This window comes from Sesamum indicum, linkage group LG11 (genome assembly GCF_000512975.1).
Source record: "Sesamum indicum cultivar Zhongzhi No. 13 linkage group LG11, S_indicum_v1.0, whole genome shotgun sequence".
In the NCBI taxonomy this organism is placed as follows: domain Eukaryota; kingdom Viridiplantae; phylum Streptophyta; class Magnoliopsida; order Lamiales; family Pedaliaceae; genus Sesamum; species Sesamum indicum.
Window position 1 is genome coordinate 13774303 of NC_026155.1, and position 61059 is coordinate 13835361.

At 34.6% G+C, this 61059-nt stretch overlaps 10 protein-coding genes across 19 annotated transcripts; 5 read left to right on the forward strand and 5 right to left on the reverse strand.

Moving 5' to 3' along the window:
* Nucleotides 3416–5086, reverse strand: LOC105174402 (protein SLOW GREEN 1, chloroplastic). The gene has a single exon (XM_011096498.2). It carries the CDS (start codon nt 4834–4836, stop codon nt 3754–3756), a length of 1083 nt encoding a protein of 360 aa, XP_011094800.1. The 5' UTR covers nt 4837–5086; the 3' UTR covers nt 3416–3753.
* LOC105174403 lies at nt 6009–8264 on the reverse strand. Of its 3 annotated transcripts, XM_020698153.1 has the most exons (4): nt 7928–8059; nt 6970–7025; nt 6661–6766; nt 6009–6318 (listed from the first exon to the last, which is right to left on the reverse strand). In XM_020698153.1, the coding sequence occupies exons 2-4, from the start codon at nt 7006–7008 to the stop codon at nt 6200–6202; spliced, it is 264 nt and encodes an 87-aa protein (XP_020553812.1). In that variant the 5' UTR covers nt 7009–7025; nt 7928–8059; the 3' UTR covers nt 6009–6199. The 3 variants fall into 3 exon arrangements, 2 of the variants coding, with proteins under 2 accessions (XP_020553812.1, XP_011094801.1); XM_011096499.2 differs by lacking the exon at nt 6970–7025 and having other exon boundaries at nt 7928–8264; XR_002288101.1 differs by having other exon boundaries at nt 6020–6766; nt 6965–8071.
* Nucleotides 9509–16016, reverse strand: LOC105174405 (serine/threonine-protein kinase AFC1). 2 transcript variants are annotated; one of them, XM_011096501.2, is made up of 12 exons: nt 15662–16016; nt 14599–14764; nt 13293–13319; nt 13001–13154; nt 12866–12914; nt 12636–12750; nt 12373–12464; nt 11562–11718; nt 11410–11474; nt 10999–11096; nt 10808–10913; nt 9509–10072 (listed from the first exon to the last, which is right to left on the reverse strand). In XM_011096501.2, exons 1-12 carry the CDS (start codon nt 15776–15778, stop codon nt 9914–9916), a joined length of 1305 nt encoding a protein of 434 aa, XP_011094803.1. In that variant the 5' UTR covers nt 15779–16016; the 3' UTR covers nt 9509–9913. The 2 variants fall into 2 exon arrangements, with proteins under 2 accessions (XP_011094803.1, XP_011094804.1); XM_011096502.2 differs by lacking the exon at nt 15662–16016 and having other exon boundaries at nt 13001–13189; nt 14599–14713.
* LOC105174406 (60S ribosomal protein L23A) lies at nt 18345–20820 on the forward strand. Its single transcript, XM_011096504.2, has 4 exons — nt 18345–18427; nt 18516–18568; nt 19422–19788; nt 20525–20820. Exons 2-4 carry the CDS (start codon nt 18556–18558, stop codon nt 20607–20609), a joined length of 465 nt encoding a protein of 154 aa, XP_011094806.1. The 5' UTR covers nt 18345–18427; nt 18516–18555; the 3' UTR covers nt 20610–20820.
* On the reverse strand, nt 21564–23407 carry LOC105174407 (pentatricopeptide repeat-containing protein At5g42450, mitochondrial). Of its 2 annotated transcripts, XM_020697719.1 has the most exons (2): nt 22293–23407; nt 21564–22193 (listed from the first exon to the last, which is right to left on the reverse strand). In XM_020697719.1, the coding sequence occupies exons 1-2, from the start codon at nt 23265–23267 to the stop codon at nt 21705–21707; spliced, it is 1464 nt and encodes a 487-aa protein (XP_020553378.1). In that variant the 5' UTR covers nt 23268–23407; the 3' UTR covers nt 21564–21704. The 2 variants fall into 2 exon arrangements, with proteins under 2 accessions (XP_020553378.1, XP_011094807.1); XM_011096505.2 differs by having other exon boundaries at nt 21564–23407.
* LOC105174408 (F-box protein At2g39490) lies at nt 25784–27676 on the forward strand. 2 transcript variants are annotated; one of them, XM_011096507.2, is made up of 3 exons: nt 25784–26808; nt 26897–27055; nt 27180–27460. In XM_011096507.2, the coding sequence occupies exons 1-3, from the start codon at nt 25960–25962 to the stop codon at nt 27315–27317; spliced, it is 1146 nt and encodes a 381-aa protein (XP_011094809.1). In that variant the 5' UTR covers nt 25784–25959; the 3' UTR covers nt 27318–27460. The 2 variants fall into 2 exon arrangements, with proteins under 2 accessions (XP_011094809.1, XP_011094808.1); XM_011096506.2 differs by having other exon boundaries at nt 25786–26808; nt 27163–27676.
* Nucleotides 31297–34811, forward strand: LOC105174409 (diaminopimelate epimerase, chloroplastic). Its single transcript, XM_011096508.2, has 9 exons — nt 31297–31648; nt 32036–32203; nt 32345–32415; nt 32850–32907; nt 33093–33272; nt 33364–33448; nt 33939–33998; nt 34173–34246; nt 34392–34811. The coding sequence occupies exons 1-9, from the start codon at nt 31361–31363 to the stop codon at nt 34506–34508; spliced, it is 1101 nt and encodes a 366-aa protein (XP_011094810.1). The 5' UTR covers nt 31297–31360; the 3' UTR covers nt 34509–34811.
* On the forward strand, nt 35407–42119 carry LOC105174410 (kinesin-like protein KIN-5B). Of its 2 annotated transcripts, none has more exons than XM_011096510.2 (24): nt 35407–35701; nt 35773–36008; nt 36222–36351; nt 36462–36617; nt 36701–37038; nt 37127–37265; nt 37434–37531; nt 37609–37765; nt 37849–37918; nt 38002–38078; nt 38353–38406; nt 38476–38556; nt 38637–38748; nt 38831–38917; nt 39113–39288; nt 39375–39536; nt 39635–39742; nt 39817–39975; nt 40058–40141; nt 40407–40612; nt 40934–41035; nt 41121–41230; nt 41313–41464; nt 41565–42119. In XM_011096510.2, the coding sequence occupies exons 2-24, from the start codon at nt 35833–35835 to the stop codon at nt 41754–41756; spliced, it is 3126 nt and encodes a 1041-aa protein (XP_011094812.1). In that variant the 5' UTR covers nt 35407–35701; nt 35773–35832; the 3' UTR covers nt 41757–42119. The 2 variants fall into 2 exon arrangements, with proteins under 2 accessions (XP_011094812.1, XP_011094811.1); XM_011096509.2 differs by having other exon boundaries at nt 35408–35701; nt 35794–36008.
* Nucleotides 51553–57996, forward strand: LOC105174411 (type I inositol polyphosphate 5-phosphatase 8). Of its 3 annotated transcripts, XM_011096511.2 has the most exons (12): nt 51553–51777; nt 52501–52540; nt 52754–52848; nt 52965–53049; nt 53134–53205; nt 53533–53620; nt 54017–54121; nt 54265–54688; nt 54842–55029; nt 55163–55271; nt 55480–55628; nt 57264–57996. In XM_011096511.2, the coding sequence occupies exons 2-12, from the start codon at nt 52501–52503 to the stop codon at nt 57568–57570; spliced, it is 1662 nt and encodes a 553-aa protein (XP_011094813.1). In that variant the 5' UTR covers nt 51553–51777; the 3' UTR covers nt 57571–57996. The 3 variants fall into 3 exon arrangements, with proteins under 3 accessions (XP_011094813.1, XP_020553698.1, XP_011094814.1); XM_020698039.1 differs by lacking the exon at nt 52501–52540 and having other exon boundaries at nt 51553–51778; nt 52761–52848; XM_011096512.2 differs by lacking the exon at nt 52501–52540.
* LOC105174413 (WAT1-related protein At2g37460) lies at nt 57987–60272 on the reverse strand. 2 transcript variants are annotated; one of them, XM_011096513.2, is made up of 7 exons: nt 60118–60272; nt 59703–59972; nt 59549–59611; nt 59342–59458; nt 58828–59230; nt 58575–58726; nt 57987–58401 (listed from the first exon to the last, which is right to left on the reverse strand). In XM_011096513.2, exons 2-7 carry the CDS (start codon nt 59906–59908, stop codon nt 58191–58193), a joined length of 1152 nt encoding a protein of 383 aa, XP_011094815.1. In that variant the 5' UTR covers nt 59909–59972; nt 60118–60272; the 3' UTR covers nt 57987–58190. The 2 variants fall into 2 exon arrangements, with proteins under 2 accessions (XP_011094815.1, XP_011094816.1); XM_011096514.2 differs by having other exon boundaries at nt 59703–59975; nt 60118–60245.

The following is a 61059-nucleotide window of genomic DNA, read 5'->3' on the forward strand; positions in this document are numbered from 1 at the left end:
TACTTACCTGACCAATTTTTGACTTGAAGGCCATAATACTAAAAGAAAAAGCTTAAAGTTAATTATCCTGATTAAAGTAATATTAGCCGGTCGAAATCCACCAAAATTACTTTTTAACTACCATAACTTAGTGGAAAGTGCACCGAATAATTCGGTCGTTTTAGGTAAGAGGGGGTTTGAATGAACTTATAAATTATCACAAAGTATTCAGTATTTTTTTTAAATATATATATATATATTATATGTATAAAAGATTTAAAAATAATATGTCTTTTTTAAATTTATTTAAATTTTTAATTAGTATCTTGCAATAGTGAAATTATTGATGGCTAAAATAGGAAAAGTGAGTAAAGTAGAGGAAAAGAGATGATTGCATGGTGGGGATGTGTAAAAGCGTGTAATTGAAGTTAAGGAAATAGATTATTAGGTAGCGCTTTTAGCATTGATGTTGTTCCTCATTCCTCTCCTCCCCAAGTTTAATGATTTCTTGAATCGACTTTTATTTTACTAATTATATTTATTACTACAATAAGAATATCAATCAATATATTAAATATTTTTTAAATTAATTATCATACTCAAAATCAACAAACAAAGAAGCTACTGTTAAAAATAATCCAAATTTAGATGCATTATTAAACATAAAAAAAAATGAAAAACCTGATTCGAATTACCGTGGAATCAAACTATTATATAATAGAACAACCACAAACTTGTACGCGGTTGGACCTATAGAAAATTTACTATATAAATTACAGTTAGATGAGAAAATATAAGTCAAAAATTCAAGTCCCAAGAACTAACTTGGAGAACCAGTTTCGATCATTATTTGAGTAAAAGAACTATATCGAGAAAAGACAAGTATATGAATGTACATTTCATTACAATCAATAATTCAAGAGACCAAGAATTATATTTAAAGAAAGAGAGAGAGAGAGAAAAGAGAAAAAAAAGACATGTGTTTTTATTTTGGATCCAGCTGCTGCCATTATTTACACATATATTATTCTCTAGTATGGTTATAATTTTACTGGGCTATGTTCCTTAGAGGAAATCCTAATAATTTGGGTGTGGAGATATTGAGTTCAAAATCTATTGAGAGCGTGTGTGAATAGGTGCTTGTGTGGATGACTTTAAAAAAAAAAAAAAAAAAAAACTTTAATGGGCTATGGTATCACATGCATGTTTATGTATTATCATATCTGGGATTTCCATTCTCTATTTTTTTTCCTATTTTGGACAAAAGATGATAGTAATGTTTGTTTGTGACATCAAATTGTTCGCCAGGTCCAACACTGTCTGAAATCTGATTTGTCACATATGTAGAAATAGGCATCTTTCTCAGCTAAAGAGAAGGTCCAGTCCAGGTTTCCATGCTTAAATTATTGTGCTGGCTCTATCACCTATACTATATAATTTAAGCTGCATAGGACGAGGTGAAAAAACTGGAGTCAAGCTGCATGCTGTCTAGGCACCAACACCCGCTCCAACAATCTCAAGACAAACATGCATTAACAAATGAAGTCTAATTTAGTGTACCAAACTGAAATTATACGAGGTTTACTACCACAACTTGTTAGAAATACGAATTCCTTCATCGTTTAGGAATATGAGAGCGTGCGCGAAAGCTCACAAATCACGAGGTCTACCAACAGTCTGAATTATAGGAAAGCTTGATCTTCACCGTGATCTCTCCTTAATTTTGTTAGTATTGGATGAATCGAATGTTCAAATATTCAAAAAAATTATTGGGAAAGAAGACATCGTGGGGTAGCTTACAGCGAGATTTCAGAATCGTGCTTTAATGACGCAATATTGTTAAGAGAATCCCACAGGGATGTGGGGGAGCCCGACAGGGTAAACATGTCGAATCAGCCGTAAATGGCGAGACTAGGCAAAGGTGAAATGATAAGAAACCTTGCATTCCGGGATTTGCGTTGTCCTCTTTCAGACAATGGCATCACATGATTTTGGTTGAAAAGCCCTTGGAAAAGAAGCCATCAGATTGAAGTGCAATTGTTCAATCTCATTATGAAATTCAGGAGCCAAAAACAGTCGATCCAATATCGACAGAAACTCTCAGTTTTAGACACAATCATGAGTTGAGTGGAGAACAGTTCATACTACAGTGAAGAATTCACTGGCTAGTACAAGATCAATGTTTGCAGCATAAATTCGTTGATTTACTCCAGAAAATACACGAGAAAAATGGGAAATAAGCACTGAACTGAAATGGGAATACACTAACATGATACCGATTTCGATCAAACATCCTTACAGTAATTAAAATGCAATATGCTAACGAGGGAACTGCATGATACGTATATATCAGACGCTCGACCGATGTTTCTGATCCATGCAAATTATATTCTCAAGCTACTCGCTCACACCATCAGGTTGGCTTGGCTCTCGTATCTACTTAGAGAAGATTATGGGAAGACGGAAGGAAATGTGAACAATCGTTCGACTAAATAAGAACACAAACTTAGCAACTTCGACAGAGATCCGGCGGGCAACAGATTTGTCAGTTGTGTCCAGGAGAGTAGCTCGACAAATAGAGCATTCTTTGTTCGTTCGTTCATAAATAGTTCATTTTCACATTTCTATGTTTCCAGTAATATTAGTCTATAAGATTCTTTCAAGACCTCATTCCAAGAAGATCTAGCTTAATTACCATACAAATAATCTGAAGCACAAAAGGAAGAAAATTGAGAAAACATAAACTTGGTAACTAGAAGTCAGATGGAGCTAAATTTAATTTAGAAATGAACAAGCACACACATTTACACGCGCGCCCAAATTTAATTTAGAAATGAACAAGCACAAACATTTACACGCGCGCGCCCAAATTTAATTTAGAAACGAGCAAGCACAAACATTTACACGAGCGCCCGCACACACACACACAGACATATTACATAAGTGTGTCTTTGCCAATGTATACTCTTGTTTCATCTGGTCCTCTTCAAGAACAGTACATGATATGCTCATATGGATAAGCTGATCTATCACAAACTTGCATGTAAGAATTATTTAGTATACTTGAAATGACCTACGAGGACTGGTACAATTAAATGAAATAAGCCTGTGGTATTTTAAGAAATATACCAAATAGCATTCAACTGAAACACCAAGCAGCAAAGGATTTAATAACCTTCGTATAGTCATCCCCAAATCATTCTTCCATCGTTCACAACTACCGTTCCCGTTATTTTGACTTGCATTGCACAAAAAATTCTATCTCACAGTCAATTATTTCTAGGCCACTTCTTATTCAAACCAATGATATAAGTTACAAGTAAATTTTAATTTTTTCATAATAATCCCAAGAATGAAATTGTAAGGCAGAACAGCATGGTCTAAAGCAAGGAGTACGAGTTCATATTGATCTGCATAGTAATTAGTTGGAAGCTAATTAGAAACTGAAACACGATCAAGCAGACCTTATGGCATGTCTAATTGTCTATTTAATCAATAGTCATCCCCAGGGGGACAACAGAGCATAAGACCGATGCAATTGTCTTTTGCTTCATTCGCCGTATCCTGAATTTTAGATAATCTATTGATATTGAAATACCATGTTATCATTCTCAGCCACAAATCTTTACCACCTATACTTCATCCAATAATTACTACATTGCAGAAAATCATAAACATCACCTAAACATTGGTATCAAAAAATAACACAAACCTATCTGTCACACCCTCATCAGCAACTGTTAACCCGCTACGAGAGGAATAACGGCATAGTCCCTAACTCTTTGCCATAGCTCTCTGATTCTCCACCTTCTGCGCGAAAAGTTTTGTAGCAATCATATTGTCATCAAAATAGCTAGCGTAAGGGTGCCCCTTGGGAACCAATCTCCTGTACTTCTCAAAATTCTTCTCAGCCTCACCGTTTTTCCTCAACAAAGTATAGATTATTCCCTGACACAGATATGGCCTAAAATCCCTCGGCTCCTCCTTCACCAACTCCTGATAAACCTTCAATGCTTCATCATATCTTCCCTCAAGCACTCTAATTTGAGCAAGCAACAGCTTGAAATCCCTCAAATCACTCTTTTTATTCTCCTTCTTGCACAATTTCATCGCCTCCTCAATCCTCTTCTCAATATCCCCCAACTCTTTGCTCGATTCTTCTTGCGACGCCACAGTCACCAGCCCGTGATACGCCTCCACACGGAAAGGGTCCTTCATTAACAGCTCATTGAACCCATTCTTTGCTAACTCAAGCTCCCCATTATAAGCATACAAATGGGCTCTCATCATTGGCCATTCAACTTCTTCTGGCTCAAGTTCCATCAACTTATCTAGAATCTCAATAGCTTCCGGAATCTTTTTGCTCTTTACCTTGATTTCCATCAAATTCTTCAGTCCATCTACATCACAAGGGTTGGAAAGCAAGTGCTCTTCCAGAGATTTTTCCCTTTCTTCGTCAACAATTGCATCCTTCTCAGCGGTTTCAACAGTCGGAGGGGGCGAAATTGGCTCGGCAATGCAGGGTTTAAAGTTAAACCCAAACCCGGTGAAGAAAAGTGCGGCGGCAGTGATCGTTGTGACGACGGTGGCTCTCAAAGACGAAATCCCGGGTGTTGCGTTTTGATTAGAAACTTGAAATTTGAACAACTCCGGTGGTGTACTGGTGTTCTTACCGTTTGGGTCTTGTAGAGAAGCCTTGGTGGGTGAGAGAGATAATGGCCGAAGCGGCGGAGGGGGGAATCTGAAGGAGAGGGAAGAGAAGGGTTTTAGGAAAGATGGACGGTAAGGATGGAGCGATGGAATGAGAGGCAGGTGACCGCCGGTAGGTTTAGCAGCGACGAGATTCAGAGTATTCATGGCGGTAGGGTTTAGACAGTGAACTCAGCTCTAAACCCAATTGATAATAACGGAAAAAGGTTTTGACTGTAAATGGAGAACAAAAAGACGAACGAACAATCCGGTTATACTCTCTCCAAATTTCTCCGGTTTAATCTAAAGTCGCTTTTCCACCGTTGGTGAACTTTATCCGATTCGCACCATTCTGGGCCGAAACGGAACAGGATGAAACTGTTCTTACATGGGCCCAAAAATTATGGGCCTAATGGAGAATGGAATTTCTTCCAACTCTCAAAGGCCCATTTATATTTTCTGCCATGCTCCAATATTCTTTAGCCCAGGTTAAGTAATCACTATTTAGATCTCAATTTTCATGAAAAAAAAAAAAAAAAAAACCTATGTTTTATTTGGAGAATGAAAAATTCTTACACAAATAAGATCCAATATTCTTTAGCCCAGGTTAAGTAATCACTATTTAGATCTCAATTTTCATGAAAAAAAAAAAAAAAAAAACCTATGTTTTATTTGGAGAATGAAAAATTCTTACACAAATAAGATTTAGTCGAATCAAACTAATCATCTGTCAAGTGTGATGTGTTCTTGAATTATAGACCAATCATACATAAAGTGTATCATATTTATTATATAATTACTTTAAATTTAACCAAACTCGATCCAAATTAAAATTTTCGTCTGCAGAACATATGATGCTCACTCTGTATTGTTATTTTTGAAAAAGACGTGTCGGGCTTCTACGGTATTGGATTTTGGAGTGAGAAGTTGTTGTCACACAAAATTATGTACGAGAAGACTAAATCTTGAGACAAGATTCGTGGTTTTAATTACAAGACATTCTCTCTCAATCAATTTCATAAAGTTATCATTATCCAATGCGTGACTTAAATTTTTATACGTAATATATTAATTATTAGGTGTTTTCTTTTTATTATCGTCCAACTTAAATTTGTGGTCGAGAGATAATAATATATTTATACATCTATCAAAGAAATATATAGATTTTCGAGGATAAATATTTTCAATTCCCCCTTAAAATTATTACTTTTCTTTTTTTTAATGACAATACTATAAAGATTTCCAATTTCTAGAAACTATATATTAATTTTATTAAAAAAAAAAGAAAAATTATAATAAAGTATATTTTATTTCATTTAATATATAAAAGAAAACATCCGTTTGATAAGTGAACGTAGTATAATATTTATGGGTACGGGGAGAGAACATTAGAATGTTGATATGTCGTAATCTTACACATACATTTTCATAGAAACGGACAAATGGTCCATGGAAACACCAACGTCGTTGAAACAAAACACGACTACTGATACGTGGAGTGATTGGTGGGAAGAATTCAGTACTTTGGTCGCTAATCTTTCTTAGAAGAATGGGGAAGCACGTTTCTCATGGTACGGCTGCTTCCCTCCGATCTTTGCTTGGTGTATGCCTCAAAAAACTCTGTGTTCTCTTTCTCCAGCTCCTTCCACACTGAGTGTTAATATGAAATAGAAACAGTACACTACTCACTAAGACTAACAAGGAAGCATGCACCTCATTGTTACTGTTTTTGCATCAAACTCCATCGTATTCCTCGTTGTACAAAAATAACGCATTAATTCGAGAGTGTTTGAATGTAATAAGTTCTCAAACATCTTTTAAGATGTTTTGACGAGCTTATAAGCTTAGACAAACACCCTCTTAGTCGGGCCCACATATATTATATGACAAGTGTGTTATATTTCTCTTGTCATTGAATTAAACATGACACGTACGGACGAGAATGGTTGAAAGATTGAAAGATGATTGGTGGTTTATTAATTATACATGTACCTGTGGAAGTGATGATTGGGTTGATATTTGCATGTTTGGAGAGAGCCTCCATGCATTCCTCTTTGCTCATCTTGAATACTATGCACTCTTCTATTAGATGTTGCACCTGTTTTATTACATCATTCCATCATATATATATGTATATATATAATCTTAATTACTACCACAAAAACACACACACATATATATATGTACACTCAAAACTATATATGATCTTCCAACTATATATGTATAAACCAAATTTTTAATACAAAAATGAAACACCGTATCGTAAAAGAACGAAAATAGGAAATCAAGTACGTACTTTACCTTATGGATGTATTTTGCAGAAGATTCAGGTGATCCCATGATTTTTCGTGCTGATACTTTTATTTTTAAAAAAATTAATCGAGATGAGAAAATATACGAAATGGGATGGTTCGTCCTATAACATATAAGAATAATAGGGAAAAAAATGACAACTATACCCAATATTCAACATAGAGGGAAACAAGAAAAACGAGGGTATACAAAGAATGAAGAAGAAGGAGGTTAAACCTTCTTGATGATTTCTTCTTTGAATATATAAAGAGGTTTTATTGTGTGAGTCATGTTATGGTGGGGTAGCTAAGTCCCGCGTGGGAGATGATTGCTGATTGGTGGGAGAGGATTAGAGGAGATTCTGTTAACTGGCCGTCTTTTGTTGCATTATCCACGTTATCTTGGGCCCACAGGCAGAAAGTGGCCCATCCATAAGATTGGGCCCAGTCCCTGTGAAGCCCAGTTTCGACAAGCTTTCATGTATCACGTTACAAAGTAATTGATACTGGGCCCACCAATGGTCCAATTTGGCCCACGGTAAATCCAAAGCTGACGGTTCTTATAGTCGCCGTATGTTGTCTTTCTCCATCACAACTATTCAACACTTTGATTTATTGCGAAAAACAAGTAATACTTATTTTATTCTAATTTTATATTTTTTTTTTCTATTTTTCACATTTCTGGTGTATATTTGCATTATTTCCTGGGAAATAATAACATGCCCCCTTTTTTTTTCCTGGAATTTTCTGCTCCAATTTATGAAAAAATTAAGGATTAAATGAAATTTAGGTCATTCGACATTTTCGTCATTTTAACTTGTTTAGGATAGTATTTTAATCTTATATATTTTATTGTAATAACAAGATGGGGTGAGCAATGTTTGGACATGAAAAAGAAGTAGCGGCTCCATTTTACTATTCCGGTTGAAAACAGTTTGTAGTTTGGGGAAAGTAAGCAAAGTTTGTACCTGAATGCAGTTGTTGTGATGGGCACTCAGCACATTATCAAAAGACAACATTCTTGGAGTTGTGATCAGTTGTGGGAGTCTAATGCATGTTATCCTTACCTTCCTCCCACATGACATCAAGAACATCATCCTGTCTTTGTGGCCATCCATGCGATATGGCCTTCCTTTTTATCAAACTGCATGTCTCCACAGACTTATCTACCTTTCCGCATATGTAATTAGATCTACAAATCAAGTAGCGGGTATGGAAGAAGAATGAGCATATAAAAACAAGAGATGATGAGGGCAAGGCATTTTGGTGAACTGTAAAACAACAGCACATGTAGATGAGAGCATAATTGATGAATAGCATGAACAATAATGCAACAGTAGATAATATTTTACTCCAAAGTGCGATTACAGCCTACAACTGATAACGACTTATTTAATTTGAGTGAACAGGCTAATTACTGAAGGTAATGATCCACTTATTGATGTGTGCAAATCTTGTAAAATCAAATTTTGTCTACCTTATCATTTCACTAATACAAAACCATTGTATTAATTAATATTATCTCCTACCTTATTGTCTGTCAATCTCACGACTTTCAGATTTAATCCTCCCTGTTTTAATTATGTGAGTGAGGCCACGTATATATTTTAATTTTGTTTGATGAATGATTTGGGATGACAAGGCTCCTCACACTGTCATCTTCTGTTCCACCACCTATAATCCTAGCTTTGATAGGAACGAGCTGTGGAAACACACTCGACATGTGTATAAATATTTTTTAATAATTAAATTAAATAAATAACAGATCAAATTTTATAATATAAACTGACTTGAACGTATATGAATAAAATTTTATTGATATAATTAATTAAATGAAGAGATAATTAAGTGTAGAAGAAACAATGTAAATAATAATGGTATAATAATCAAATCTACATCCTGCCTACCAAAGTAGATTTCTAACTGAGTGGTATTCGAGTTTTAGGTTTCATCAAACACATTTAAAGATGCTTGATATCTTATAGACTGAGAACTTGAGATCTTATAAGTTGTTGAAAAAAGATAAACAATTTTACAACATATTTAGATCATATAGTAAATAGGCTTATTTTTTTTTTCTTTTTAAATTAAACAAACACTATTATGTCATAGTTGAAAACTATGAAGTATTATAAGCTCTCAACTCTTCAAGAAAGTAAATTATGTCCTACTTCCTCAGGTGAGTGGACAGGACAGGACAGGCAGCAAGTGAAAGGTCTCCGTGACAACTCCGCCTCGCCTAACAGAACCAAAGAGAGCGAGCTCCACAAATACTAGACTTAGACTCCTTTACAATCTAGACCTTTACTACCTATATTTACACCTCTGCAATTAGATACTACAACAGGCTCTAATAAATATCCATCGCTCTGGGTCCAAATTAAACACAAAAAATATTATTTTACCCCTTCTCAGTAGGAGATTTGAGGCAAAGGCTGGCTAATTCTTGGGTCAGATCACTCAATTCACACCCTTCATAATAAGTTCGTTTCAATCAACAAAACTCTTTCTGTTGGAATAAAGACACCGGACTCGTAAGACATAATGAGTGAGTCCAAATGAACTGCAAAGGCAAAAGGCAATGAAAGGCCAGCTGTAACGAGCATCATATACAACAGAAATGGGATATATGTATGTACTCATATTTCTCCCAAGTGATGGACACGAGCAATCATAACGGACAAAAACCAGAAAACCAGAAAAACAACAAAAAAAAAAAAAAGACAAACACCACAAACCTGAAAAAGTAGCATATTTTACAACACAATCAGGCATGGAGTTAGTACATTTCAAGTTATTATGGTAGCAGCCAACATCCTAGTGTGCTCTCCAACCCCCTTTCCATTTCCCCTTTTTTATATCTATTTTCATTCACTTCTGCGACGCATGTGTATGTGAAGTATATTCTTACCCTCCGGGCTTCTCTTCATTCAATCTTCAATAAGATTTCCAATTCACAGTGGATATCCAAACCTTCTAAGGTCCCTTGTAAAAAAGGGGTGCCCTAGAGCTTCTCTTGCTTTAAGTCGTTCTGCAGGGTCATACCGCAGAAGCCCTTGCAAAAGATCAATCAGATCTCCAGCCGAGTGGTCTACGTGTTGCATGATCAGATTCTGGCATACACAATATGGAATAGAGAAGTAAAAAGTCGGGACATGCAAGGAAGCTGACAACAAACATAACAATTTATTCCAAGAGTAAAAGCAGAAATTCTTTGCAATTAAACAAGATTCATTTGTAAAATGTTCAACAGTATCCAAGCTCTATTCCCCCCAAAAGGAAAACCTAGTTGTTGAAAAATTTTCTCGTGTGCAAAAGATCAGCATTTACTTAAACAATCACCTCTGACTTATGCAAGTTTTGATATACAAAAGAACCATATTCAAAAACTTTAACATGCAAAACAGCATGTAGACTTTTTATACAGAACTAACGAGCAATGACACACAAAAGAATCCCACTTAAAACCTTTACGTAACTTTGACATGCCATTACAAGTCAAAGGAGACAAACAACATAGCAACCAACCATAATGTCCAGGCACACAAGTTAGCAGAAAACTTCGGTAAGAGCTCTCGAAAACAAAATGAAATGTTTTTCTTCTGAATGTCAAAACAATAAAGGGCGACCAACCCATTCAACCACACCATTCTTATTGCTGACTATCGCATCATATTAAAAATGTATGATAATAACCTTCAACTTTACACAAGATAGAATACAAGAAATAGCCACGTAGATAAAAGAAACTACACACTGAGCCAATATAATATAGAAAACACCCAAGGTGTTTACTTTTTCAAACACTTAAGGAACATTTTTTTCACTGCACAATTGACTAATAGTACCTGGAGTCGGGGTAATTTCCAAACTGCTCTAATACTTTCTCTGGAAGTTGCACCCTCTGGCCAATCCAACCTTGAACCCCTTCTGAAATATTTCTCAGCACGACGGCTATAAAAGAAACAAAGAAATAAATATAAAGCCTCACCCTCACAGCTTAAATCATGGCAGAAACAAAAGAATCAACAACTCTTACTCGGCTCGTATAATCATATGTTGAGGCAGTGGACCCAACACCCTTTCCATCATTGCAAGATGTTCCAAGTTCTCATGGGTCTGGAAAAGTGCCTCGCCCTGTCACAGATTTGTAGCACTAATAGAAATAAATATGGTTGTATCACTTTAATGCTTTTCAAAGACATATTAAATGTTAATTAATTCGTATTGGGATCAAATGACTGGGCAGTAATCAAGCAACCTAATCGACCAAGAGTCAGCAGAAGAATTTTTGTGACAAAAAGATGAAATAAGAAATCAAGGTGCACATAACAAGGAAACAATAAAAGAAATCAATATATGAGGAGAAATATTCAATTGTAATCAATCTTTCAAGAGGCATATCCTATTGCAGGAAAGGGTTTAGAAGTATAACCGATCAGTTACTTACAGAGCACAATTCCACGAGTATGCAGCCTACACTCCACATATCACAGGGATAGTTCCATCCAAGACCTTATAAAAGTAAAACAAGATCACCCACTGATATAAAATGCAAAATCTTAAATGCAAATGGAAATATATGAAAGAGTCGCTAATTACCCAAAATAACCTCTGGAGCACGATAATGGCGTGTAGACACTACATAATTGTGATCTTGATGTTCAAATGTGGTACTACCAAAATCAATAAGTTTTATAGCACTAGATTTGGGTAGATTTTTGAAGTAGGAACCATCTTTTGCAGATCTAGATAGAAACTGCAACACAGGCACAAGGGCAATGAAAAAAACCAGCCACAGGAATTTATACAGTATAGCCAAATTTAATAGCAGAAAGACAGTGGTGATAAGCAATTCAGTGTAGGAAATATAAGTCTTTAACCTCAAAGAAACTTCATCACAAACAATAGGGGAAACAAAAACCATCAGCACCAGAACTTAAAGTTGAGTAAGCAAACTACTAGGCACAAGCCTGTGATGTTAACCCTTTGTATTAATCAATAATATAATTAAAACTGTCAAAAGACACATATATACACTAATTGAGAAGCAAGTCAGCAACCTTGACAGAGTTCAGTAGCAGATGAATAAGTGGCAGAAGAAGTGACAAAAATTATACTAAAGTACATATTTACTCATAGAGATTCTTTCTCTTAAAGCTCTAACATCAAATCATTGAGTAAATGGCATTTATTTTCAAGGAAAAAACTACAACAAAAGACTCAAGAGTAATTTTGAGATGATTGAGGTAAAAGAACTCAAACCGAAAAGCAAGCAACTCAAACTAACATAAGCCTGTCAATTAAGAACCCTTCACAAAACTCTAGCATCATTCAGAGTGCAAGACACTAGTGAAGAACTACGAGGAAAGTGAAAACAACTGTAACAGAGATGCATGCTATAAGAGATTACCTTATAATCTGGAACTTTAATATACTCTGAGGAAACTAGAAGAATATTTTCTGGTTTTAAATCGGTGTGAATCAGGCGAAGATCATGCATAACTGCAAGGAGAACCAACAATGATAAGCAAGAAGACCAATGACAGATTTATACTTCTGCATATGGGGTGGGGTGTAAAAGCAGTCTAGCGTTGCCAAAGATATGGCTTCTGTTTAGTAGAGTCGAACAGTAAAAAGGGAGGAGAATAGTGTTGCAAAGATATGTTCACACACATGCCACAGATTCCAAAAGTTGTCGGCCAAACTCCCGAACAAGATCAATGGGAAATGAACGATAGCTGTTTTTGCGTAGAAAATCATATAAGCTTGGACCAAGCTTCTCAAAGACCTGTTAAGACCATTTAAATTCATCCGCAAGTATTTAACTCACAGAATATTTGGGCATGAAAGATCATCATACCCGTTCAAATTTAAGCAAACCATAAACCATATTAAATACTTACAATACAAATATGATTACGATAGTCAAACCAATTCCGTATTTGCACACAACTGCACAGAATGAAACAACTTACACTAAAATCACTTCAATTTTCTAGAGCTGATAAATAAAAGCAAAATGAAAATAAGAATCTCACCGTGTGCCACAGATATCATGCCTTCCTAGTTTCTGTAAAACATCAATTTCAATCATGGCGGCTTCCCGATACTTCTGTATTGAACGAACAACTTTAATTGCAACAATCTCTTTCCTGTCATTGTCCAGACATTCTAGAACTTGCCCAAAAGTCCCTGAAACCATTCGACCCCATAAATGGTAAAAGATCCTACCAGAGGACCAAATGAAGACAACTGTTACGTGATGTTAAAGTATCACAAGATATATGAGGGGAGTCAGTGGAAATATTGGTAAATAAAGAATCAACTAACCTTCACCCATTTTACTGAGTATCCTGTCTGCAAATTGAGGGACAAAAAATTAGAGAAGGATGAGCAAATAGATTAATCAAAAATAAACAATCATACTACTTATGATGCTCTCCATTTTATTTCATGATACTTTAGGATTAATATTTATACTGTTCGATAATTAGAAAATATGTTTTAGAATAAAATAAATAAATATACTATAGCAGGATCTTTCACAAAGTGAAACGTTAACTGTTTAGAGTCATAGAATTGTATATTCCGGGACATTGGATGAATTAGGGTACTGGGAATAAATTTGTTATTCATTAAAGATTAGGATCATACAGTTAGAAAATTGGAAAATTTGTCTATCCCAGAAGAACAAAAAAAATCATTCTCACTTCCCACAAGAGTAAGAAAGTTCTTCATCTGGAGCACAGAGGCAATTTCTGCAACTTAGCAATTACAACTTTTCTATTTGTAGCATAGAAGTGATTACTGCAATATTTAAAGAAGTATACAGCCTATTAGGAAGTCTTTGCTAAAATTGCCTTACTGCTCTTCCTGTTCTGTTTATTGTAAAGTGGGTATCATCAAACAAGGAATAACTTTCTCAAACTTATAACATACAACCTAATTAATTATAAACCGAATGACACGCATAACGAAAGACTGGAGTACCAAAGAAGGAAATCTGTGGAAAACAGTATCATCCACGCATTTTAAATATGACCCGCAATAATGGGGAAGGATTGGATGCATTCATGCATTTATGAGGTGTGTAATGGTACTATCACATGTCTAGAGTAAAATAAGGAGGAAGCTCAACACATAAGAAATCCACATACACAACAAAGATGTCAAGACATGTAGCGTGTTCAATATTTTCAGAGCTATTGAATCATGACATCAGGACTTGAGGGCCCACGACTTTGTTAAATCGATTTAGCAACAGACCAGTTTCTCCAGTGTACACTTAAAATGCAGAAACAATCTAATATGGCCAACATTTCCAAGAATATTATTGTGCAACTATTTATCTATACTAATAAGATCAAGAAGATAGTCCAATAGTCAATTGATTAATTTAACTGCTCCTATGAGGGGGAAAATGGATTTCAACGGCTCTCAAAAAGGCCCAAAGTTTGCCTTCTCTTTCCCCTTCTGCATAGGGGCATACCTCTATGGTTTATAAGTTCAAGCAAGAAAAGATCGTCACAAACATTGGAAAGGAATAGGCAAAACTGTCACATTGAGAATGTCTCAAAGGTATCGGAAGGCAATGCATCTCATAAAGAAACTTCTCAGGTATCTCAGGTATACTTACAACGAGGAGTTAAGTTCTCCCCAATAGCAAATACATAATGCCCATCTTTATCATCCGGTCTCCAAGGTGGAGATCCATTACGAGGGATCCCCTTATAATATATCGATGAATATGCATAATTAGGGAGTGTAGCAAAATCTTGGGCACAGTATATATTTGGAAGAATCTGCACAAGAAACAAACTTCAATATTCACAGGAAAGAAATAATAAACAAGCTTTTTGAGCACGCGGACGACACCTAAAGCAGCAAAGTCATATAAATGTTTTTCTTTCTAACTTCACCTCAAAAAAATTTTCTAGTTTTCACACCACCAATCATTATGTATGACCGTGCATTCTAGCAATACTTGGTGCTTAAAAGTTACAAATGTTGGACATACATTATGTCAAAAAGAATAACATTCATGAGAGAGGGGAAAAGAAACTAAAATTATTATCCACATGACAAGTGAATTTCAAATGCTCCCGATTTGACATAAGATATTGAGCCACATGCACCTGTGTCTGAAAATCAATCTTTCCTTTGAATCTTACTAAAAATCTGATTTGACATAAGATATTGAGCCCACATGCCTGGTGTCTGAAAATCATTCCTTCTTTTGAATCTTACTATACATCGGAGGGCTCACCTGCTTGCTTGTAGACCTTTTTCTTTTAATTATTTTTTAGGATAAATATGATTATAACCATCATAACCAGAAAATATAATTCCATATGTCTTCAATTTCCCCTTTCTTTATATTTCCCAGAAATGGACAACATCTGAACACTTAATTTGGGAAAAGGAAAACCATTAGAAAACGCAGGAAAGCAGCATCACGAAATCGTAAAACCTAAAAATCGACCCGTCAAAAAGTCTATATAGAGAATCAAATTAATCCTCTGAACTAAATCGACACAGAGAAAATGTAAAATTTCCACTCACTCCACACTGATCATTTAAAGTATCCAAAACAGTTCATATTAAACAAAACAACACACAATAAAAAAATCCATGAACCTACATTAATTGCAAGTGTAAGCACTCCGATAACAAAACTAAAATAGGGTTTAGAAATGGACCTTTGGAGGAGCAAGAGGAGGAACAGCAGGAGGGATATCCCATGTCAAACGAGGTCGCTTTCGAGGTCGTTTATCCATGCTTCTGTGCGGGAAATCCACCACTCTTTGGGTCTCCATTCATATGGAAAAGCTAAAATCTTAATTGCCGGAGAAATATGAGAAAAATATCATAATTAGTCAAAAGGATGATAACCAAGCCGTAGTTAAGCAAATTTGCGCGAAATTTCAGAATCGGATTTCCATCTAGGGCATGATTTAATGGATTTTCCCCTTCTCCTTTCTTGAGAATTATTTTAGAGTAATAACACTCAACGCAGAGCAGATCTGAGAGGAGAGAGAAAAAGTCTAATGAACGGAGACGAGGTAAAGTAACCTTAGTTAGTTAACCATAGTTAAGCTTAAATTCGGGTTTAGGATATTTCGATCCGCTTCTTTTAACGAGTCGCTATCTCGTCCTGTTATCGTCAATCCAGGTTTATTCGTTCTGACCTAAAATCGTGGTTATGGCTTATACTGCAGATCAAAAGGAGAATAAACTATTAGCGCTTATTGGGCTTTTCCATTTAATTGGGCAATCACGTTTTCGTTGATGGGCTGAATTTGAAATAGGGGCAGATTTTGTCCCAATTTCACCATTAACCCATTTTGAATAATATTTGTAAATTGTTTAATTATTTAATACATATATTTGTAACTGAAAAATATTTTTAATATAATATTATCTTGTTTAAAATTTATAAATAGCAATGATTTATATAATATATATAAAATACCCAAATTTTAAAAGTTAGATCCGAAGAATGTGGCAATAAGGCTAATTCATAACATATTCAAAATAGGGTGGATTCTACGTTGGGCCAAAATCTTTTGTTGGGCTATCACTTATTTAACATACAACAAAATAATTGAATTTATATAATTAGTTATCATGGTACGATGTTCTCCATAAATATTTAAAGAAGAAATTATAGTGTAAAATGAAAAAAAAATATTAAAAATCAAATTATAGTGCGAGGAAATGAAAAGAAAAATGTCCGTGAGAATTAAAAAATAGAATGAAGTGATGAGAAAAAAATAAATTATAATTACTTTGTTTATTAAAAATATGGATATTTGTGAGAGAAATAAACATGAAGAAGTAAAGTGAGAAGAAAAAAAGATATGGAATAGTGCATTGGGAGAAAAAAAAATATTATAATTGCGGGATTATTAAAGAATATTAAATTATTATTTGACCATTTTCTTTTTTTTAGAAAATAAAAAATGATATTTGTGTATTAAAAGTTGGTATAACGAAAAATGTGTTCTTTTATAATAGCAACCATAAGGATTCAATAATATTTGAGAGCTTGTTTGGTTTGAATGAAGAACGAATATATGAGAAAAGCACAAGTAAAATTGGATGTTTAAAGAAGTTCCATATTTGGTTAAAAACAAAATTATGGAAAAATTTAAATGTTATGTAAATGAAATTCTTTAGGAGCTCTTGTTTTTTTTTTTAAGCAAAAGTAGAGATATAAGACTAAAAAGAAAATATGTATATATATATTTTATTTATATATTACATACAAACATAATATATTTACCAAAAATACTTCTTATAGTTTGTGATGTTGACATTTAAATATGTCATTCTTCTTATTGTTTGAGACGTACTTTTTTTAATAATTCTTAGATTTCATTTTAAGAACTCTTATAAGAAGAACTTTCAGAAGAGCTCGTACCCGAGCTAATGAAAGTTTCAAAAACTATATTGTTGGACCTGCAGAGTATAAGTCAGAAAGCATAAAAATCAGCTAGTAATCACATGGCCGACAAGCCATTATGACCAACAGTTGAGAAGGACGAAACAATGACAAACTCAGTAACGCCATTTGAAAGAGACAAGGTGATTACGAACGCAATTACGTCATCAGAAAATAAGTTTTGAGTTCGAGTTTAAAGTCCGTAGACGCTTATAAATAAAGAAGCAATGAAGGAGGGGGATCATCGAAAATTTTCTCATACTCTTCAAAGTATAACATTTTAAGTTCCAAAATTTTTTATAGTTTTTCAATTCTTAGTTTTATGGGAGTTTTCCCAATAAGTATAGTCCTCTCAACGAGAGGCTAAGTAGTTGTCTTCACTAAAAGGGGAGCAAATATTTATGTAATGTTACCTATATTTTTTCAATAAAGTAAAGGCTTTTGTTCAAATTATCCACCCATAATTTTATTAAGTCTTTACTTTGGAATAAACGAAATAGGGCTTTACTGTTTGTTGCTGAATGAGCCAAGGGCCTACGATTCATCTGCTTAGGTAGTATAGTTGAAGGAAGTCCGTAAAATCGAGGCTTAGAATACTTGACAACAAAGTGATTAAATAAGGTATGTATTTATGGAGGCATAATTTTATTTCGGAAGCATGTAAGGCCTGATCGACAAGATGAGGACTATCTTTGAAATAAAAAAGGGTTTGAGGACCAAATAGAATGTTATTATAAAGTTTGGGGGTCAAAATATAAATTTGGTACCAAAATTACAAATCTCTGTAAAGTATGGGATCAAAATTAGCTATTTTACAAAGTATAGAACCAAAATTGCAAAACCCACGATATATGGTACCAGAATTACAATTACCTCAAAAAATAGAATCCTAACAAAATGAAAAACACAATATGTAAAAAGGTCAGGCACGTGCTAAGCTCGTGCACTGCCTCCAATATAAAAGGTTCGCAACTTCTCCGCTTCCAGGAAACCCTAGAACAGCAGTCCTTCCGCTCCTGAGGTTATCTCCGTCTCTCGCTTCTTTAGCAGCTTTTCTGCATTCCCAACACTCTGATGTATAGCTAAGTATCAATTCATTGATTTTGCAGGCAAGATTTTCATTAGGGTTTAGGGTATCTTCCGTTTGAAATGGCTCCAAAAGGTACGTGATTCTTCTCGTCAGTGATTTGAGATTCTGAAAATGTATTTGCTACTGGAGTAGAAAATGCCAATCGTTAGTTTATTTATTTATTTTTCGATTAAGCTGCAATAAGTTAATCACGGTGAAAATCAGTTTGGTTTCAGATTATGTCCAAATTTTTAGGCAGCAGTTTTGTGTTTGTATTGTAGACGGCGGAAATTTTTATGGTTTGTAGTTCGAATAGAGTAGTTAACTCTCACGTTTTCTCATCTTGGGGTGTCGTGGATGAATGTTGTTGCCATAAGCTGTTGTTTGAGAGAAGAAACCTTGAAGTGTATACTGAGAGTTGGTTAATTAGATATTTCAGTAATGTATTCCGTGGAGATAAGGAGGCGAATTTGGTTCACCACAAGAATAACCTATATATGGTGCACTGGATACTGATTTGTGAGATTATACTTAACTATTTGCTTAGGGGGCACTGAGAGGTTGGAAACTTAATGGTTTTGTCTGCATCTGTTGCTTGATTTAACTTCTCTGCTGCAATCATAGAACCTGCAGTAGATGAAAACTTGTGATGTTCCAGTAGCATAAAACCTAGGTTGAGGCACAAAGAAGAAATATTTTGATATAACCCATAACAACTTATTTTGTTTCGTATGACCTCTGTTTTTATGTTAGCAACATAGTGTGTCGATACCCATAGAGTTTACTTGTTATTGTTACCATATTCTGTATCCACCTGCTTCACTGGATTACGATGCACTTCCTCTCTATTTTAATCTTCTGAGTGAAAGGCATATTATTGTTGCAGAAATCACACGGCTGTCCTTTACTTTGTTAACTAATTATTTTTTTTTATGTGAAATTGCAGCTGATCAAGCAAAGAAGTCAGACCCGAAGGCTCAGGCCTTGAAAGCTGCCAAAGCTGTAAAAGCAGGTGGAACAACTTTTAAGAAGAAGTCCAAGAAGATACGCACAAAAGTTACATTTCATCGACCTAGGACATTGAAGAAGGACAGGAATCCCAAGTATCCTCGCATTAGTGCCCCTCCCCGTAATAAACTTGACCACTACCAGATTCTGAAGTATCCTCTCACCACGGAGTCTGCAATGAAGAAAATTGAAGACAACAACACCCTAGTTTTCATTGTGGACATCCGTGCTGATAAGAAGAAGATCAAGGATGCGGTCAAGAAAATGTATGACATTCAGACCAAGAAAGTGAACACCCTCATCAGGTGAACAAGGGGACTTCATGAACTTTTTCTATTAACATGTTATGCTTGTATCATGTTGATTCCGCTTTTAGTGAGATTACATTACTATTTTCTAGGACCTGCAGGTTTCTAATGGATCTGATCTGTTGGTACTGTAATCAGGCTTTAACTTAAGTCATCATAGGTTTAGATTTTTTAATTAGTACTTGTCAAACTCTTTCTATCAGAATTTTTAAGAAGCAACTTAGATTAGTACAAAGAATTGTTGTTCCATTTACTGTATTTTGATAACTAAGTTACTGTCCAGGGAAGCTCCCTTTGTTTGTCCAAGGAAATTAGAAGCCAGTTCATTTTGTATCTGAATTATTGCGTCCACCTGAATTAATGTCACTGGATACTTGGACATTGTTGGCTACTTGGTTAGAGTGTGGGTTGATGAGCATGCATGAACTGCTCTCATCTAGAAGCCTTCTTCATTTCACTTCTGCTAGAATTTTAGAATTTTCCTTTTAAAATTTGAAGTTTCATATGCCTGTGGTTTCCTTTATGCATTACTATCGCTGTACTTGATTTGTATTTTCACGCAATTATATTTGCTGAATGAATTTGTTGAGAAGTTATCTTACATCCACTCAACTCATTATGCATTTAGCTCCAATTGGCTGTGTCTTGTGAATGTTAAGCCATGACTTGTTTGAGTCTTGCAAAGCTTTTTTTATCTTGTCCTCCATTTGATTTTTGTGGTCTACTGTTTCAGGCCGGATGGAACTAAGAAGGCATATGTTAGGTTAACACCTGACTATGATGCTCTGGATGTTGCTAACAAAATTGGAATTATCTAAGTGGTGAGAGCTCCAGTTTCGTGCTTATGCGTGTGTTAAAGGATTGGACCACCACCACTTTGAATTTTGTTTTTTGTACTCAAATGCAGAACCAAGTTTTGTTTCATGTTAGATATCGGAGCTTTGGATATGATAATTGCGCAAGTGACTTTAAAACGTTTTCTTAGATTGTATTGCTATTAGCTTACTTACCCTTACCAGTTGCATGGCATCTTTCTTAGTCTTTTTGGTTTGTTTTGGGTGGTACTCCCCCTGAGCACACCCGCCCCACAAGACACTGTTAGGGGAGATATCATCGTATTTGGTGATTCCTTTAAAAACATTCCCAGAAAAAGAGCAATTTCTTGTTTAACAGCTGACGTGTTTCTTTCTCTCCTATACGCTCAACACCATTTGGGTAGTAGATCTTATATTCCGCTATATTAATGTCCGATCATTCCTTGAAAAAACATACCATTAATTAGTAAAAATTTTAGAACCATGATCATGTGGCCCCGCCTTTTGGTGTTGCTCCATTAGGATAGACGAAACACACCACGAACGTAAAAATTGCATTTGCTTTATATCATCTCACTAGAAGAATTATAATATTTAGTTATAGTTAATAATAAATAGCTGTAGCTAATAATTATTGATCACAATTGATTTTGGCTGTGATTTTTGTGAGGGCTATAACACTTGTTATGGCTGAAAGTCATGACAAATGTTTTTATCATGACTCGTAACAAGTAACTTTTTCATGGTGAAAAAATTAATTTTTTTATTTGATTTTATTTAACTATAGTTAATAGTAGTCGTTTACCGCGATTTTTAGCCATAGTCATTACTATTGTGGTCAATAGTAAACTTTTTTCTAGTGTCTGGAACCTTTCCGGACCTTAGCTCCAAAATCTTAAATTGAGGAAATGTGGTAGACTGAGGTCCCAAGTCGTAACTGAAGAAATGTGTTAAGACTTGAATGATAGAGTAGTAAACTTTTTTCTAGTGTCTGGAACCTTTCCGGACCTTAGCTCCAAAATCTTAAACTGAGGAAATGTGGTAGACCGAGGTCCCAAGTCTTAACTGAAGAAATGTGTTAAGACTTGAATGATAGAGTTAAAATTCGATTACAGTGTTGGTGTCCTGGCTGTCCATTACATGTTGAAGGAAAAATCCTAAAGCCATGTAAATATCATCCCTACTGCTATGTCTCTTGTCTCCTGTAACAAACACATGAACCTTGCTTTTGATTTCTATCCAACTGCTGCCTGGTGTCCTGCTTAATCCTTTCTCCCTCATCTTCTGCCTTATGTCCAATACATTTTGCCATCTTCCGGCAGCAGAATGTGCATTAGAAAGCATTACATAAGATGACACGTCTCCAGGATCCAACTCCAGGATTTTTCTGGCAGCAACTTCCCCCAATTCTAAGTTTGAATGAACCTGACATCCTCCAAGCAATGCTTTCCAAAATCCTACTCCCGGGTCAAAGGGCAAGTCGTGGAGAAATCTCTCAGCTTCTTGAAATCTCCCAGATCGTGATAGTAAATCAATCATGCACGCATAGTGCTCTGATTTTAGGAGACTCGGGTCCTCATATCTTGCCTGGTTGAAGTACTTATAACCCTCATCAATAAGCCCAACATGATTACAAGCCAATAGCAAACCAAGAAGAGTGATGCTATTCGGCTGAATGCCTTTTACCTTCATCTTCTCATACATTTCGATTGCATCTTTTCCTAGTCCGTTCTGAGCATGGCCGCAGATGACGGCATTCCAGGACACTATATTTCTTTCACGCATTTTATTGAAGGTCAAAAGACTGTCTTCCATGCTTCCACATTTTGCATAGAAACTTATCAAAGAATTCGCAAGAAACAAGCTAAGCTCACCCAAGAACTTGATTGCACTAGCATGCATACTTCTCCCGATGCCTAATGCCCCGACATTGGCTGCTGCAATAACGGCACAAGGATAGGTAGACTGACTTGGGACGACACTGTCTCTTAACATCTCAACAAAATAATTCACAGCTTCCTCATTTTTCCCTGATTGACTGCAGCCGCTGATCATAGTATTCCAAGAAACCACATTCCTCTCCGGCATTGACCGGAAAACACCCCCAGCTTCATCAAACCTTCCTTGTTTAATATACCCGCGAATCAACGTCGTGTAAGAAACCACATTTGGTTCATGGATATCCTGAAAAGCCCTTAGAGCATCATTAATATTGCTCAGCTTGACATAAAGATCCAACACTGAGCTGCCCACAAAGACATTGGAGCTAAGACTGATTTTCTTGGCATAAGAATGAATTTGTCTCCCCAGGTGGAGGTCTTCTAGCACAACAGAAGAATGAATCACCGTGCCAAATGTGTACTCATTAGGTGTAATGTCCAGAAACAACATTCTTAAGAAGCAAAGAATTGCTTGTCTGTGTTGGTTTTGTTTCGCAAAGTGGCCTATCAAAGACGTTGCTGATTCTACATCCCGTTTAAGCATTTCATCGAGCAGCTGGTGAGGACCAAAGCTTCCGTCCAAAACAACATCTTGGCCCGGTTCGGAATGTCCAGCAGATAAATTATGGGAGCTCCTAGGAAATATGTTGTTCGTTAGAGGGAAATAATGTCCAAACATCACGAGTTTATTCTGCCGAATCGAATTCGGCACTGCAGCCATTTCAATGTTATCTTCTACAAAAGTGAATTCATTAATTACAAAACCAATTTCAAATGAAAAACAAAAGACAAATGAACAATGATCGCTCTGGGAACCCGTAACGCTACTTCCAATACGTAATTTATTAAGGCTTTATTACATTTACACCACATACATATCAACTGTTTACACAAATCATTTATGAGTTTTATATAATTATAAAAATCACCCTAAAATATAGGGTATATTATGTAATAATAATAGTTTTTTTATATAAATAAATCATAAATTTAAAGTGTAAATAGAATGATCCCATTTATGAATCTAAAAAAAAGCGGCTGGTAGCAGAAAAATATGTAACTACATTGGAAGACCTAGTTAAGGAATATGCAACCCTTCGAATAGTCGAAAGATTAGGTGTACGGGAGTCGGAGTCAATGTCAATGCTGAAATAGTATTATTATATCTCCTGACTGAGTTTGATTGTTTCGCTAATTGCTACACCAACCTTCACTTTCATGTGTATATATATATATATATATATATATAGAGAGAGAGAGAGTTGATTGGATCATAATTTGCTGTGAAACGTCAATTTCACCGAATTTATGGTTGGAGCCAACACATTCGTTGCCTTAAAGATAAAGTAACAACAGAATTTACTGTAATTCAGGTCAATAATATTGTTCTAATTTTGATTTTAACTAGAACTGGAAGTAAAATAAAATTATTTGATATTTGATTGAACATAATTTGTTAAACTTAATAACCTGAACAAATCATTTTGTTGGATAAGTTTTCAATCTCGACTCGACTGGATTAAAAATAACAAAAATATGCTTAAAAAATGGTAAATTACACTTTTGGTCCTTATACTTGGGGCCAAAATTAATTTTGATCTCTATACATTTCGGGACATGATTTTGATCCCTAATCTTTATAAATTGTTATGTTTTTAGTTCAACCATTAAACTTGGGGTTAAAATTAACGGAGTTGGAGAACACAACCGCGTTGTTCAACCAAATGGTCGTGTTCCTCAATGTCATGTTGGGCTGGCAGTTTTTGCAACACCTTCGGTGTGGAAAATTTTTTGGTGATGCGTCTTACCTTTGTTTTTGCCTTCGTTAAATCTATATATCCCACCTGCGCGTGCCCTTAGACTACCCTCGTCACGGCTAACATTTCCCACCACTCAGTTTTTTTGCTTCCGACCACAACCGCTATGGGTGGGTCTTGCTTCTCAGAGGTAGTGGCGTGGTGTTGCAAAAACTATCAACATAGCAGGTGAAAAACGATCATGTTCTCCGAGTCTGTTAATTTTAACGAGTAGATAAAAAACATAATAATTTGTAAAGATTAGAACCAAATCGTCCCAAAAAATATTCATGGACCAAAATAAGATCAGGACCAAATTGTCCCCAAAAATATTCAGGGACCAAAACATAATTTACCCTTTAAAAAGATCAAATTTCATATTTGATTCAATTATAGTTTGTTCGAGTTCGATTAGAATAATAATTAAATTAAATTCAAATACAAATTTTTAAGTTTAATATTAATTCAAATAAATTTTAATAATAATGTGTTGGATTCCTCTTAAATCATTGAAAACCCTAATCAAATATATACATATATTTATATATATGCACACACAGCTCAACTTCATTATTTTTGTTGGTCATGAGACACTGTTTCTTACAGAAAGTCTCTTGAATCATACATCTGATCTAATTCTTTAAAAAGTCCGAAATGGTCCTGACCACAATGTTCAATTCCTCAACTACTGAATGCATGTTTTTTTTATTGCATTAAACTGTAGTTAGTTGATAGGATTTGGTACAATTAAAGGTCAATTTCAATCAAATATATATAATTCAGAATTTCCAATTGCAAAAATTTATTTAATTTTTGACTTTGCTTTGTTTTCTTAATCAAATACATTTCCCTCAACTTTCCTCGACATGTTAATTGATTTTTGATTATTTTCAATATTTAAAAACCCAATCTTGACATTTGGTTCTTACCTACTAAAAACAGCTTTTAAAATTAATTGAATTTGATAGGATGTCTCCAACTAACCACTATTCCAACCAAAAATTTGATTGTCGTAAGCTGCAAAACATATGCTCTTATCTTCTCCAGTTTGATCCACTATTTCTAAACAATTTCCTCATAAACTTCAATAATTTGTCAATGATTAAGCTTAAATTAATCATATTTATGGGATCTCAAATTCGTTTTGGCCTGTCGGTGTAGCGTTAAACGTAATTTACTTTCCGAAAAATTTTGAAACGTTCCCCAATGGAAAATGAAAGCGAAATTTTAATTCGACCGAATTTGATCAAATTATAGTTTGATTAGTGTACAATTTAAGAAAAATTATCAATTAATTGGATTGGATTTGACTAGATTTGAATTAATTATATGACAAGTAAAATATACTTATCGTGTGATTAGTATATAATTTGAAAAAAACAATCAGTCAGATGAAAAATGTATTATACTTGATTAATTTGGTTCTACTCAATTTGATTTGGGCAAAAAGTCTCCTTAAGCCCGACCTGCCTTAATCTTCCCAGCCACTGCTCAGAACTTTCTTCTTAAAAATGGAATGACATTTGTCTCAAAAGTCAGAGGTCATCCCGGCCGGTTGAATATGTCGGAACCACACGTTGTTCCTCTTCCTAATAAAATTTGAAGATATATGCTAAGATGTCATCCTCTGTATGTGGTTCATCAAGCAGAGAAGACGCTGTATTAATGGGAGAAAGGCCTGATTTGATCAGCAGCTTGCCAGACGACATTCTGAAGAACATCATGTCCATGATTTCTTTCAAAGAGGCAATTCAGATCACTACACTGTCAACTTCTTGGAGAGGCCTAGTGAGCCCGCATCGTGTAACCGTAGAGTGTAATATAGTTCGATCGGATGCTCTCGAATCCAAACGAAAGCTAAAGCCGATCATCGAGTCTTTCTTGGGATCCAGGGAAAGTTTCCGGTCGTTGAAACTCTATCCCGATTTATGTGATCGGGATTTTGCGGTTTGTACTAGAGGAGCTCATGGGGAGCTTCATCTCGACTTCTCAGGACATAAGGAGTTAGTCCCGTGTACATTCGGTATGGTTCTTGATCATAGTAGCTGTGCAGGTCCCAGGTTTTCGTCTGTCAGGAATCTGCATCTTAGATCAGTCTCCCATCTTGTGGGAAACCTGGTCGGTGATCTCTTCTCCAGTTGCAGGATTCTTGAAACCTTGAAGCTCGAGAAATGTCGAGGATTGGAGAACCTCGACATCAAATCGAATTCATTTCTGAAGAATCTTGAGATAGCTGATTGCCCCAACATTGCTACAATTACGATATCTGCAGAAAACCTCAAGTCCTTCTCGTATAAGGGAGCTCTCCCCATTATTCAGCTTATCAACATTCCACATCTCGTCGATGTTGCACTAAATCTGGGAGATGGTTTAGGGAATAAAAGCTTTGATTGTGAAGAGGTTTTATCTCTTCTGTCCTCTGTTAAAGATGTCGAGATTCTTACAGTAAGCGGTTGGCTCATTGAGGTATACATGCTTCTCCTCAACTTACGCTACATACATATTAAGGAGCAAAAGCTTCTCTTAACATGCTTCTGTTCTTGGTTTGCCGCAGGTGTTATGTTCTGCAGGAGTGATTTTCAGCGCGCTGGACTTCAAGTTCAGCAAATTGAAGGAATTCCGATGCGTCTGCTCCAAAATAAGCAGCAAAACTCGCGATTCACTGGCGTGCTTCTTGAACACAACAACTTCCTTGGAGGAATTATTTGTCAAGGTAAGTATTTAAAATTTGCATTGTTACTGCGTTAATTTGTTTTCTTTATTTATAAAGTTAACGCAACGAGAACTAAATATTTGCACATTAATTCTGAAAACGTGTAGATTGATCCGAAATCCAGGACGGTGGAGTGTCCATTGAGCAACCAGTATTGGCACGAGCCTCATTTGTGGAAGGATTATGCTACTGTGAAGAGCAATGCTCGGTGGCTGAAAGACTTGAAAACGGCCAAGATTGTCGGTTTCACAGGGGAAAGTGATGAGTTGTTGCTGGTGGATCTGTTGCTTCACACCGGCATTAATCTTAAGGAGATGACTGTCTTTCCATCAGCACAGAGTGATGATTGTGCATCGTGGAGGGTTGGGAGGGTTCCTTGTAGCCACCTGAAGTACATAAAAGTGAAGTATGTGCTGATTTCTTGCCCAGAAATTGATGCCTGTTTTGTGTTGACAGAGGCCAACAACTATGGTTGAACTCATACAATTCAAGTATTTGCAAGAAATGCGGCGGCAGTTCGCACGAGAAAGAAATGAAACTACTATCATTTTTCATCTTTTACCGCAGAATAGTGTTACATTTCTTATTTCACTTAATATATACGTAGCGTGTTTTGATAAACATTATGGAAAGTCAATTTATTTGTTTTAGTCAACTAGAAAATATATATAGAAAGTGCATCGAGAGATAAAATGAAGGACCTCTATATAAATATAGAAAGGTGGGATGCATGATATGATAGTGTTGCTGCAAGTGGGAGTTTTAGAGATGTTGGGAATTTATCCACTTATGATGAGCCTGAAAAGTTAAACCCTCACTCAACTATTATAAAAATAATGGGTTACGAAAATCGTCAGATTACGAACCAACATATAGGAAGATTAATGAATCTATATAGATCTAAAATAGCAGAATATATGTAAAATATTTACAAATTTATGAATGCAGTAAAATTATAGAAAAATAGAGAGACAGAAAGATTGGCCCAGGGAGAGAGATCCAATGAGGATACCCCACAGCCATTAAGGCCGGCAACTACAAGACCGGTTGCTTGAACCCAACCATGGCCACCAAGGCCCAGTTACTAAAAACAGCCACCAAGGTCAATCACATTGACCTAAAAAGAAACCACCAAGAAATCGATCCACAAAGGACCACTCACAACCACTTAGAATTCCACTTAGGAATCAAGTTCATAAAGAACCTTTTTAATTGGAGCAAGGGAGAAGAAGAAGAAGGAGATTTCTTATTCTGTTATATTACCTCATAAAACCACCGTAAGTATTTATAGATGTAAGGCTTAGAAACTGAGAGAGAGCCATTTATTACCAAAGGGAGAGGTAAACGATGGAGCAAGAATCCGAGAAGAGAGAAGAAGAAAGAAAACGAGGAGTTGGGGAAACTAGGGTTTCAATTATGTAGTGAGAGAGAGAGAGAGAGAGAGAGAGAGATCCTTAAAATTAGAGAGGGCAGGGTCAGGTAGATGGGCCGAGTGGAGAGTGGGCCAAGGCAGTATGAGGTTGGGCAGTCGTCTAAGGTGAGGGTTTAGGGGTGCTGTGGGCATGGCCTACTAATTTTGGTCTTCGGCCATAATTTCTCAACAGATTGCTCATCTCAAACCTTGAGCAACTTGCTGAGTTGCTTTGTCAACTGTGCATGTAGTGCGATATGCTTCAAGTTTCCTTCATTTTAAAAGTAACAAGATGGGAGAATCGGAACCACATTGAGCATGTGACATTTACATGCACAACACCCTTCCTTTACAAGAAATCGTAGTCCAACTTTTTTACCAGTATCGCATAAATTTCAAATTTCACTCTATTATATGAGTCTTACAATTTTATTTTAAAAAGACACCTCGTTAGAGAGAGGAGACCTTGAGAGTTATAAGCTGCTTAAGCACATCTTCTGTAATTAATATGGAATATGAACCTATATTCATGCTTATTCAAAATGATAACGCATTTATTTAAATTTGTAGTAATGAAATGTTATTCAAATAAATGCAAAGAATTCTATATTCTTCTACCTACTTATTTTCAGTGAAGTGATCGATCATATCGTCATGTAACAATGATAAATAGTGTAATGAAAATTGTGGCCCATGATCCATTTTGATAGGCCCAACCCACACCACCAAATAACTCACTTGATGGCTACCCAATTCTAATACCTTGGTCTATTCTTTGGCTTGGCCCACTTCTGCCACCCAACTCACTTGACCCGACTCAATTATCTTGGTATTTATCTCTCCTTCTTTTTTAGATGTAACCCTAAACCTAATTCTCCCTCTCTCGTCTCCTCGTCTCTCCCTCCTTCTTCTCTCTAAAATCTCCACCATCATCTTCTCTCTCTTCTTGTTGTCATCCTCCGTCGTTCTTCTCTCTCACCGTCTGGCTTCACTCTATTTAAAACCCTGTAGTTGCTTTTGGTAGTTAGAACGAGTTGAACAGAAATCTTCTTCCCTCTTTTCCTCTCTTGCTCCCGATTAAAAGTTCTTCGTGAACTAAGTTCCTTAGTGGAGACCTGAGTAAGTCGTGTAACTTGGTGGTGTGTTTTGCATTTTAGCAACCGATGAAGTGGTTGACGGCCTTGGTGGCTATAGGCTACTCTCTGCCGAATTTGGCCCCTGAGCTAACTAGTTTCTTGATCTCTCTTTATATTTGTTACTGCTTCTGTAGATTTGTAAATACTTAAATATATATATATATATATATATTTATATATTCTGTTATTATTAGATTTGTTCATATATATATATATATATTTGTAGATTCTGTAACATTGGTTTGTATGAGGATTTTTCGTAACCCACGATTTTCTGTAATAGTTGAATAGGGTTTATATTTTTGGGGCTCACTACTGGTGGATTCTTCCAATAGTCAATTTAAAGTTAGATTAGTTGCAAAAAAAGTTCTTTTATGGATTAAAACAATCCTCTAAACTAAGAATTTTGATCTGTTCATGCATTCTTTAAAATTTAGAAGAAGTGCCTACCATTATTGTTTGTACTTTAAATATGATCATTATGTTCCTGTGTTGCATTCTTTAAAATTTAGAAGAAGTGCCTACCATTATTGTTTGTACTTTAAATATGATTATTCTGTTCATGTGTTTCTTGTGCTTTTATGTTGATGATATATTAATTGCTAAGCCAACTTAAAATTAATTAAAGAATTGCAAAATAATTTGTACAAAAATTTTAAAATGAAAGATTTGGGTGATGCTAAAAAAATATTAGAGCTGTCTACTGATGGAAACATAAGCAATTCTATAATTTTTGTTGAACAAAAATCCTATGTTAAATCTTTATTAACTGATAAATTAGTAGTCTTTTCTTTTTCTTCTTTTTTTAATATAACGTACTAATTTATATATTTTACTCTTATTTATATTACATTTGAAAGCATGACAAATTATTTATTATGTACACATAAAAACAACGTATTACAAAAATAAGAAAGAAGTGATGGCAGCCCAGGGGTGTGGAGGAGGAGGCAGGATATGTTTTCAATCCTACCAAATACTTTGGCAAAATTCAAATTTGTGGGTGTTGTTGCAACATGGACCTAGGTGTTGAAAGGTTCATTCCCTTTACCAAGCCAGTTGAGTATAGGTCCCGTGATCCATAATTCGGCCTCTAATTTTAATTCCTCACGGAGAACTGGGCCGTACAGGGCTATTGTGGGCCCAAAGATCATCATACACTGTGGAAAAATATTTCATCTTATAATTATCTATACTATTATAAGAGAAAATTTTTTGTCATATTAATTTTTGAATATCTAAAATTTTTATTTTATTTTAAAATAAATTAATTAAATTAGTAATTTTAATATTTTTTTAATTATTTTTTTTCACTTAACCAATGACTACTCCACATTTATTATAATTTATTTTTTTTCGCAATTTCTTTTCTCATTGTCTCACACCATACTTCTTTTTATATGCTATATGCTCGGGAATCGTGGAAACCGCGTGCAACTCTAATTAGTCAGTATATGTATTAACTTCAAAAGCAGTTAACTGAAAAGAAAGGTTTGGGCCGTGTTGCGCATTTGATCAATTCCACTAACAGAGGAATTGATAGATAGCATAATGTTAGGCCCAAAGCCCAGTATTGAAACGATTTGGGCTAAGGCCCACCTTTTTAAGTCAATTAATGAAAATGTGGGACGTGGTTAATAAATTTAATTATACTCTAATCAGAAACGAATAGTGTAATTAATCTACTTAAATTTCTATTCTAACAACTACCCTTTGACGCCTCATTCTTCCTCGCTCTCTTACACTACGCCCAAGCTAATGGCGATTGCCGCCGCCATAAGGTTGCTGCCACCTACAGCCGTCAGCCGCCGCTCTCTTTCCTCTTCCTGTTCACCTTCTTTCGTTTTTTTGCGGCTCTCTTCTTCTTCGTTTCAGCAGCCGAGTACTGTAAAAGCTACCGCTGGCCAGAGACCTGGTTTCAGCGTCTTCTCTTCTATGAGCATTCAGACTCCGGAGAAGAGTTCTACGGCGTCGTTTCTCGATCGTAAAGAAAGCGGAATTCTTCATTTTGTCAAGTATCATGGACTTGGCAATGATTTCATATTGGTAATGTTATTGAAAGGAAATGCCTGTTTGGCATATAATTCATTTTTTCCGTTGTGATTATCTGCTGATTTTTTGTTTGCGAGCGTAACAATAACAAGTTCCATCCACCAAGTGTTGAAGGTTATTTTATGGTTGAAATTTCTTACAAAATTACGTACAGTGGTAGTATTTCTTAAAAACGGATAGTAGTACTTTGTATCAAGTCTGATATTGGGCCATTTGATGTGTAAATTCGTTAAATCAGCTAATATTTCAAGACTTAAGCATGCTAGCTGCTTCGTTTTTAGTTTTTGTTTATTCATTGAACTTATATTTTAGGAGTTAAAGTAAATTTTTTTGGGTCTTTAGTTTGATGATTTTTTTGTGTCTATATATTGTTCTTATTAGGTTGACAATCGGGATTCATCAGAGCCAAAAATTACTCCAGAGCAAGCAGTGAAATTGTGTGATAGAAACTTTGGCATTGGAGCTGATGGTGTGATATTTGCAATGCCTGGCATCAATGGTACCGATTATACCATGAGGATCTTTAATTCTGATGGTAGTGAACCCGAGGTAATTTGTCTTTTCTAAGATTAAGCATTTCTGTTGTTGCATTGTTTTGGTCATTCACTGAGCTCTAAATAGTAAGGTTGACTTGTTTCTGTAAGTTGTGCTTGTCCTGATGAAGTCATTTTCCCACTTATGTTGTTACAGATGTGTGGTAATGGAGTTCGATGCTTTGCCAGATTTATCGCTGAGCTTGAAAATCTCAATGGGAGGCAAAGGTTCATTTTTAACCATTCTTTTCTGAAAAAATCCTGATCATCTTCGCACTGTTGGGCCGTTCAAGATATAACTCTCTTTGTTCTTGTATTTGTATTACAGTTCTGAGTTGAAGTTCATTGAATCTATGATACCTTGCACTCGTCCAGATGAATAAATTTGTTGTGAAACATTTGCATAAAGTCACTATTTATACTGTCATGTTTTAAGTCATATCTTCGCTACATCGGCCACGCAGATGGAGCTTTAGAGCTGTAGCTATCATTTCGCTTCTGTGATTCTAGTTGTGATCCTTTTTTATTTGTTTATATTTTTATAAGGATTCTAATTGTGATCCTAGTTTGCTATTTCGTTCTCATTTTTCTAATCATGGAATAAAGTGCACTCTATGAAGCATTACTATTCTACTCATGGATGTTGTATTCTGGACTTGAAGCTTCACTGTGCATACTGGTGCTGGTTTAATTATTCCTGAAATCCAGGAAGATGGAAAGGTACCCAAAGCATCTCATAACTCAGTTTATGATTTGAGTTTTTCTGAATATTACATTTTGATAGCTATGTCTATGACATGCAAATTTTTTATCCATTTCTGCTTGAAAACTTCGTAGTCTAGGAAACAACTTCCTTGAGATCACTATTTATGACTAGTTTATTCAGCAATTGCTCACTTTTTCAGGTCAGAGTTGATATGGGTGAGCCTATTCTGAAAGCATCAGATGTTCCTACAAAATTACCTCCAAATAATGATCAGTCTGTTGTCAAGGCAAAATTGGATGTAGATGGGTTAACCTGGAATGTAACTTGTGTTAGTATGGGAAATCCTCACTGTGTCACTTTCGATACGGAATCAAGCAAGGTAACGGCTCTTTACAGCTGTTCTTTGTTCAGGAGGTTGTGGACAGGTTTACTGTTCATATCTTTATCCCCTTTGGCTTGTGATGACACAGGATTTGCAAGTTGATGGTCTAAATTTAGCAGAAATTGGCCCAAAGTTCGAACATCATGTGATGTTCCCTGCACGAACAAACACAGGTATAAGCTACTGTTATTACCTTGGAGAGTTAGATATTCCATCTTGTCAGATGTACCTCCTAATTGCAAATATGCTCTTTCATAACACAAGGATTAATATCATTAACTAGGATTTTTTGTTATATCTCCATGATGTTGGTGCAAAAATGAAAACTTGGATTATGGTATGTACTTGGTCGCCTTTAAGAATTGTTTTACTGCAAGAAATGAATTTTAAACACCAACTATTCTTTGCACAAGCCAACATTGGTTTTACCATCATGGCTCCAACCCTGATGATCTTCTTATTTTGAAGTACAAAATGTAGGTTCCAGTTGGGGCTTATGCTCAGATTGATCATTGTTTCCTATCCATCCATCTAGCTCAGACAACCCCCTTTTTGAACTCCTTTTATAGTTTGAGAAAAGAGCAATTGAGGTCCTCCCTCTACATTTTCTATTATACATTTCATGTATGCTTTGCTAATATTATGACACGTCTTATGTTGCAGAATTTGTTCAAGTCTTCTCTCCAAGTCACCTTAAAATGCGTGTTTGGGAGCGAGGGGCAGGTTAATTCTTGTTCTTATTCCTATGGGTATTAGATAGATTAAAATTTCCTGTGATATGTACAACTCTATCAACATTTCTTGTTTCAAGCTTCCACCTCTAAATGTGGTTTTCATTTAGTGTTGAGCCATGGTTCCAAGTTCCAACCATGAAGCTAATTTGGTTTGATGCTGCAGGTGCAACACTAGCCTGTGGAACAGGAGCCTGTGCGGTTGTGGTTGCTGCAGTGCTAGAGGGTCGTGCAGAGAGGGTAAGTTTGAAAACTTGTTCTCCACTGCAGTACTGTAAATTTACTAACAGGCTCTCAGTCCTGAGAATTTCCTTAGAAGTCATTTCCTTATATGATGAACACTTAATAGCAATAATTTCCTGGTTTTGGATATTGCTTCAAACAGAGTTGCACGGTTGATTTGCCTGGAGGGCCATTGGACATTGAGTGGAGAGAAGCCGACAATCATGTCTACATGACCGGCCCTGCAGAAGTAGTATTCTATGGATCAGTTCCTCTCTGATGCTTTGGTCTCGGCTGGAGAAGAATCGTCGCATCCACGGGTTGACTTCTGTGCTACACCTGAAGAGGGGGGCAGGAGTTCGAGAACTGTACTAATTTCGTTCTTATCCGAAACTTAATATCTAGCCAAACTTGGTGTAAGCACCCTCCGTGCAATTTATGCGGGGATCTGCTAATATGATTTGAAATAGATTATATCAGGGGGAGCTGCTTGCTAGTAAGAAACCTGTAAGGTGTTTCCACTTCCTACCAACACTATTTGCCTTTATTCTGCGAGTTCAAACTGACGTCTTTCTTTGGTGGAGATGAGGAGGGAGGAGGCCTCCACTTTTCTGAGCAATAGCTCCTCCGTATTTTTGACATAAATAATAAGAAAAGCTGAAAAGAACCCAATAGCAGAAAAGCTTGGGATCTCCTAATGTCAGATCATTCCACCACCAAAAGAAAGTCACAAAATGCTTCAATTGTTGCATTACACTACTTCATACGTCTTTACAATCTTTCCCATTTTCCGGTCAGTTTAGGTTTGAACACAAATTTGAACTCAGATTTGCAAATATACAAATAGAAATCAACCCATATAAAATATTGCATGATCGGATGTGATCAAAGTAATATATATCTTGTAAACAATAATCTGCCTTTTCATATAAAAATTGCGCTTAAATATATAATCTATGAGTCAAAAATGGTTTTTTCCTTTTCCGGGAGAGGCAATAATGATTTTATTTATCTTTTTTGGAATCAAGTTTCAGAGTTTTTTAGATCTACATTCAAGTGAAAAATGCTAGTCGTGCATCCAAGATCATTATAATTATATTTTTTAAGAGAGACACTTCAATGAATCAGACATAAAAAATTTCTACTATAATAGTATCGTATTTGAATTTTGAATATTTGCATGTGTTGAGTGTGTAATGTGAAAGACAAAAAAAAAAAAAAAAAAACAAAAAAGAAATCCACCACCCCCACAGTCCTATCTCCACGTGTCTCGTATCAGCGCGCCCGAATTTGAATTTGCTGAAGCCCAGCCCACTTTTTCAAAAAAGGCAACAGTAGCCTGTCCTTTTCTTTTAACCCAATCTTTCTTACATAGCTACATATCCCTGTATATTCACTAGCCGTTAGAAAAATCAAATCAAACACCAAATCCCCCGCTCCACCATCAGCTACTTCTCTGCGAATCGATATTCAGTAAGAAATTGTTTAGTCTTTGACTCTTTATCTTGATCCATGCTTCAATTACAGTGATATATCAGTATTAGATTTCTTTTTCGTTGGTTTAGCTTGGTGGATTGAAGGTATTAATTGAAAGCGCGAAGAGAATGGTGTCATTGACGCCGGATTCCCGGAAGGTGGGGACGGGAATGGCGCCGTCTCCGTCGCCATTCTTTACGCCGCGGCCCGAGAGGAGGAGGCCCGAATCAAGAGGGTCCGACTGGAATTCAAATCGTCAGGAGAAAGATAAAGAGGTCAATGTGCAGGTTCTCCTCCGGTGCAGGTGGATTAATTCAGACCTTTTATTATTTTTTTTTACAGTGAATTCTGTATTAGAAAGTTTCTACATATGGATCGGAAATTGGCGTCACGGGCTTTCTTGCGCTGCTTATATGCAGAATACTTTTGTTGATGAGTGATGTCGGCTTGCCAATTTTACTGTTTGAAACTTTCGAACTAGAACATCCTAAGTATTTCATTTGATTTCTACTTTTAGGCCATTAACTGAAGATGAACAGAGGTCCAACGTGCCCATGGTAGTAACATGTAATGATATTAAGAGAGAAGTCACTGTTTTGCAAAGTGTTGCTAGCAAGCAAGTGGATAGAGTTTTCACCTTTGACAAGGTTGGTTGCCGATTCTAGCCCGTTTGCGATTGTGTAACTTTGAGTTTTGCTTAAGATTGCACGAGTTCGCGTTCACATAGTGATATTTATACTTTTTAAATATTGTAAAGGTTTTCGGGCCGAAAGCACAACAGCGATCCATATATGATCAGGCTATTTCTCCAATCGTTAGCGAAGTATTAGAGGGCTTCAACTGCACAGTCTTTGCATATGGGCAGACTGGAACTGGTAAAACTTATACCATGGAAGGGGGGATGAGAAATAAGGTATGCAATTAAATTTCCTTTCAAATTGTTGTTATGTTTCCCAGAGCTTTAATGTAAGATCAATATTGAGTTCCTTGCTGTAGGGCGGAGAGTTACCAGCTGAGGCAGGTATCATTCCTAGAGCAGTTCGCCAAATCTTTGACACCCTTGAAGCACAAAATGCTGATTACAGTATGAAAGTGACCTTCTCGGAACTCTACAATGAGGAAATAACTGACTTGCTAGCTCAAGATGATCAACTAAAATCTACAGAAGACAAACAAAAGAAGCCCATTTCTTTGATGGAGGATGGAAAGGGTTCTGTGATTGTAAGAGGACTAGAAGAGGAAGCTGTGTACAGTGCTAATGAAATTTACAGCCTTTTGGAACGAGGTGCTGCTAGGAGACGCACGGCAGACACCTTGTTAAATAAGCGGAGCAGGTGTGAATTGTCTTCGATTCAGTAGTGTGTATGGTTTTCTGTATGTTCATTACTCTAGGTAACAAATATATCTTTTTATCTTTTGCAGTCGTTCTCATTCTATATTTACTATAACTGTTCACATAAAAGAAGGAACCATAGGTGAAGAGGAGCTCATTAAATGTGGCAAGCTCAATCTTGTTGATTTAGCAGGATCAGAAAATATTTATCGTTCAGGTGCTCGAGAGGTAAGAATGAACTCTTGATTCTGATGATAGAATGAAACAACCATGACTCTTTGGAAACTTGAAGAGTCCACACGGACTGGTTTAGGATCTTTTGCTTCAATCTGTTTCAATGAGTGCAAGAGTTCTTCTGGTTGTTACTCAAGTTCACAATGAAAACCAATGTTGCAGGCTCGTGCAAGAGAAGCAGGTGAAATAAATAAGAGCTTGCTAACCTTGGGCCGAGTCATTAATGCATTGGTGGAGCATTCTGTTCATGTACCTTACAGGTGATGGGAAGAGTTTTTAGTCTAGTTAGAGACAACTGTGTTTCCTAGCTTGATGGCATCTTCCATTTGGTACACAGGGATAGCAAGCTTACGAGGCTACTGAGAGATTCGTTAGGGGGAAAAACAAAGACTTGCATCATTGCCACAGTCTCTCCCTCTGCGCACTGTTTGGAAGAAACACTGAGCACACTAGACTACGCATATCGTGCTAAAAGCATAAAAAATAAACCAGAGGTTTATATTCTTGGCCTAAATCAGCCTTTCTTCTGACACTTCAAATGTTTCATTTAAGCTAAATCAAGCCACTGGTTTTGAAGGCAAACCAAAAAGTCACCAAAGCTGTGCTGCTTAAGGATTTATATGTGGAATTAGAGAGAATGAAGCAAGGTTTGATGATTTTCTTTTTCTTTCTTTCGTTTGGCATAATAAACATTACTTCTAAAGTACTTTCCCACTTTGAATTCATTCAGATATTCGAGCAGCAAGGGAGAAGAATGGTGTTTATATTCCACATGAAAGATTTCTGCAGGATGAAGCTGAAAAGAAGGTCAATATGCCAGCTCTGATAATTATTAGTTATTCACCAAAATCCAAATATATCAAGAGTATTAACTGCAGGAAAATAGTTTAGTGAAGTTTTAAATATAATTCTGGCAGATTTAATGTTCAGTGTTCGTTGTTCACTATCTAATCTAATGTATTTTTACATGTCTTTTATTTCGTTTACCACTATGACGGACTCTGCATATTTCATTTTAGAATTAATTGCTCATGAAAATTTATTTATTTAAATCTTATAAGGCAATGTGTCAATCTTGCAGGCGAAAAATGAGAGGATAGAGCAATTAGAGAGTGATCTTAGTTTGAGTGAGAAGGTAATCCTTCCTTGTTTCTTTGTCGAACTTTTCTGGTAATCATAGTCTAACTTGTTTACTCTTCTACAGGAAGTTTGTAAATTGCGGGAGCTCTATCTAAGTGAACAGGAAAGGAAACTGAATGTTGAAAGTGAGCTTAAAGACTGCAAGGTACTAGAGAAGATTCATAGAAGATATTCTATTTTCCGGCCATTCTGTAATCATTAATAAACTAATGCAATTTTCTTCAGGAAAATCTAGAAACAATACGTAAGGCCTTGGAAGATCTACAAGATAATTACAAAACAGCTCTTTCAGTTTTGAGCGAAAAGGAGTCTGTCATCTCCAAACTACAATATTCAGGTAGGATAAATTTTCATTAACGCAAGACCTGTCTGTTATCTGCATCTTTTATTGAAGCCAGCTTGAATTTTTCATTATGCAGAGAGCAGTCTAATTGATTGTGCAAAGAAGTTGAGGGTCAACTTACAAGATGCATCTCAGGATATTTCTGCACTTTTTGGAAAAATTGGTATTTATGTTCTCCTTCGAATTATTTTGTGCGCTTGTTACCTGTTGATTTAGTTTTATGGATCTATATTTCTCATGTAGTTCAAGATTTACTTTTGTGCCTTTGGCTTTATCCATTGTCCATGGCTCATTAAAATGGATGTGTTTAAGAAAGCTCGCAATGCATGAAATAAATCTTAACCAAAATTCCTTGCAGATCGCAAAGACAAATTGGAAAGAGAAAATCACAGTATTCTCCTTATGTTTGGAGCACAGCTTGACCAAAGTTTGAAAGATCTCCACAAGATCATTCTGAGCTCTGTATCCCAGCAAGAAGAACAACTGAAATGTCTTGCAGAGTGCACCAACACATTTCTTGCTAGTAAATATGAAGTAAGGCGAGTTGCAGTCTGAAAGTTAGCTATAGTTTTAAGTTTGCCAAGCAGCTGATACATGTGCTTGTTTCACTTGCATATAAGTCAAACGACGCCATGGAAGCAAAATTAAAGAAATTGTCAGAGACTTATACTTCAGGAACCCTGAACCTGAAGAAGCTTGCCGATGCATTGCACATGAAAGCAAATTCTGATCTTGAGCAAATGGCATATATGATGTCAGCCCAAGCAACTGAAGTTGAGAATGTATGATGAAGTTGGCAAAATTGAACTTCAATTGCATTGATGTGTTGGTGCAAACTTCATCTAATTGCCTGAGATTTTGTGTTTGGTTGTGCATGCAGTTCTTCAAAACTGCATCTGTGGAAGCCAAGGAAGTGATTTCTGACATTCGAAACTCCCTGAATGAACAAAAAAAACTGTTGGCTCTCTCTTCCAAACAACAAGCAGAGGTTTGCTGGATATGTGCTTTGCAATTCTAATTCCTTACTAGCACACTTATACTTATTTCTTGTATACATTTTAGGGACTTAGTCGAAGTCTAGCCTCAGCACAAGTGATATCAAGTGCAGCCATTGATTTTTCAAATGACCTCCACCGGCGAGCTTCTGAACTTATGCAACTTATTGAACAAAGTCAAGCTGAAAAATCTCTCGCGTTACAAAATTTTGAGAAAATGTTTAAGGTCAGGTGGAAAAGAATTTTTCATGTAGCTTGACTATAGTTCCATACAGAAGTTTACCTTCTATTATGTTCTGTTGCAACAGGAAGAGGCTCAAAGAGAAGAAAAAATAGCAATTGAAAAAATAGCAGTTATATTATCCACCCTTACAGCTAGAAAAACTAACATGGTAAGTTTTATTCTTGTGTGAACCCTAACAGCTAGAAAAACTAACATGGTAAGTTTTATTCTTGTGTGAACCCTAACAGCTAGAAAAACTAACATGGTAAGTTTTATTCTTGTGTGAACCCTAACAGCTAGAAAAACTAACATGGTAAGTTTTATTCTTGTGTGAACCCTAACAGCTAGAAAAACTAACATGGAAAGAATAGCAGTGATATTATCAGCCCTTGTTAGGCACAACATTGATGCCAGAGAATCTGTAAAAATTTCAGGTATCTAAGGCTTCAAAAGGCTTTGAAGACTCTAACATTCAAGAAAGCAAGAGAGTGCTGCTGGAGTTGTCCAGCATGCAGGAAGTCTTAACTTCAGAAATGGAGGAGTTAAACAAATATGTGGAGAAGGTTAAAGGTCACTATGTGGATGAAACATTCTCATCAACTGAAAGCAGAGCTACAATAGAAAATTGCTTGCAGGAATGGTAATAATTTTATCTTCTATATCTTTGATTTTGGAGTGTTCCAACACATTAATTGATTTATATCCCAAATATGTCTTTTAAGTGAAGGTTCTGATCAACTCAATGATGACTTTTGTTAAAAAATACTGCGAAGCAGTAAAACCATTGGATTCAGGCGAATTAGATTGTAAGAGAAAACTGTTGTTAGATAGAAAAATAATATGGTGTCATATTATGGTTCAAATTCACGCATAGTTTTACGTAACTGTGCCATTTGATGTTGGTGGAATTAGACTGATCTAAAGAACTGGAAAGTAACTATACTTTTTCTCTATGTCCCAGTGCTGAAAAGGTGGATTCCTCTAGTCAACAGTGGGAAAGGGCACAATTAGGCTTGAGCTGTCTTGCTAAGGATGGTCTCGCCAACATAGAAGCTGTTGTCCGGTAAGTTCTGAGAAATTTGTTTTATTGAATGCCGTTACCATCATAGCCTTATTCTTGCTTTATCATCTCCGTCTCATCTTGGCAGGACGAAAACTCTTGAAACTCATTCCCTACATGACAACATTGTTTCCACTTCATCGTGTATGAGTGCAGAATTTGATTCCCACATTAGTGATGTGAAGACCTCTATGAATGGTAATTGTTTTTATAAAATATGCAGTCTTTTCAAATGTTCCAAGTGTAGGCTTATCTAAGCAGAAAAACGGTGGTTTTTCAGATTCTATTACATTAGACAAGGCAAATAATAAGGAAATAAACATGATAACGGCAACCAGCTTGGCTCAGCTCAAGTCGACACGGCTGAACCATAGTGAACAAATATCAGATATCTGCAACAGATCAGAGCAGTGCATCCATAAAGATTACTTGGTAATCACAATAACCCTTTTAACTTCCTCCAGATGTAAAATTGAGCTGAAACATTGAAGATTAGGAAACTGAATGTTTTTCCGGTTTTCGCCTTAAACAGGTTGAGCAGAAAACTAATGTAACTCCTAAGAAGCGAGTAATCTCAATTCCCAGCTTGGAGTCCATAGAGGAGATGAGAACTCCTATATGTGAAGTTGACACCAAGAACAGATCAAAACTGGAAAATAATGGAAACAAGAGTTTGCAGGACCAACACAGAACTCCTTTCCAGAATGTTAACGCAATAATCTAAGTGTTATCAGCAATCATGGTTGTTGTCTGTAGTTCAATCCATCTTCAATACCACCCTGAGTACACTCATCGACCGATGAGTAACAAAACGATAAGTCCAGCTTAACATGGAGGAAAAACGCTGAAAGCCAAGGGAGTTGCTTTCAGGTCTGTACTCTAATCTGCATTTAAGCTATCATGTATGGTTTGATTTGGATGCTTAAACTTGTCTGTATCACTTGTGATTCAGTGAGCAGGCTTTTCAGCTGATGATGATATAGAAGTAAAGCTGAATTTCGTAGTTTAATTTCTATATATCAGCTACAGGAAAACTTAAGATATAATCAGAAATTGCATTTCTGGGTACGTTCTTCGTTCACTTTCATGTCATTTTTGGTTATTTTCCATGCCTTCTAATTGATTATCTAGATAAACATTAAGGCAGAGATGAGTATCTATCATATCTGTAACCTGATGCATATTGGCTGCATATTTTATTTGAAAGTGAAAATAAAAATAAAAGCTTTCTTGAATCATAATCATCTTTTTCACTTTGACCCGAAAAGAAAGTAGGTATAAAGTTGGTTTCTTGCTCATACTAATCATGTTGGTAAAAAGCCTACATTTTCACTTTTCAGCCTAACAGTCTTTTTGCCCATCTAATTATATGTTAATTATTTCTCTTTTATCTCTACAATTTTTTGGTAATAACAGCTGAACCTCCTCTTTCCACCCTACCCTAAGTTTATGATGCAATTTATAACGCTCCAATCACGATACGGTGAGTGATATTTATATGGCAATGATAATATATATATATATATATATAGATAGGGATAATTACACTATATTCTTGATCTATAATCTACACAAACATCACTTAAAAAATTATATGTATATTCACAAAAAATGTCAATATCATTTACATAAACTATCCATGTCCTTTTTTTAAAAAAAAATTCCACATGCACTTCTAAAAAACGTCAACGCCATCCTTGTGTTTTTACTGCTATGAATGGTTTTTATAATTTGGCAAAGAATAAGGATGGTTTATGTAAATAGATCATAAATCAGGAGGGTAAAAATAATTATCCCAAAATAATATTAAGAGTAAATACACATAATCAATTGTAAAAAAATTACAGTAGATCGATAAAATAAATGCAATAATTATTCTCATTCATGCCCTAATTCCTAATCAATCTAGTTTGAGAATTGCCGGAGCTAATTTTATTTATTAAGCCAAGTAGGATGTATAATAATACTGAGGGTTGCCCTCAATATTATTATACATCCTACTTGGCTTAATAAAAATCCAAACGATATCTAAATCAAACTCGGCATACTCATCTACTCAGCATACCACAATTTAATAATTGCTCACTACATCTTTTCCAACCAATTGGAAAAATGTCAACTTTAGGGTTCATCATCACCTACATATATATATACATATAAAATAATACATTATATAATTAATGATTTTGACTAATTAATATTCTGCTTAATACCTTAGGTAAGAGTAGGGAATCCCATCTGCTGAAAGGCTGAAAAGGGAAGTCTGATTGGTTGTTTCCTCCAAATTTTGATTATTTAATTATCTGTATTTGATTTTAGGCTCAAGAACCATCACATGGGGCTTTCAACATGACCCTCAACAAGTACGTTTTTGTTTTGTTCTGTTTTTTTTTTTTAAATAATAATTATATAATTACATCATTATCTCAAAAAATTGCTTAACGCATCATTTCGATCAATGCATCAATATAACTAAGAATAATGAACAAGTTATAACAAAATTATATAATATAAAATAAATAAACTGATATAGAGTGAGACAAATATTTACACGTTTAATGAAATATTGAATTTATTCATAAAACCTCAATCTGAACAAACACTCAACCATTTACTTACTTGAAAAGTCAACATCCCAAAATTTTCATCATAAATTAATTATAAAAGAGAGAGAGAGAGAGAGAGAGTATGGCTGTCGTTTCTGATTAGTATAATAAAACGCAAAATATTCAAAAATTTGCATATGGTACAGAGTTTATTGCATGTGCCAAAGCATAAAAGTTACACGAACAATTGTGCATGGCGACGCAATTTCTAAAATAAAATAGAGTAAAATTAATGATATGGGTCCTGGAATGGAGTCACCACTTAATAATGTGCTACACTTACTTCATATAAATTTTAATTTATAATTACTGTATTTTAACATTGTTCAATGGCCCCAAAATAGTAACGTATTGGATTGTCCAATCACAAATAAATAATTAAGTAAATTATATTCACATTTTTTAAGGTCATGTCTAATTACACGAATAAATTTTTTGTATTTTGTAGAATTACAAGTACACATCTTGAGGTTAAAATTGTAATTACAACAATACCTCATTTTCAGATGTAAAATTTTATACAAAAACCCCTGAGGTACACTCCCTTCCTTGGGTGGTGGAGTAAGGTTCCCTCGATCCTAGGCTTTGGTACAAAAACTCGAACACGATTTTGTGATTTACGGCTCGAGCTCGAATTATATGTAATGAGCTAGAGCTAAATAAAATAATTTGTGTAAATTGTTGTTATGATATGGTACAATATTTTAATTTATTGTTATACATATAAAGTATTAATTAGTTTAGTAGTAATATAATTAGTAAAATATAGAAAAATATATATATATATATATATGTGGATATTAAATTATCAAAACACTTGCATATAATTTTTCATAGTTATTAATATTAATAAAAGAAAAAACATAAATTATTTAAAAGTTGATGAGCTTATTATATACAAAAAAAAAAAAGATATTTAAGAGACGAATTTTTAAAACAAAGTATAAAATAGTGATTGATCTCATTATATATAATAAAATTATAATAAAAATAATTAAAATTGTTCAACCATCATCATTACTATTATTAGTATCGTTAGATTTATTCATGAGAATCGCCAAATTTTGATATAAATAATAAAGTAGATTGCACATTATGTATCTTGATATAAATATAAAACTCACGAATAGATATAAAAAATTATAAGTTAATTCTTATGGCTTGTCATTTTAAAAAAATATAAGAGACTACAAATAGATATTAAATATAACATAAGATTTATATGTGTCGTACTAAATAATTATTTTAAAATATTAAAATTTACTAAATTGTTGATTAAGCTTGTTTATATATAAAGATTAAATGAATAAATAAAAGTATCATAGTTTATTATTTTCTAACATTAAAATGTATGATATTGATAATAATTATAATATATTGTCAATTTTAAGTATAAAGTTGATCAATTATTTAATATGGAATTAAACATATAAAGATTTTAAAATTTTAAAAAGAAAAAAGAAAAAGCTTGCGAACTTATGAACAGAGTAGATGAGCTTAAACTCGAATTGAACTTAAAATGCACTAGCCTTGCTCGACTCATCTGCCACTCCTAATACACAATATCAGATAGTGTAATAATGATATAAAGACTAATTTTTTCACTATCTCTAATATCAATTCAAATTCATTACATTAATCAATAAGTATGAATTTATATTTTTAACAATTTTTATAACCATTTAAGTGGGTCTTAAAAATGGTGAAATTTTTACATGATTCTTTATAAAATAATGAAATGAACTTAAATGGATTTTTGAAATTGTTAAATAACTTAAATGGGTCTTTATTGATTCATGTAATGAAATTGAATTAGCATCGAGATAGTTAGCAAGTAAAATTTTCATTGCTAAATCACATTATTTAATACAAGAATTTACTTGTTAATATTTAGCCACGAAAATTTACTTGCTAACGAATTTACAAAAAAATAAAATAAAATATGAGTGTTTGTACAATTAAATCTAACTTTAGGAAACATTGAGTAACTTATCCTAAATCTAAGTCACAACTCAAAATCTTAACCCGATAAACACTGCAATTGCTCTGACGAGGTCTAATTCAATTTGCGAAATTGAGCTGGTCCCATGACTCTAAGCTCCTGTGTTTGAACCCAACCAACATGTGAGATGTTATTCTACTTTAATAGTATATGTTGATTATATACAATTATATGGTATTAATAATTAGTATATGATTGCTATAGTTTCGATAGTTGTTAGATATAAACATTTGACATTACTAATTATAGTAAAAAAAAAATTATCGCTTTCACTTAAAAAAAATACTTTATTTGCAGACGATTCAATTAGAAAACAAAGACACAATTAATTCATGTAGGCATTGGGGATTGGGACATTAATTAAACATTAAAAATAGATTAAAGTAGTATAATTAAGCAAGTTCTCTTCAATTAATTACCAAAAAAACAAAGTTGAAAAAGCAAACTCTTTTAGTAATTGGTCCCAGAGAGCATTTGTGGTGGCTGCAAAGATTAGCTTAAATAAAATAATTAAAGAGTGAATGGTGGGCTTCTCCTTCAAGCTTGGAGGTTTCTTTCGCCTGAAATCGCTGATGATTACATGCATAATTAATTAGTCGCATTTCCAGAATCGTCTTTTTCTCTTAATTTATATATGTAATTAATTAAGTAATTAAAGCAGCAAATAAGTAGTGGTTTTGTTTGTTAGATGCAAATCAGAATTAAAGTTAATTTCTTCATAATTAATTACGTTTTTAATGGTTTAATAAAGAATTAAACCCCGTCGTGGCTTGCCGCTCTACGTGAAACATGCTCAACCATTAAATACTAATCTCTTTGCGTCATCGCTTAGCGAATCCTATTAATCCCATTAATTACCCATGTTAATTAAAGTTTAAGGGAACAAATTCTTTAATAAGATATTAATGATGATAATCACCACATGTTATGTTATATTTGCCAATCATTGTTACAACTCATGTTCCTAATTCTTTTCACATAAACGCGACTTTTTAACTTAGAAAAAAAAAAGGTTGAGATATCATCATTAGTTAATCCACTTGAATTTAGAAGCACGACTTTACAAGTACTGCACTAATGATTTGGGTTCAGAAAGGTTATTATGTGTTTGTGTGTGTAGATTTGAACTGGCATTTCTAGACTAAGTACTTCACAACTTTTGTTCACATGCAAGATATTCTACTTTTTCTTTTTCTTTTTTAATTATCATTCTTTTATTTTTATAAATACAATTACAACTTAATTAATAAACTCACATTAAGTGAAATAGATACTCACACACGTCTAGTAAGATTTGAATTCATGACCTCAAATACCACTAAACTAAAACATTATCAGCATACTGTACATATTTCAATGTGTCCCTAATTATTATAAGAGATAATGCATAATATAATAATTTTTAAAATAGTAAGTATTTTTATCGTAGGGAATGAAAGTATTATTGATGCAAAAATAATACTTCTCGACCCGTTTATTTAATTAAATAAGAAAAATATAATTTATAATTAAGAACAACAGAAGAATTTGATCCTTCAGTACTACAGAGAGACGTCAATTTTGTGTTGGTTATTTTGGTGAAGAAATCTTTACACCACATATAAATAGCAATTACATTATCTTTTTTTTTTTTGGGATTACTGCAATTGTGGGTACCATAATTTTGAACAAATCAAAGACAAATTGACTAAGAATTAATGTTTTGTTGGTATTACAACGTTGGTCATGGGATGGATGTGGGTAATTTGAATGATTCCGACCAATAAGCTTTTGTTGGCAATGGGAGGGACAGCCCTCGATCGGCGTCATCACCATCTCTCATTGGTCCATGCATTCAAGAATTACATCCCAATACTTAAATTATTCTATGTATTTAGGGTATTTTTGGTGAGTAGTTGTAGTTTGATATGGACTCACCCCTGTTGTCCCAAAAACTATATATTTTTCAATTATTATAAAATTTTAAAAAGTCACGCTCTGGCTTATGCCTGTGCCCTACGTACAATTATATACCTCTTTTTTCTACAAAACAAATTATATTGCTGATTTGGATGATTGAGAGTGTTATTATCAACTTCCAATGCTCCAAATAACTTAATTAAAAGGCCATTGTGCCACAGTGGTTACAGTCCAATGTTGCCATATTCATAATATGTGTCCGAATTATTGCTGAAATGTTTGGTGAAAACTAAACATATGTCTTAATATATATGTTGATTTCTAGGCATTGATCCACACTAAATAAGTTAGTCATATATATGGACCTTGCCCGATATACATAGCGCAGGCGCAATCCTCCCTAACGGGTCTATGGAGTGTTGTACTTTGGATCAAAATCAATTCTAAATAAGTTAGTCACATATATGGACCTTGCCCGACATACATGACGTAGGCGCAATCCTCCTTGACGGGTCTACAAGTGTTGTAATTTAGATCAAAATTATTTTGGTCTCTAAATTTTTCGAGGCACGATTTTGGTCCTTAATCTTTACAAATTGGTACTCTTTTGGTTCATTCGATTCCCCCCTTAAAATTTTTTAATCTAATTTTAACGATTAAATTAAAATCAAGTCTCAAAAAAATTAAATTAGGAACCAAAATCAATTTTGATCCACAATATATTGGGACTAAAAGTATAATTTATCAAAGATGTCACTTCTACTTTTTTTATTTATGTAAAAGAAAAGGAAAGGTATATAACATTTCTAGCTTCAAAGTATATCTTGGCATGGATTGGAACAAGCACTAAAAAATTAAAATTAAAAAAAAAAAAAGTGGGAGAATCATAATTGATTAATCAATAGTTAACAAGTGTTGAGTGTTGACCAAATCATATGGTATTTAAGAATAATTAATAGATAATGGAGCGATTAATGGGTTAGTTAATATTAGGCATGATTTTGTAAAATCTTATGAAGTACGTAGTGAGAGCAGGGCATTGGCTACCCCTCCCCCCGCCCCGATTCGGTTCATCAAACCTCACCAATAATCATTTATCAGACGTCACCTTATATTAGCCATATCTTTACTAAAATATTTGAACACTAAATTCCAGTTGTCCTTTCTAAATATATTTATTTTAAATTCAGCTTTGGAAGCACTACAAAAATAGTTATATATAAATATTAATATGAAAAAGTATCAAATGTTAAAATTATCATTAATTATATATACATATATTAGATAGTAATTTTTTTTTATCATGATGATGATTTTCAGTAATTTAATTACGGTAAAAGTTCTATATAAATATTTATACTCAATTTTAATTATTTTTCAAGAAAAAATCAATTTGATATATATATTTTCATTACCTGTGGAGAAAGAGCGAAAAAAACAAGTTGAAGTCCCATAATTTTAAGGTTATGGGTTCGAATGTATCAATATTTGGAATATTACTATATCGTTCTAATAGTTACTGATCTGATGTAATTATCTGATATTAGTTATTATAATATCGATAGTTATTAATGTAGATGTTTTATATTTATGATTGTGAAATCATAATTTTTTTATTCAAAAAAAATATAAATAATTTATTACTTTTATTTAAAGTTTAGAAGAAGAAAAAAAAGTGTGGAGTGTGAAGAAAATGTGGAATTGGGAATTAGTATGTTAAAGGAAGTTGGTATTTATTTATGTGTGAAATCATAAGTCAAATCAAGAAATGAAATTAGAAGGGGTTTGGTAAGATTTATGGCTAACTCCCACCACAATTACTGCAAACCACCACTCCAACACCTATTTAAGCCCATCCTACCACTACTTTATAGATTCCTACCCTACCACTACTTTATACATTTCAAATATATTCACACTTAAAAGTTGGTGAATTTGAATCCCATAAATATAATTATAAAAAAAAATTAATATATGAAATTAATTTTTAAATTTTAAATATATTGAATTATGTAGCAATGAGTCAACATATACATCAAGTACAACTAGTTAATTTTTGCACGACTAAGAAATTAAGAAATGCAAAGTGGGTATATTAAATTATCATTATCGAATAATTGTATTTGTTCATAATATTTAGAGAGAAATAGCTTCAAAAATATGTGCATGTGACCAATACTTAGAGCAACAATAATAATAAGTTGGTGATAACCATATGAAAAAAAATTAATAATTTCATGCATGCATTTTAATTAATTCGTTACAATTTCGTAAATAAGTTTTTTCTTTTAATTTATATATATATATATAGAGAGAGAGAGAGTAGAGTAGAGTGGTACTTTTAAAGTCAAAACTTGAATTATTAAGTCAGCAGCCATGTTCCGATTATTTATTTGGTCCTACTAAAATTGAATTTTGTTATATAGCTAAAAAAGACAGCGCTCAAACACCTAATTCCTAGAATTATAGGTGGATCATTAATTAACTGTAATTCTTTCTACTCACCCAACACATATATAATGAGAGACCTGTTTGGTTCCATTAATTTCTACACCCTACTACTGCTCCAAACTTAAATTCATTTTCCATAAGCTGGTCCAAAAAGTTAATGAGGTCAAACACCCCTCTCTATAAATGTTCATAACTTTAAAGGGCATATCCATCCCTTGCTCCAATGTTTGGAGGAAAAACTTCATATCATAGTTTCCTTCTTTCATTAAATATATATGAATATTTATTTTACTTTATGTAATTTATTATTCTTAATAATATTAATATAATAGTTGCTGATGTTCAATTTATTAAAATATTATAATTATATACGTAATTATCACTTAAAAAATAAAAATTGAATCAAGTTTGGGAAGAACATTCCAATACTTACTATAATTACTAATGCACCAAAATAATTGAATTGTGTTTTTAGGGTTTAGGTTTAGAGTATTTTTTTTAATTACATGATTATATCGTTATTTTAATAAATTGTGCGATAAATCAGTTCAATCAATATTAAATAATACAGAATACAACTAAAAATAATTAAATAGATTACAACAATATAATTTTAAGAAATATAGGCGTGACTAGGTCCAATCAATAATAATATTGCAATTCAATATAATTCGAAGAAATATAGGCGTGACTAGGTCCAATCAATAATAATATTGCAATTTCGAGTGACTACTTTTACACCATAAAGTCAAAAACAAAGACAAAAAAATTTGAAATTTCTAAAATAGGGGCAGAGGATTCGAAAATATGTGTACTCAATTGATTTGACCGTTGATTAGGAAAACGATTTTCTGAATAATTCATGATAAATATTGTATAGGTCAAATGTTAATGTTGGGTCTCAAAACCCTTTGTCCGCGACGACTCCTTAAGTTGTCTGCTGCTGCTGAAACTTGCGGCAACTTTTTTGGCACTATTGCTTTCTCATTTCACAGGCAATTTCATCCCACTTTTCTTTTGTTTTCCTTTTTTTCTTCCCCACCCACAACATGAAAATTAAAGACGAAAAATGTCCAACAACCCCCCCCCCCAAAATATATATATATATATATATATCAATCAGATTAGACATTTGAAGATTTGGCGACGACTTCAATTTGTTAAAATCCCAAAAATAAACAATATGATAAAAAAAAAGTTTGTATTAAAAAGGAAAGAAAAATATAAGAGGAGGAGGGTGGTTCGTAAAGCACCCAAAATTTATAATTTATGGCATTAAATGGAAACACATTTTAAATGAACATAGTAATTGCAGTAGTAATGCATTTCCTCCCTACATCAATGCTTTGCTTTGCGTTCCTTTGCATCAACGCTTAAATTTACAAAAAGAAGAAATGAAAAATACAGTATCCATCACCACCAATACTATCCATACACGTATTCTCTACTATACTTTAAAAACGAGAAATGCCGTCCAAGAGCTAATGGGTCAATATCCATAATACCCCTGAATCATCTGTTTTGTACGTCAATGTCCTTCTCCTCCCCTCCCACCACTCTTCTCTCTGTTCCCAGAGACAGTATAAATTAAGAGGCAAAATCCCACTTTTTGTTTTTCCGAGGAACGCAGAAAACCTTGTTGCTTCTTCCTCAGCACCACCCAATCAAAAGCACAAGAGCCTTGTCACTATTTCCACGTCTTTTTTCTCTGGTAGAGGGGAGCTTGAATAGGAAAGATCCATCAGGCGGGCAAAGACGAGACTTGTTTTTCTTGTCTATTCATTCATGTAAGTGTATTGGGTTTCTGTCTGTATTGTTTTCGTAATGTGAAGAATGATAGGTATTTGGGTGGTTTTTGCCTATGATTTCCTGTGTTTGCTGCAATGTCGTTGAAATGCGCTATTCTCCTTGGTGAAGCGTGTTTTCTTTTCATATTTATGTGTGATGTCTCTGTTTTCTGGACTTGCTCTGCTTTTCGGACAAAATTTCTCAAGTTGCAAAGGTCTCCTCAAAATTTACTCTTTTCTGTTGTTTCCTTTTTTGGGTCTTGATTTACAGTTTGATTCAGTGGTATTGAAGCTTCTCTTCTACATCATATGTTTATACTATTTTGGAGGTTTGGTGCATAGCATAGGCTTTTAGGTAGGTGTTGAATTAATTAAGGTAACTTTTTTAGAATCTCTGCTTCTGATGAAGAAGAAGAAGATTTGATCTCCATTTTAGTAAGATAAAAAAATTCCCCTTTTTTGATATTCCTTTATTAGTTCATCCTCTCCACTCTGTCAGTGCTCCTCTCTGTAAAGTCTCAGAACCATAACTACATATATTAATTATTATACTTCAAGAAAAAAGCTTCTCAGTTCTCTCTGTCTGAGGGAGAGAGAGAGAGAGAGAGAGAGAGAGAGAGAGAGAGAGAGAGAGAGAGAGAGAGAGAAATAAAAAATATATAAGTTTGTATGTTATATAAAATTTGGACATATAGCATTTATTTATTTATTTGTTTGTTGAAGATGAATGGAATTGCATGCAACCTCCACATCTGCAAACAAGGTGTGTTGCTTGTTGTCTCCATTTCTCCTGCAAATTGCCTCTTTTTTATTCGGCGGTTCATCACTCCCAATATTGCTTATTTATGGGCCTCAGTCTCCAACAACCGCTTCCGCCTGCGCCCACTTGTTTCTCCTCTTCCGCTCTCATGCTTAATTATAATAACATCTCAGAAAATATCTTGTCATTTTCTTGATCGATCAATCTTTGGAGCAGGAACTGCAACTGCAACTGCAACTGCAACTGGAACTGACCCATTATTCCTTTCACCTTCCAACCAATCAATGAGACAGGAACCCAACTCTCTCAAGGTAAACATCAATTCCCCCGCAACTCCCTTTGGGTTTCAAGATCTCTTCTTAATGATGTTTTTTGTAAATAAAAGGATTTTTTATCCTTAGATTGATTCCTTTGTGTTCTGTTGCAGTCTTCTTGGCCAAAAGTGGTGGTTAAGAAATGGTTGAATATAAAGAGTGGTAGACATGAATTTTACTCCGATTACAATACAAATGGTATGTATAATTCTTTATTTCTAGTTTTTTTATTTTTGGGATTTTCATGAATTCATACCATGTGTCGTTGATTCTTGAAATCAGCTTTGGTTCAAAGAAGAAGGAAGAGTTGCTCTGACGACGGACTTTACGTCGTCGTGCCTGAAGAATTATCAGGTAAGCGCCGGCCGGCCGTTTCTACTCATTTATTATTATTTATTTTTCCCGCAATTAAATATCCAGTTTCAGATCTTAATTTAGGTTTTTATTAGTATTAATTTTACAACATAATAAATAGGACAATCCAATAATATAATTATGTAAAAATAATAATTAGTAAAAAGAAAGTTGCATGTTTGACTCTGTAGATATCCAATTGATGGAAGGAATATGATTTATGATCAAGTTGACCTATCGTTATAAGCCACATGCACAATTTTGTGGTTTAGGGTTAATTTGTCGTTACTCCCTAATTCACTCCTAATCTGTTGCTGTTATGATCAGAACAATGGTTGATGGAAACGAGTAACGAAATTGAACGGCCAGGATTCAGTCAGCTACCCCCACCTCCCACTAGTACCCCCAACCTCAGGTAAGTTTAAAAAGTTCCATACAGACTCAATCTCATCTTCTTAATTTTTGATTGGTTCACCTTACTTACGCGTTGATGAATCTTTTGACTATTTTTATATAATCTTGAAATCATGATTTGAACAGCAACGTACGGTCATGATTAGTGGTGGGTCTTTTGGGTAGATCAACCGAGAACCTACATCCTTCCTGCTTAAATCATTTCCCCAACTTTTAATTTCCCATGCACGTTTATTTACAACTCATTTCACATTAATTAAAAACTACTTTTTTTTATTTTCATTTTTTATATGGAAAAATTCCCTTTTCTGATAATTATTTTTGTTATTTAAATATTCTTGTTAATAATATTTTATGTAATAGAATTGGATTTTTGAAATTGAGTTTGATTTTGCAGGATGTTCGTAGGGACGTGGAATGTGGGAGGCAAATCACCGCATGATGAACTGAATCTAAGTGATTGGTTGAGGACCAAAGCATCAGCCGACATTTATGTACTTGGGTATATATATATGATCTCCAACACACCATGCATGGACGTAGACCCGTCTGGCATCAAGATGTTTAGCCCAAACTGAATAAATTGTCATTTCTAATTTTAATGAAACATACAGAAGCGTGTTTTTGATCGTTTTGTTTGGGCAGGTTCCAGGAGATTGTACCTCTGAACGCAGGCAACGTGCTGGGACCCGAGGACTATGGTCCGGCTGCAAAGTGGATTTCCTTGATCCGCCAATCTTTAAATGATAATTCTGTTTCCAAACAGTCCCTTAGCCCGAATCATCAAAACCCACCATATTCCAAACCTAGAGTCAGTTTCTCGGATTTGCTCTCGCTGGATGATGATCTGGTTGAGCGCAAGGGTTTTGAAAGATCCGAGTCATGCTCCAGTGAAGAGGGTTCGCGTAGCCCACCCGATTCGGGAAAACATAAGTACTGTTTGGCTGCCAGCAAGCAGATGGTGGGGATATTTTTGTGCGTTTGGGTTCGTGAGGACTTGTATCCCCATATTAGTAGTTTGAAAGTCTCGTGCGTTGGAAGAGGCATCATGGGATACCTTGGGAATAAGGTATATATATATACACACACACACGAAACCCTCTTACTTGGTAAAAATTATTACAGTTACTATATTGTTGAGTTGCATAACATGATATGTGCATGCTATGACCTCTTTTTATTAAAAAAATATACTTGTAATATTTTAAATTTTAAATATTAGGGATCGATATCTATCAGCATGAGACTGCATGGAACGACGTTTTGCTTTGTGTGCACTCACTTAGCCTCTGGGGAGAAAGAGGGCGATGCGATCAGAAGAAATTTAGATGTAATGGAGATTTTAAGGAGAACAAGATTTTCTCATCCCTCTAGAGAATCTGTTGCACCTGACAATATTTTGGATCACGAGTACGGACTTTTCATTTGCCTCTTTTTCTCTATGTAGTAAATTATTAATATCCTTTTTTAAATAATTATATATTTATATATATGTTCGTGTCTACGTACATAATTAATTTGCCTTCAATTGTTGTTGATGTAGCAAGATAATCTGGCTGGGAGACTTGAATTATCGACTGGCATCAAGTTGCGGTGATACGTACGAGCTAGTAGAGAAAAACGACTGGCAAGCCCTTCTAGAGAAAGACGAGGTACGGAGGTGGCCGATGTATTATTGGATTTATGTCGCAAATGTTGTATTTGAATTGAATGATTTTAATTTTTTTAAATTTGTTTGGTTAATTTTAAGTTTGAAGGAATTTGAATTATATTTTGATGAATGTAGATGGATTTTAATTTTTTTTTAATAGAGTTATTTAAAATTCTTGAAATAATATATGTTGTGCATTAATGTGGCAGTTGAGAATAGAACAAAAGGCAGGCAGAGTATTCAAAGGGTGGGAAGAAGGGGAAATACACTTTGCTCCAACCTACAAATACCACACCAATTCCGACCGTTACGTCCTGCAAACCTCCACCTCCAAGGACAAACGCCGGACCCCTGCCTGGTAATAATTTTACTTTTTTTTTTTTTTATTTGGATTAGTTACGGTCGCATCCAATTTTTGCAAAGTATAAGATGATAAGAAAAAAAAAATTAAGAAAAAAATGTGGAACAGTGAGTAGTTGAGAGAAAAGAAAATATATAATTATCAGATTATTAAAAAATATTAAAATTACTAATATGACTTTGTCGAAAAGGAAGAAATGAGATAAATGATAAATTTGAGTATTTATTAATTTTTTTTTTTTATAATAGTATAGATTTATATTTATAATTACTGCTCATATTTAATTAGGACAATTAACTGAATCAAAAAAGAAATCATTTTTTTAATTCCCATTATTCAAATGTTTAATGACACAATTAGTCAACTTAAACAAGCTACAGAGTCGGTTATTGAAGATGATAAACATGTAAGAAAATGCTCATCACTTTATTCTTACATTATAATAACAAATTAATAAGCAAAAGACCATTTTCATTTAACTGACAAACTACAAGTCAACCAATGTCATCACATGATAACTACAAATTTTGAATATTATATCACCTCCCTTGTTTTTTTTTTTTTTTTAATAAAAAAAAGAAATACTAAACTAATCTGTTTAATTCGCCCGACCGGTGACTTTGTCGGATTAATCACATTACAAATATTATATAATTAAATATTTTTATAATACACTAATTACATAATAAATGTATATAATACATATAAAGTTATAATATTATTAATTTAAATTGGATCTAATTTAATTGAAACTGTATATTTTTTATAATCAAATTGAGATATGAGAAAGACGGTTCTTGAGATTTGTGAGAGTTATAATTGTTATCGACAAGTTAGGGTATAGATAATTAAGGTTAATTAATGGTCGGTGATTAAAAATAGGCTGATCCATCTTCGTCGAGTATTGTTCGAAACTGAGGTTGATTTAGTACAGATCTATGCATTTATATCTTTTCTACGGTCACGCAACCTGTTAGATTTAATACATATATTCCTCGATCTATAATTAGTTTTTTAATGATTTTTATAAAATAATATCAATAGTTCTTACATCATTTGATCTACTTGTATTAATATACATATATATCGTATTACTTGAATACTCGACCAATTAAGTTTAATTATCTTATATTTATAATATTATAATCAGTCACTCAAATTGGTTGATGGTCGTACTATAATTTATTATTCATACGTTCCGTGAACCTGACCTTAATTCCAACAATTTTATCTTAATTAGAAAGATTTTTTTTATACAATTTGTGTGATTACTACCTAATCAATTTTTATATCAATTATTACTCTTTTAACTCTAGAAATTTCATTGATTATGTCTAATTTAATTAACGAAGTTGAGATTCCATAACTAAGAGGTCATGGATCCTTTCAATATGTGGGGTATTATTCTATTTTAATAATAATTATTAGTATACAGTAATAGTAATATAATAATTATTGATTAAATTATATATATATATATATATTATATTGGTAATTGTCATCAATTTACTTAAAAAAAATACTCTTGAAATTTTGAATTATATTAAAATTTTCAATATTCATGTAATTTTATTTGCTTAGTATATCTATCCTAACTTTTATTATTTATTTTTATTTTTAATAAATGATTAGGTGCGACAGGATTCTTTGGAAAGGCGAAGGGCTTAAACAAATGTGGTATGTTAGGGGCGAATCACGATTTTCGGACCACAGGCCTGTCTATGCTCTGTTCTCAGTGGAAATGAATTTACCCGGCAGCTATCCCTACCCCACTTCCAAGATTACATCAAGAACCATCCCATCTACAGCACCACCAAAATTGCTGTCGGAATCAGCTGTCTTATCATCAGCGGCTGCAGAGTTGTTGTTGGTCGCCAGAACTCAGAGTTGCATACAGACCGCCCCAAGGTTCTCCCTCACGGCTGCCGATAAGAAGTGACCAACCAATGGACGGGCATATACTGACCAATGACTCTCCGACACGTGGAGCTGCGACTGAGAAGCATTCGGGCGAATCTCTATTCGGCCCATTATTGGTATTTGGCCCAACTCCAATGTTCATGTGGCCGGTGGGAATATTAAAACCACGCGCGGGTCGCGGCATGCTGGGAGATGGACACGTGTTTGTACAGATTAACGTGGTGACGGGTGACGAGGAATGCTGATTTTTATGCAGGATGTAATAATGCCATAATATTATTGGAAAATGTACAAAAAGAAAAAGAGAAGGCGTGTTGGGATTCTTGATTTGTTGAAGAGTTGGAGAGGAAAAAAGAAGTGTGGTTGGAGTTTAGCATTTTTGTTTTTCTTCCCTTGCTTGAGAGGTTTATTGTAAATTCTAAAATATAAACTCTATTTCGTCTAAGTCTCACATCATTTATTGATTTAGAATATTAACTAGATCGCTACAATAATCATCGCATTTGATACAAGATCGATTATCTGCAGTTGATCATAAAAATAGTGTACATTTGCTAATAAAAATGCAATAGGAGTTCCAAAATTTGTTGTTTTTACTTGTGGGGCACACAACAAACATTATCAGAAGCCAAAAGTTGGTCAATTTTTATGAGTTACTCTTTCATCACCTTCAGCAGCTCCTCCTCCAGTAACAATCTCCAAGCTTGAATTGCCACTATTCATGTCATTCCCGTTCGTGCTTTGCTTTACCGGTATTTCTTCTTCTCCCTCGGAAGGGGACCCGTAGTCTTTCTTTTTACCCCATACCACAAGGTAAAGCCCCATGACTATGACAATTGCACCAACAACCCTGAATACATGCTAATTATCAGTATTTTAGTTAATACTTAATTTGTAGGCAACTTTTTACGATAATTGAATCGAATCAATTGCTGGTCAAGTACAATATATTTATTGGGTATTTTTGATTCGGTTCGTCGGATCTAATTTGGACAAAAATTTCATACTTTGATGAGTATTTACCTTCCTAGGAACATTTGCTCGGCAAGAATGAAAGAGCTCATGATGGCAACAATGACCATGCTCAGTGGGCTAAAAGCAGTGACGAAGACAGGGCCTCTTTCTTTCATTATCACTCCTTGCACGTAATAAGCGATGCCTGAACAAAATATACCCTGCACCCACCATCAATTTTGTCAGAAAAATCAGCACACATATATATATATAGATGGTCTGAAATAATTACAGGCAACTGAAATGAATTGTAAACTCTTACACTGTAGGCAGCTGCAAGGAACTTAGTGTCCCATTTTATGGCCCAAGCTGCTGAGTTTCCCTTCTCCATTACTAGAGCCACTGCCGCTCCCTGTGCAGTTCCTAATAAACATATCCATGCAGTGAGAGATAGCTCTGCAGGATACGTCCGTAGAGTCACTGCCTGTAAGATCATGAAACAGGCCCAGCTGAAACATCCTACGGTGATCATGAGTGCACCCTTGATTGAATGCTGCAGATTTACTTCACTCTGTTGACGTGCGGGGTCGGTCATCACCTTGGTCCACGGCAGGTCAAGGTTTGGGCCTCGGACGAGGGTCATGATCATGGCTCCTGCCACTGTCGCAAGCGTTCCGATGATCTTGGCTTGGCTCCGGATGCTCATTAGCCTTACTTTCTCCAGCCTGATGAAATTATTGGATAAGTATACACGTGCGTTGCACGTAATTAAGCACGCGTAATAGAAAAAGTATGTATGTTTGACATAAATACATTAGTAGCTAACTATGAAGCACCTGAAGATGCACGCCATAACGAATGTAATGGCAGGTAGGACATTGGCCATCGCAGCTGCAAACGTTGCCGTTGTGTATTTCATCCCCAAGAAGTAGAGATTTTGGTCTATTACCGGCCTGTCATTTTTTTTTAATCGAAGATCAAACTTCATTCTTGCAGTAATACTTGTACAGAAATTGACTTAGTTTCATTTTGTAAGAACTTACTCTAAAAGGCTGAGAAGCATAATCTTAGCAAATATAGCGGTAGTCATCTTAGGCCTTATTTTCCTGTTGTCCGGACAATATATGTGTCAACGTTAATTTCTGACAAAATTAGTACACAAATCGAGAGAAATCAATATATGTTGAGTATCTATACTTGTCTAGGGCGATGGCGAAAGGGGCAATGACGAGGGTGGCTACTGCATGACGGTAGACAACAAACACGTAGTTGCTCATCCCCTCGTTCAATGCAGCTTTAGAGATGATGTCCATTCCAGCCAGCCCTGCTTGTAGGAAAACCACACCCAAGAATGGCTTTGACTTGTGAAACAAATCATGCATGCTCTCTCGCGACATCTTCATTCTTACCGTCACAAAGACAACGTTTAGTCGGTGGCTCTAACGTTGTCGCGGTCCAAATCGAGACCTGCTAATTATAACCATACTATAGCATCAACCAAAAGATAACTTGAACATGCAAAATGCCACACTTAAACAACATGCATAATTGCAGCATAGCAAATTCGTATATGGACAACTATATATATATATATCATAATAGAATTAGTTACCTTTGTACGACTCGATTTCTTGAATTGATATTCACTCTCTAATCAGTGTGAGTGTGTGTGTGAAAAAACAGGGGAGAGCATTTTGGTTATATATGCAGAGGAGAGGTGAGAAGTGTGGGTAAAAAAGCAGCCCAATTGCTCTAACACTCTATACGGCTTTTAGCTTTCTTTTTTCATATGCTTTTCATTTTCTTTTTCCTTCTCTTTTTATTTTTTCCTGAATTTTTCCTGTTTCTATGGATTTAAATAAGTTAAATCTCACCATTTCCACGAATGAATGCGTAAAGAAAATATTGAGGAAATGGCAGGCAGGTAACTTGGCAAAAACATGCTTTTTTTTCCTTTTTTTAATTGATCGAATTGGGGGGGGGGGGGGGCGATAATTTGTGGTCAAAATTATGTACAAGTACTAGCCTCCATGCCCAAAAATTTGGATTTTGCGCAACTTATGACTAGGGTACGTGTATTTTGGTAAATTAATCAAACTGTATTGAACCTGATTTTTCGATACAAATTAAAAAATTCTGTATTCTTTTTTCAATTCCGATTTTGTATTGAACTAATTTTTCTTTTATTCTTTGAAATCGAGAAATTCAATTTATTATTTTGAATTGGATACGACTGTACCAAATGCCCACCGTAACTGGTCTATTATGACATGACGATTCAAGAATAATAGTGGATGAAGATTCTTTTTTCTGTTTTCTTTCATTTTCTTAGAAAAAGGAGTTAGAGTAGGTAGACATTCCACAAAAAAAAAAAAAAGAAAAAAGAAAAGATGCTTGCATTTTTATATATAACTTGGTAATAATTGGGCTGATTAGAGTTGTTTTTGTGTGATGAATCGATCTCATTGGTTCCTTTAATTTGCATGGTGTGTTATTTGTTTATCATTCTCTGCTTTCTCCATAAACATTGAATACCTGTGGACTCTTTGACCTC

What these genes read in the sequence shown, in the direction of transcription:
- LOC105174409 (XM_011096508.2), top strand. Translation starts at nt 31,361, where the DNA reads ATGGCGATTGCCGCCGCCATAAGGTTGCTGCCACCTACAGCCGTCAGC. An exon ending in TTGGCAATGATTTCATATTG is followed by an intron (nt 31,649 to 32,035) that starts GTAATGTTATTG and finishes TGTTCTTATTAG; the next exon opens with GTTGACAATCGGGATTCATC. An exon ending in TGTTTGGGAGCGAGGGGCAG is followed by an intron (nt 33,999 to 34,172) that starts GTTAATTCTTGT and finishes TTGATGCTGCAG; the next exon opens with GTGCAACACTAGCCTGTGGA.
- LOC105174411 (XM_011096511.2), top strand. Translation starts at nt 52,501, where the DNA reads ATGAATGGAATTGCATGCAACCTCCACATCTGCAAACAAG. An exon ending in AGGAACCCAACTCTCTCAAG is followed by an intron (nt 52,849 to 52,964) that starts GTAAACATCAAT and finishes GTTCTGTTGCAG; the next exon opens with TCTTCTTGGCCAAAAGTGGT. An exon ending in AAACGCCGGACCCCTGCCTG is followed by an intron (nt 55,629 to 57,263) that starts GTAATAATTTTA and finishes ATAAATGATTAG; the next exon opens with GTGCGACAGGATTCTTTGGA.
- LOC105174407 (XM_011096505.2), bottom strand. Translation starts at nt 23,267, where the DNA reads ATGGCTGCAGTGCCGAATTCGATTCGGCAGAATAAACTCGTGATGTTT.
- LOC105174406 (XM_011096504.2), top strand. An exon ending in AAAGTGAACACCCTCATCAG is followed by an intron (nt 19,789 to 20,524) that starts GTGAACAAGGGG and finishes CTACTGTTTCAG; the next exon opens with GCCGGATGGAACTAAGAAGG.
- LOC105174402 (XM_011096498.2), bottom strand. Translation starts at nt 4,836, where the DNA reads ATGAATACTCTGAATCTCGTCGCTGCTAAACCTACCGGCGGTCACCTG.
- LOC105174413 (XM_011096513.2), bottom strand. Translation starts at nt 59,908, where the DNA reads ATGAAGATGTCGCGAGAGAGCATGCATGATTTGTTTCACAAGTCAAAG. An exon ending in GTTATGGCGTGCATCTTCAG is followed by an intron (nt 59,231 to 59,341) that starts GTGCTTCATAGT and finishes TAATTTCATCAG; the next exon opens with GCTGGAGAAAGTAAGGCTAA. An exon ending in GAGCAAATGTTCCTAGGAAG is followed by an intron (nt 58,402 to 58,574) that starts GTAAATACTCAT and finishes GCATGTATTCAG; the next exon opens with GGTTGTTGGTGCAATTGTCA.
- LOC105174403 (XM_011096499.2), bottom strand. Translation starts at nt 8,077, where the DNA reads ATGGATGGCCACAAAGACAGGATGATGTTCTTGATGTCATGTGGGAGG. An exon ending in ATCACAACAACTGCATTCAG is followed by an intron (nt 6,767 to 7,927) that starts GTACAAACTTTG and finishes GTAATAAAACAG; the next exon opens with GTGCAACATCTAATAGAAGA. An exon ending in CCCAATCATCACTTCCACAG is followed by an intron (nt 6,319 to 6,660) that starts GTACATGTATAA and finishes ATTAACACTCAG; the next exon opens with TGTGGAAGGAGCTGGAGAAA.
- LOC105174408 (XM_011096506.2), top strand. Translation starts at nt 25,960, where the DNA reads ATGTCATCCTCTGTATGTGGTTCATCAAGCAGAGAAGACGCTGTATTA. An exon ending in TAAGCGGTTGGCTCATTGAG is followed by an intron (nt 26,809 to 26,896) that starts GTATACATGCTT and finishes GGTTTGCCGCAG; the next exon opens with GTGTTATGTTCTGCAGGAGT. An exon ending in TGGAGGAATTATTTGTCAAG is followed by an intron (nt 27,056 to 27,162) that starts GTAAGTATTTAA and finishes GAAAACGTGTAG; the next exon opens with ATTGATCCGAAATCCAGGAC.
- LOC105174410 (XM_011096510.2), top strand. Translation starts at nt 35,833, where the DNA reads ATGGTGTCATTGACGCCGGATTCCCGGAAGGTGGGGACGGGAATGGCG. An exon ending in GAGTTTTCACCTTTGACAAG is followed by an intron (nt 36,352 to 36,461) that starts GTTGGTTGCCGA and finishes AATATTGTAAAG; the next exon opens with GTTTTCGGGCCGAAAGCACA. An exon ending in CTTCCAAACAACAAGCAGAG is followed by an intron (nt 39,743 to 39,816) that starts GTTTGCTGGATA and finishes TATACATTTTAG; the next exon opens with GGACTTAGTCGAAGTCTAGC.
- LOC105174405 (XM_011096501.2), bottom strand. Translation starts at nt 15,778, where the DNA reads ATGGAGACCCAAAGAGTGGTGGATTTCCCGCACAGAAGCATGGATAAA. An exon ending in CATGATATCTGTGGCACACG is followed by an intron (nt 12,915 to 13,000) that starts GTGAGATTCTTA and finishes CATTCTGTGCAG; the next exon opens with TTGTGTGCAAATACGGAATT. An exon ending in ATCGTAATCATATTTGTATT is followed by an intron (nt 12,751 to 12,865) that starts GTAAGTATTTAA and finishes TGGTCTTAACAG; the next exon opens with GTCTTTGAGAAGCTTGGTCC.